The following is a 70,997-nucleotide window of genomic DNA, read 5'->3' as shown; positions in this document are numbered from 1 at the left end:
ATAGCGTGTCGCGCATCTCGTTGCTTGCTTCTTGGTAATGATGTGCAACGGAATGAAGGCCTAGGTTGCATGACTACACCAACAAGAATTAGTTAGAAGGGGCTCGAGGGGACCTCTGTTAAAACTCATTTGACGCTCAAGTCAGATCCCTCTAAGGAAGACTAAGGAAGAGTGCAACATATGTACTTGTGTTCTCTATTCTCTATTCTCTATTCTCTGAGTATACAAAAAAGGAGGGAAGGGAAAGTCTATTATGTGATTATCAAGGCATGAACTCCTCATACTCGAGTTGTCATGTTGGATTTGTTGGTTAGAACTAGAAATTTAAGAGGGGTGTATTCAATTAAAATATTGAATGATTTTTATTGACTTTTTTTAATAATAGACTTTTGTGGAGTTCATCGATTTTCATTGACTTTTATAAAATCTCATATAGTTATGAAAAGAATTTCATGTAGTTCTATAAACTTTTTTGTAAAACTTTTACAAACATTTGTAAATTTTATAGAAACTTATAGATTTAAGGGGATATATTTAATCTTGGAAAAGCGTAGGTGGTCATGGTCTTACAGGATATTTATTTTTGAATAAAACCTAAAATATCTCATTAAATTTATTTTTTTAGTAAAATAATAAATAGTATATTTGTCCATAAATTTTTTTTTCAACTTTTTAGACTTTTATCTTGTTTGGGCTAAAAACAAAGAGAGGATAAGTCTTATTTTTTAAAAAAAAACTTTAATAATATAATTTTAAATCCAACAATATTATAATAATTTTAAATATTTTTATTTACAAATTTGATTCAAATTATCATGAAATATTGGTCAACCCTTTAATTTGGTCAAATTTTTAATAAAGCTGTTAAATTAATAAATTTGATTAGTAATAAAATTAATAATAATATTATTATTTTGATAAGTAATAATATTATTAAAATAAATAAATATAAATATATAAAATTTATTTAGGAATTTTTAAGATTTAAATAAATTTTATAGAATATTTTTAGGGTATAATTTCATTAGACTTTATTAAATTATCTATTAATTAAGTTGATAAATTAATTTGATTTATTAATATATATTTTATATTAAAACTTAATGTCTCAAGTTTCTCTTCCCTGTATGCACAACGCCATCGTCTAAATCAACTTCGACTTCGACCTGCTCACAAGTAGCCGACGGAAGAATCATCGACCGTCTCAAACAATTTTTCTGTTTATTTTCCTCCTTTTCGACGCACCGCAAGCTTCACCTGATGACACTCATTGTTTCTCATCATGAGCAACCGGAGAAAATTCTCCGCTGGTAGCCTACCGGCGTGAGCCGTTGTCGAAGAAAAGGCTACAAGCAGCTGTCGTTCCGTTCCGGCCGTTTCAATCCATTATTTTACCGTTATAATGTCTAAAAACGGTATTTCAGAGGACTCTTATCTTCGCATGAAATGCATGCTGAGAGGTTGATGCAGACCGTTGAGAGGTTGAACAAGGACAAAGCCTTTTAGATCAAAGAAATAATCAAAATAAAGGAGTGGAAAGAGAAAGTACTTATTCGGAAAAAAATTAAGACGATTTAAAGTTGATAGAAATCTCAATGGTGAGGAGAAACTTTTTATTTTATTTTTAAAGTTGTACCAAGTGTTTTGGAGAGTTCTTATTGACTAAGATTTATATCCAAGAAATTCTAAAAGAATCCATTAAAACTTTGGATACCAAAAGATATTTTTATAGAGTTTTAAAAAGTTAAATTTGAATACAACATGATTTTTTAAAATTCTATAAAAATCTAATTTGAATATCACTAGATATCTATAAAAATTATAAAAATCTAAATTGAATACATTTAGATTTTTAAAATCTATAAAAATCATTCAAAGTAATTAAAAATCTATCCAACTTCATCAATTTTGACTCTTGGGCAGCAAATAGACAAAATATACTAGAAAAAATGAGACAGCGAAAGGAAATAAACATTAAATTGACTGGTTGATTTTCCATGATTTTTCTCTATCCAATCCAATGAAATACGCGATGACAACAAACTAAACTATCATCTTTAATTTTTGTGCAGTAGGAAAACAAAAAAGAAAAAAAACATTTTAAAATAAATATTTTGTTTGTTGGTATTATATATATATATATATTGTAAGAAATAACCGAGTCAATAGCCACTTTACTCTTCTTCTGCCTTTCTTCTGAGATATTGATCAGATAGCAGCAATTGATGGAGTTGGGAAACAGATGGTCTCTTCGAGGAGAAACAGCCTTGGTCACTGGTGGATCCAAAGGGATAGGGTAAATATTTTGCGTTTATCTTCCTTTTATAGTTTGGTGTTGTTGTTGTTATTATTGTTGTAGGTGTGCTATTGTGGAAGAACTAGCAAGATTTGGAGCAGCAGTTCATACGTGCGCCAGGAATGAAGCAGAGCTGAAACAGAGTTTGCAGAAATGGAGAGACCTGAAGCTTCAGGTGACTGGTTCGGTCTGTGACGTCTCCTCCTCGGAAGAGAGGGAGAAGCTTATAAAGGAAGTCAGCGCCATCTTCAACGGCAAACTCAACATCCTGGTGTTGATTTGGCATTTGTTCTTGTTGCAGTAGCTTTGATAAAATTGTTAAATATTTTTTATTTCTCTAATCGTTAACTGAATTCGATTGACTGTTTGTGAAGGTTAATAATGCAGCATCTGCTTACGTTAAACCAGTTTTAGAAGTGACTCAAGAGGAATACAAGCATACCATGAACATCAACTTGGAAGCTGGTTTCCATTTGAGTCAACTCGCTCATCCTCTTCTCAAGGCATCTGGACGAGGCAATATCATCTTCATTTCCTCAACTGCTGGTCTCCAAGGAAAATTTTCTATGTCCGTCTATGGAGCGTCTAAGGGTATCCTAATTATTTTCCAAAAAAATAATAAAAAACCATGTTGATATCTAAATGCAACATGAAATTTGTTTTATTTGTCTTTAGGAGCCCTGAACCAACTCACTAAATGTCTTGCTTGCGAGTGGGCTAAGGATAATATTCGTACCAATTGTGTTGCGCCCGGTATGATCGACACACCTATGGCTAAACCGGTATATAATTGCTTATCTTTATCTTAACTTAATTGTGTTCCTTTTCATGTAAATATCATGAAATTTAAATTGTATAAGAGTTTTATGTTTAATAGTTCACGGAGAACGAAGAACTGGTAGCGAAGTGGTGTCATCGTACTCCGCTTGGGCGTGTGGGAGAACCTGAGGAAGTGGCAGCTTCGGTGGCTTTTCTTTGTCTTCCTTCTTCCTCTTTCATCACTGGTCAAGTGATTACGGTCGATGGAGGTAAAACAATAAGCGGTGACTATTAAAATGTAATATAATTGTTATATCTATATGCTTATTATATGAATTGTATACACTTTGATAAAAACATGGGCATGTATGCCTTATTCAAATATCATACTGTATGAATATGATAGAATAGCTTCCTAATGACCTTTCTAGGCTTCTTAGAAGCCTTGGTCACTTCCTCTAGGTCAATTCTAGGGATATCTTCCCTTGTGATCTTCTTGGTGACTTTCTTAGACTTCTTAGAAGTTTTAGTCACATTAGTTGTCGCAAAGATACTCCTAGGGATCGGATAACTTCCCTTGTATCCTTGACTTGACACATAGACCTAGAGTTGGTTCCATAACTATATGAAACTCTATGATAAGATATTACATCCTTCTTAGCCTTGAGTTTGTATCCCAAACCTCTCTATGGTCATTGGATGACCTTTTATGTCCTAAATCTAGGTTATGTTCATTTTACCCTTTTAGGATATTTTCCATCTTTTTAAGGGTCTTTTCTATTTTATCAAGCCTTGACCTCAAGACTTGATTTTCTTTCCATAAATCCCTAGATTTTGATTTTTCATTAAATCTTTGAGCATTTCTATTTTTGGGCTTGTATCTATTATCCTTAGTGTTCTTGCCCAAGTAGTTATATACCTTCCTAACCTTAAGTGAGGTAGTTTTAGCACGAAGAGCTACATATTTTCCTTAATGTTATCATGTTTTCTATTTTTATGGTAAATGTCATTAAAATGATATAAATTAGAATTAGCATGCTCTTTACCATTTTTAAGAGGAATTGCATCAATAAATGTTACCTTGGGTGCTTTTAAGATATCCCCCTTGACTTGTACTTCCTCTTTTGGGCTTGACCAACTTCTTCCCCTTTGGACATTGTCTCCGATAATGTCCTTTTTGATTACACAAGAAGCAAACTATGTGCTCCTTGCTCTTCGTTGTTGTGGGGGCGATCTTCTTGGGCTTCTCCTTGTCCTTTGGTGTCACTTAGCCCTTCTTCTTGGCCAATTTAGGACATTTACTCTTGTAGTGCCTATGTTCCCTACACTCAAAACATATAATATGTTTTTTATTATTAATTAAAATTGTTATACTAGGGGTGACATATTCTCCTTTTGATCCGGATGTAAAGGCTTCCTCTTGATCCGACAATGATGATCCTCAAATTGATTTGACTTGACTATTGGAGGTGGAAGCTTCTTCATCTTCATCCCTTCTTGATCTGGAGATGGAGGCTTCTTCTTCTTCTTCATCCTCTTGTACATGAAATAAGGAATATGCTCCCTCCTTGCCATTCTCATTGCACTCCGTTAAGAATGAAGCTTCTTCTTCTTCCGATGTTGAGTATCTCTCAACCTCGGTATCCTTCTCCTTTTGGTCTTGCTCCAGCGAGTTGCCCTCTTTAGATTTCTCTTGGTTTGGTGTAGTGGAGGGTTCTTCATGAAGCTTGGCCAATTTGCTCCACAATTCTTTTGCATCTTCAAATTCTCCAATTTTGCATAGAATTATGCTTGGCAATAAACTAACCAATAATTTGATTACCTTGTCATTTGCCTCGCACCTTTGGACTTGCTCTTGGCTCCACTTTCTCTTCTTGAGAATTTTGTCTTTGCTATTTGTTGGAGCTTGGAAATCTTCCATTAGAGCAAACCATTACTCTATCTCCATCATAAGGAAGTTTTTTATTCTTGATTTTCAAGAATCGAAACTTGTTGATATGAATGGTGGAGGCACCCTTGTATCGAATCCAAGTTCATCTTGGAATTCCAGCTTGAAGTTGATCTTTTTGAATTCTTTGACTTGATGAATTTTGCTCCAACTTCTTCACCCTCTAGCCTTTTTGCCCCTTCCGGTGATGATTCAAGTAAAGAGCGACTTCGCTCTGATACCACTTGTTAGGGTCATTTTGGTGCTAGAGAGGGATGAATAGTGTGCCGCGCATCTCGTTGCTTGCTTCTTGGTGATGATGTGCAGCGGAATGAAGGCCTAGGTTGCATGACTACACCAACAAGAATTAGTTAGAAGGGGCTCGAGGGGACCTCTGTTAAAACTCATTTGACGCTCAAGTCAGATCCCTCTAAGGAAGACTAAGGAAGAGTGCAACATATGTACTTGTATTCTCTATTCTCTATTCTCTATTATCTATTATCTGAGTATACGAAAAAGGAGGGAAGGGAAAGTCTATTATGTGATTATCAAGGAATGAACTCCTCATACTCGAGTTGCCATGTTGGATTTGTTGATTAGAACTAGAAATTTAAGAGGGGTGTATTCAATTAAAATATTGAATGATTTTTATTGACTTTTTTTAATGATAGACTTTTGTGGAGTTCATAGATTTTCATTGACTTTTATAAAATCTCATATAGTTATGAAAAGAATTTCATGTAGTTCTATAAATTTTTTTTGTAAAACTTTTACATACATTTGTAAATTTTATAGAAACTTATAGATTTAAGGGGATATATTCAATCTTAGAAAAGTGTAGGTGGTCATGGTCTCACAAGATATTTATTTCTGAATAAAACCTAAAATATCTAATTAAATTTATTTTTTTAGTAAAATAATAAATAGTATATTTGTCCATAATTTTTTTTTCCAACTTTTTAGACTTTTATCTTGTTTGGGTTAAAAACAAAGAGATGATAATGTCTATTTTTTTTAAACAAACTTTAATAATATAATTTTAAATCCAACAATATTATAATAATTTTAAATATTTTTATTTACAAATTTGATTCAAATTATCATGAAATATTGGTCAACCCTTTAATTTGGTCAAATTTTTAATAAAACGTTGAATTAATAAATTTGATTAGTAATAAAATTAATAATAATATTATTATTTTGATAAGTGCTAATATTATTAAAATAAATAAATATAAATATATAAAATTTATTTAGGAATTTTTAAGATTTAAATAAATTTTATAGAATATTTTTAGAGTCTAATTTCATTAGACTTTATTAAATTATCTATTAATTAAGTTGATAAATTAATTTGATTTATTAATATATATTTTATATTAAAACCTAATGTCTCAAGTTTCTCTTCTCTGTACGCACAATGCCACCGTCTAAATCGACTTCGACTTCGACCTATTCACAAGTAGCCGACGGAAGAATCACCGACCACCTCAAACAATTTTTCTGTTTATTTTCCTCCTTTCCGATGCACCGCAAGCTTCACCTGATGACACTCATTGTTTCCCATCATGAGTAACTGGAGAAAATTCTCCGCTAGTAGCCTACCGGCATGAGTCGTTGTCGAAGAAAAGGCTACAAGCAGTTGTCGTTCCGTTTCGGCCGTTTCAATCCATTATTTTACCGTTATAACATCTAAAAACGGTATTTCAGAGAACTCTCATCTTCGCATGAAATGCATGCTAAGAGGTTGATGCAGACCGTTGAGAGGTTGAACAAGGACAAAGCCTTTTAGATCAAAGAAGTAATCAAAATCAAGGAGTGGTAAGAGAAATGACTTATTCGTAAAAAAATTAAGGCAATTTAAAGTTGATAGAAATCTAAATGGTGAGGAGAAACTTTTTATTTTATTTTTAAAGTTGTACCAAGTGTTTTGGAGAGCTCTTATTAACTAAAATTTATATCCAAGAAATTCTAAAAGAATCCATTCAAACTTTGGATACCAAAAGATTTTTATAGAGTTTTAAAAAGTTAAATTTGAATACAACATGATTTTTTAAAACTCTATAAAAATCTAATTTGAATATCACTATATTTCTATAAAATTTATAAAAATCTAAATTGAATACATTTAGATTTTTAAAATCTATAAAAATCATTGAAAGTAATTAAAAATCTATCCAACTTCATCAATTTTGACTCTTGGGCAGCAAATAGATAAAATATACTAGAAAAAATGAGACAGCGAAAGGAAATAAACATTAAATTGACTGGTTGATTTTCCATGATTTTTCTCTATCCAATCCAATGAAATACGCGATGACAACAAACTAAACTATCATCTTTAATTTTTGTGCAGTAGGAAAACAAAAAAGAAAAAAAACATTTTAAAATAAATATTTTGTTTGTTGGTATTATATATATATTGTAAGAAATAACCGAATCAATAGCCACTTTACTCTTCTTCTGCCTTTCTTCTGAGATATTTGATCAGATAGCAGCAATTGATGGAATTGGGAAATAGATGGTCTCTTCGAGGAGAAACAGCCTTGGTCACTGGTGGATCCAAAGGGATAGGGTAAATATTTTGCGTTTATCTTCTTTTTATAGTTTGTTGTTGTTGTTGTTGTTGCTGCTGTTGTAGGTGTGCTATTGTGGAAGAACTAGCAAGATTTGGTGCAGCAGTTCATACGTGCGCCAGGAATGAAGCAGAGCTGAAACAGAGTTTGCAGAAATGGAGAGACCTGAAGCTTCAGGTGACTGGTTCGGTCTGTGACGTCTCCTCCTCGGAGGAGAGGGAGAAGCTGATAGAGGAAGTCAGCGCCATCTTCAACGGCAAACTCAATATCCTGGTGATGATTGGCATTTGTTCTTGTTGTAGTTTTGATAGAATTGTTAAATATTTTTTCTCTAATGGTTAACTGAATTAGATTTACTGTTTCTGAAGGTTAATAACGTAGCAATTGACTACCATAAACCAGTTCTAGAGGTGACCCAAGAAGAGTACAAGCACACCATGAACACCAACTTGGAAGCTGGTTTCCATTTGAGTCAACTCGCTCATCCTCTTCTCAAGACATCTGGACGGGGCAATATCGTCTTTATTTCCTCAACTGCTGGTCTCCGAGGAAAATCTTCTATGTCCGTCTATGGAGCGTCTAAGGGTATCCTAATTATTTTCCAAAAAAAAATAATAAAAAACATGTTAATATCTAAATGCAACATGAAATTTGCTTTATTTGTCTTTAGGAGCCATGAACCAACTCACTAAATGTCTCGCTTGCGAGTGGGCTAAGGATAATATTCGTACCAATTGTGTTGCGCCCGGTATGATCGACACACCTATGGCTAAACCGGTATATAATTGCTTATCTTTATCTAACTTAATTGTGTTCCTTTTCATGTAAATATCATGAAATTTAAATTGTATAAGAGTTTTATGTTTAATAGTTCATGGAGAACAAAGAACGGGTAGCGAAGTGGTGTCATCGTACTCCGCTTGGGCGTGTGGGAGAGCCTGAGGAAGTGGCAGCTTTAGTGGCTTTTCTTTGCCTTCCTTCTTCCTCTTTCATCACCGGTCAAGTGATTACGGCCGATGGAGGTAGAACAATAAGCGGTGACTATTAAAATGTAATATAATTGTTATATCTATATGCTTATTATATGAATTGCATACACTTTGATAAAAACATGGGCATGTATGCCTTATTCAAATATCATGCTTTATGATGGAATAACTACACATATCACAAATAATTAGTTACATCTCCTTGGTCACTAGGTATTATCTTAATGTTAATTTTCAATCTCATTTTTATAAAGAATGAATTTTTTATAATTTCATTTTTACTTTTAAGAAGATACACATAATAAAATTTTGTGTTATCATCAATAAAGTAAAAGTCATGAAATACTTATTTTTTCAAGTATTTTTTCCTTTTAAATTGTATACGTTTGTATAAATTAGGCTGAGTGATCTATTACTTCTTTTAACATATTTGAAAGGAAGATATCATCAACATAAGTCTCATACTTGTGTTTTGAATCAATTTGAAATATAGATATACTTTTCAAGTTAATTTATGTACTCAAAATATCATATTTAACATATCTGAATCTACCATGTCATAAGTTGGAAGACTTAAGGTAGTAAGCAAATGATTCATTTATATAAATATTTTATTTTTTTTAACATAATTATTCTATTTGACTTAAATACAATGATAAAATCCACCTTGTTTAAATGCAATCGGGACATTAAATTATTTCAAATTTTCGGAACATACAAGAGATTGTTGAGAGAACTTTTATTCAGAAGTCATCTTCATAACAACTTTATCCTAACTCTTGATGTTTGAGGTTGTCAAATTTCCCAAGAAGAGATTTTACCCATCTAAAATATAATTTCACCGAACATCATGCTCTCTTAGTAAATCTCGTGCAAGATCATCGAAACTCTTGAATTTGGTTAATCATTATTCTAGAGTCAATCATGTTGTAATTCAAGAATCCACAAACAAATAATTTTTAAAGCCCCACATCCTCTATCTTCCAATGCAAAGACTCCTATAGTTCCTTCATCATTCTTTTCATGTTGTATACAATGTACAATTAATCAATAAGATAGTTGAGGATGTAGTTTCAATATAGGAACTCTGAGTGGTTCGACTTTCACAACTCTCACGATTTGGACATCAATGTCATTCTTAATAATCTTAAGAGTTTCCTCTGTCAAAAATCAAATCAAATTAAGTGTGGTCAAATAAAAAAATATCTTCTATTGCCACAACTTGAAGTTCAATATTCTAATGAACTTCTCTAGTTTCTTCCCATGATTGATTGGAATAGTCATAGCTAGATCAGAGGAGGTCTGTGAGTGTTAAGTTGCTTGTTTGTCAACACTTTCATTTATCATCTCAACAGAATGAGTCTATTTTAAGATTGTGGGTTGTCACATTAAATGAAAAATTATTATATTTTAAAATTCAAATTTATTTGGTTTGCCAAGATGAGCTAGAACAATTGAACTCAGGGATATTAAGTAGGGAAGGTCAGGTTGCCAGTAGGGAAAATCATGTTGATAAGCAGTGAAGGTTGAGTACGAAAGCTGAGTTGTTGAACAAGGAAACTAAGCTATCAACAAGAAGAGCTAGTAGGGAGGCCGAGCTATCAGGTAGGGAGGTCGAACAGGGTGGCTGAGTTGCTGAGTAGAGAGATTGAGCTGCCAGGCAAGGGGGGGCAAGTAAGGAGATTGAGCTGCTGGGCATGGAGGCCAAGCTACTGAGTAGGGATGTATACCAAGTGTAGTTGAGTCTTTGTTTGACATAATTTTTTAAAAACAGATTTGCTTCTTATTTGAAAGCGATTAGAGGCTCAGATGGACATTTATTTTCTAGGATACAATGGTTCAACCATGTTAGTAACCAAACACTGGTTGTTTGAGTCGAACTGAATAATAGTTGAATGTTATCAACAAGAAAACTAAAGAAATGATAGAGAAGGTCATGATGCTATAGAGTAAATGAAAAATTATTAAATTTTAAAATTTAAATTTATTTGGTTTGCTAAGTTGAGTTTGAACTACTAAACTCAGGAATATCGAGGAGGGAAGGTCATGTTGCTAGTAGGAAAAGTCGAGTTGATACATAAGGAAGGTCGAGTAGGAAAGTTGAGTTGTCAAACAAGGAAGCCTACCTATAAGGAAGGAAGCCCTAGTAGAGAGGTTGAGCTGTCGAGTAGGGAGACCGAACATGGTTGATAAGTTGTCGAATAGAGAGACCGAGTTGCAAGCAAGGAGATTGAGTTGCTGGGCATGGAGGTCAAGCACGAAGGCCAAGCTACTGAGCAGAGATGTATATATAATGCAGTCAAGACCTTTGTTTGACACAATTTTTAAAATTTTTTTTTTCTTCTCCGACAGTGATTAGAGGCTTAGATGGATGATGAATGTATTTCATAGAGGATTTTCATTAGTATTTTGCACTCATCTTGTGATATTCTAGGATCATATTTTGCATGATTTGTTACCTTTCGATTTTGTTTCACTATTTTTCTAGTTTGGACATCCACTCTTGTGCTTTTTCATTGATAGGATGAAGAACCGAAGCTAAAACATAGTTAAAGAACCCTGGAATGATGACATGAAGCAAAGAATATGCTCTATCTATGTCCCAAGACATAGGTGTATTCCTCAGGGGAGGCTTTAAAAGGATCCCAAAGGCTCGTGGAGAGGGAGAGAGGAGTTTCCTGGTGACAAAGAACCCTAGGAGAGTTGTTCCAAGGAGCAAGAGTTCTCCTCCACGTTTGGAGTTAGAGAAGTAGCCCGGAGACATCATTCACTTCATTGAATAAGCTTATTTCTCTTTCTCTTAGATTTGGGTTGTAAAAGCTTGCTTAAAACATGTCTTCTTGCTATAACTCCATATCCATGGAGTAGTACTCTTGATTCTAGTACTATGGAGTAGCCTTTTGTCATGTAGACACTTGTTTTTCCATGTTTGATATATTCATGTTTCTTAATTTCTATGATTTGATTGTTTATGGTTTGGTTCTCCTGTGCATACACTAACTCGATGCCAAAAGCACATTTTTGTATCCCAAGGAATGTGAGGAAGGATCAAAAGGTAAATTCAATCCTCCTTCGACCCATAGAATACCGAGACATGGGGGGTCGATCATGAAAATAGGTCGGGTTACCACGAGGATTCCCTAGGCTTTCACGGAGCTTAATGGGTCTGTCTCAATTGTTGGTGCAACATCCCTCAGGTCAAGGTTGACCTGGTTGACCAAGCTGAGTCTTGGTTTGAGTTTAGATGTTTGACAATAAGATATTGATTGAAGAAGAGTCAAGTAGGTCAAGGGAGTGACCGGATACTTGACTGGGAAGTCCTAGTGAGTGAAGCTAGGCAGATGGAAAGTCCTAGTGAGTGAAGCTAGGCAGATGGAAAGTCCTAGTGAGTGAAGCTAGGCAGATGGAAAACCCTAGTGAGTGAAACTAGGTGAAAGTCCTGGTGAGTGAAGCCAGGCAAGGGAAAATTCAGATGGATCAAGGATGATCGGACATCTGGTGTTAGGAAGTCCAAGTAGGTCAAAGGATTGACTGGATACTTGGCATGAGGAAATCCAGATGGGTCAAGGTTGACCAGACATCTGGTGGAAGTCCAAGTAGGTCAAGGGAGTGACCGGATACTTGGCACGACTAGAAAAGTCCAAGTGGGTCAAAGGGAATGACCAGACACTTGGTGGGAAGTCCTAGCAGGTCAAAGGAGTGACCAGATGCTAGGCATGATGTACCAACGGGTCAAGGTTGACCGGATGTTGGTTTGGGAGTCTTGGAACTTGGTTTTGGGCAAAAACCAAGTGCTGGATCGATCAGGAGATCGATCCAGGAGCTGGATCGATCAGTGGATCGATCCAGGCTTTTCCCAGCGAACAGAAAGCCTCTGGATCGATCCGTGGATCGATCCAGATGTCCCAATCGATCAGTGGATCGATTATGACGCGGCTGCTTCGCGCGATAAGCGCTGGATCGATCCGTGGATCGATCCAGGCGTTTTTCCTAGAGCACAGAGGCGCTCTGGATCGATCTGTGGATCGATCCAAAGCCTCCCCGATCGATTGGGAACATTTGAATCGATCGGGATCCGACCGTTGGCGTCGATTTAAGCTGCAGGCGTACGATGGCTGCGACATCTCTTCACCGATTCACTCCAGATCTCTCGCCAACTTCTCCACAGCGCTCTCAAAGATCAGATCGCCAGTTCTTGAAGGATCTTGGAAGCTTTCCAAGTCAAGAGGCGGATCAAAGGCAAGAAGAGAAGCTAGGGTTAGGGTTTTCTGTACTCATTGTAAGCTTTGCGCTTGTGTTTTGTTTCCCTTTCCTTTCTTCTTGTACTGAGAGTCTTGTAGGGCTTCTCCGCCCTCGGTAGTTACCGAAAAGGAGTGTTTTCATAGTGGAGGGTGCGTGCGTGGTGTGGATCCTTGGATTAGTCACCTCTTGTGAGGTGGATACCAAGTAAACCAACCTTGTTAGCGTTGTGTGATTGTTTCTGTTATTTTCCGCTGCATATCCTTGAAGAAACAAGCAACGCCGAGCAACGAGCGAGCAACGAGCTATTCACCCCCCCTCTAGCTACTTTTGGTCCTAGCAAGTGGTATCAGAGCGAGGCCGCTCTTCACCGGAATCATCGCCGGAAGGGTCAAGCATAACAAGAAAAGCTAGAGGGTGAAGAAGTTGGAGCAAATTCTTCAAGTTCAAGACTTTATCAAGCTCAACTTCAAGATGCAATTCCAAGATGGACTTGGATTTGACACAAGGGTGGCTCCACCATACACTTCTACGAGTTTCGATTCTTGGAAATCAAGAATCGAAAATTTTCTTATGATGGAGATAGAGCAATGGTTTGCTCTAATGGAAGGCTTCAAGACTCCAAGAAATTCAAAGGGTAAAGTTCTCAAGAGGAGCAAGTGGAGCCAAGAGCAAGTCCAAAGGTGCGAGGCTAATGACAAAGTGACCAAGCTTTTGGTCAATTTATTGCCAAGCACCATCCTTTGCAAAATTGGAAAATTTAAAGATGCAAAGGAATTATGGAGCAAATTGGACAAGCTTCATGAAGAGATCCCCTCCACTGTACAAGATCATGAAGAATCCAGAGAGGGTGACTCTTTGGAGCAAGACCAAGAGGAGGACTCCGAGGTTGAGAGATGCTCAACCTCCGAAGAAGAGGAAATCCAAGAAGCTTCATCCTCAAGGGAATGCAACGAAGGGAACAAGGAGGGAGCATACTCCTTGTTTCATGTTCAAGATGATGAAGCCTCCACCTCTAGGATTGAGAGGGAGCAATCCTTGGTGACGCCGGATCAAGAAGAAGGAGAAGCTTCGACATCCGGGTCAAGTGAAGAAGAAGAAGGTGGTGCCACCTCCGAAATTCAAGAAATAGCAAATGGAGGAGGAAGTGCCATCCCTACACAAGAAGGTATAAATGTTTCAATTAAAAATAAAAATCATATAATATGTTTTGAGTGTAGGGAAAGTGGGCACTACAAGAGCAAGTGTCCCAACTTGGCCAAGAAGAAGGACCAAGTGGCAAAAAAGGGCAAGGAGAAGCCCAAGGAGACCATCCCCGGAACAAAAAGGAGCAAGGAGCACATTGTGTGCTTTTCTTGCAACCAAAAAGGGCATTACCGAAGTCAATGCCCCAAGGGGAAGAAGATGGTCAAGGCTCAAGGAGGCATTAGTCAAGGGGGAGCCTCCAAGGTAAAGAAGAAGGTAACATTTATTGAGCCTACCCCTTTACATTATGGTAAAAAGCATGATAGTTCTAACTTTTATCATTTTAATGCAATTTACCATAAGAATAGGAAGCATGAGGGCTTTAAGGAAAAGCATGTGGCCCTACATGCCAAAACTACTACACCTAAGGCTAGGAATGTAGGTAAAAGTCTAGGCAAGAACTCTAAGGATTGTAGCTACAAGCCTAGAAACAAAAATGCTCATGAACTTAATGGAAAAACAAAAACTAAGGACTTAGTGATGGAAAATCAAGTCTTGAGGTCAAGACTTGATAAAATGGAAAAGACCCTAAAAAGGATGGAAAATATCCTATTAGGGCAAAAAGAGCATAACCTAGGTTTAGGGGTACAAAAGCCATCCAATGGCCATAGAGGTTTGGGATACAAACCGAAGGCTAAGAAGGATGTGCCCTCTTACCATAGAGTTCCATATACTTATGGAACAAACCCTAGGTCTAGTGGTCAAGCCAAAAATACTAGGGAAGTCATCCCTAAGAGTATTTTTGCAATAAATGTGACTAAGGCCTCTAAGAAGTCTAAGAAAGTCACAAACAAGGTCACAAGGGAGGCTATCCCTAGAGTTGACCTAGAAAGTGTGACCAAGGCCTCCAAGAAGCCAAACAAGGTCACTAGGAAGGTATCTAGGGAAGTTATCCCTAGTGAATACCTAGAGCATCCAAGGAGCACCAATAGGTGTTGGGTTCCTAGGAGCATCTTCTCTACCCCATAGATGGGTTAGAGAGTGTCAACTCCGATTAGAAGGGTAGTTAACCCAACTTTGAGGAAATTGACACTCAAGGAGCATTTTCAAGGTTTTTGTTAACCTTTGAAAATGAAATGAAATTATTATTTACTCCTTGAAAGAGTAAAATGTGCCTAATGGTGGAAGAATTGATTTTAATCTTAAATGGCACATATTGAGAAATTCATAAGAACTACCAAGTTGGGATTTTGGTATGCTCTTAGGAAATTTAAGGCAATCCGACCCTTAATTTAACTGTGCTACTCTTGTGGAAAAATAAAATATGCCAACATTTGAGGAATATGCTTAATTTCAATTGGCATAAATTAATCAAGGGAAGTAGAAATGCCAATTTAGGCTTTGGCATTTTCATGAAGCACTTTAGGGCAATCTAGGTTTAAGTTGTAAGTTTAGCTAAGATTTCAAGGATACTTAGATAGTTAATCTAGGTATATTTTATTTAGGCTAAATCTTGCCATGATTGTTTGCCTATCATATGCCATGACATCATGTCTATTTTTGCATTCATGTTTTATTATGCAAAATCCAAAAATACCATGTCATGACATTCATACATCATGTAGTTATAGGAATCTTTCTTTTGAAAGTTATTTTATTTTGATGTATGCCATAACATTATCATGCATTAGTTTAATTCCTTGTAATTAAGGACAAATGGCATTTAACAACACTTATTAACGAGTGACATCCTAGGTGGATGTCTAATATCTCTAAAATGCCTAGATAGATATGCATGATCCCTAGTTCAGGGCAAAACCAAAATCTACATCTCACAAAGACTATAAGGTGACTTGTATGTGGTTTAGTGCACATTAGATACAAGTGAGATGTTAGGATGATGAACAAAGCTTAAGATGTTGATTTAGTGCATTCTTTTGAGTTTTTAGGTTCATCAAAACACATAGTTATGTGTTTTTCCCATCATTGGGAAAGCTAATGTACAAGTCATGTGCAATATGCCCAAGGAACATGATGGAATATTGGTTTTGAAAATGTTTTTAAAATGTTTTTGGAAAACCTTGGTGAAGACTATCTTTTGATAGTAATCACCATTGAATAGTTAGACACAAACTTGAAGAAAACGCTAAAGTTTTTGCAAGTTTTCAAGTTTATGTCAATCTTTGAAAATATGAAGTATTTTCATAGAAAACTATTTTTCCATGATTAAGTATGCCCTAAATAATGTCTACACGAAATTTCATGATTTTTGGATTTTTATAGAATTTTCTAGGGGTTTCTGAAGTTGGCTGAATTTAAAATTCAGCAACTATCAGAAGCTCCGATCGATCCATGAATCGATTGGAGTGCCTGAATCGATCCGTGGATCGATTCAGAAGGCAACTCTTGCGAGCAGAAGCTCGCTGGATCGATCAGCCGATCGATCCACACATCCTGAATCGATCAGTGGATCGATTCAAATAGGTTGAATCGATTGGAACCCAACTCCAATCGATCCAGGACGCTGATTTTGGCTGGGAATGTCTGATTTCAGCACTCTAAACCTATTTTAGTCTAGGTAACCATTCCAAACCCTTAAAATATATTTGTATACATAAAAAGGGTGTTTTCGTGTTGAAAACAAGGATGGAATGGTTAAGGAAGACTTCATTGAAGTTTAGGTTGAGGTTTGTTTCAAATTTTGAACATTTGAACCTCAAAACTTCAAAATCTGGGTTTCCTAAAGGTTTAGGGATTCCAAGTCATTGTTGGTGCAATGACAGAAATTACCGCCATGTCTTTAGGGGGAGGGACTCTTTAAAGGCATGAAAATTATTTTTCATGAACCTTGGAAGGTGGTTAACCTTCTTTAAAGAAAATGCTCATGGACGAGCTTTTGAACTTGAAATGGGGAGTGGATATCCTCATTATTTCAAGTGGAAACTCAAGTGGTTAGAAAATGCTCAAGGTTGGGTATTTGTCTACATTGAGGGAGAAGTTAAGGATAAATGAAGGGTATGGGACCTTCATTGTCGTGTTGATCACAACGAGTGATGTTGTGAACAACGATGAGCAACTCTTCAGGGGGAGAGTTGTCAACAAATGGATTTGTTGATGTATACCCAAAATTGGGGCATGGGTTGATGTGTGCCCAAAGATGGGTTGATGTGTTTTATCAGTAGGGGGTTTGATGTGTGCCAATAGGGGGAGAATGAAAGGACTTGTGAATGGGAGTAAGTTAGGCTTTCATTACCTAGAGGGAGTTTGCCCTCTTAGGGGGAGAATGAAGAGTCTAACTTATGTGTTCATTACCTAGTGGCATGAAGAATGAGGCTATGGGATTAGCTTAACTTACATGTGGTATTGTAAGTGTTATTGTGGTATTGTCAAACATCAAAAAGGGGGAGATTGTTGGTGCACATCGTTCGATTGAGGAGATCGTTGATGCAAGTCTTTGGTTTAGGTTTGACAAGATATTGATTGAAGAAGAGTCAAGTAGGTCAAGGGTGACCGGATACTTGACTAGGAAGTCCTAGTGAGTGAAGCTAGGCGGATGGAAAGTCCTAGTGAGTGAAGCTAGGATGGAAAGTCCTAGTGAGTGAAGCTAGGCGGATGGAAAACCCTAGTGAGTGAAACTAGGTGAAAGTCTGGTGAGTGAAGCCAGGCAAGGGAAATTCAGATGGATCAAGGATGATCGGACATCTGGTGTTAGGAAGTCCAAGTAGGTCAAAGAATTGATGGATACTTGGCATGAGGAAATCCAGATGGGTCAAGGTTGACCGGACATCTGGTGGAAGTCCAAGTGGGTCAAGGAGGACCGGACACTTGATGAAGAAGTCCCAGCAGATTAAGGTTGACCAGATGCTAGGCAGAAGGAATCCCAATAGGTCACGGTTAACCGAATGTTGGGTTTGGGAGTCTTGGACTTGAGTTTGGGCAAATCAAGATTGGGGCAATCGATCGGCTGATCGATCGGGAAAGTGCTGCATCGAGCAGCGATCCAATTAATCGACCGATCAATTCGGATCAAGTGTCGAGATCACAGAGAGCTGTCCAATCGATCGGTGGATCGATCGGACACTGCCAATCGATCAGCCGATCGATCGGTAGCTGATTTTATCGTGCGATCGTGAGAGCGCTGGATCGATCCGTGGATCGATCCAAAGCCTCCCGATCGATTGGGAACATTTGAATCGATCGGGTTCCAACCGTTGGCGTCGATTTAAGCTGCAGGCGTGCGATGTTCACCGATTCACTCCAGATCTCTCGCCAACTTCTCCACAGCGCTCTCAAAGATCAGATCGCCAGTTCTTGAAGGATCTTGGAAGCTTTCCAAGTCAAGAGGCGGATCAAAGGCAAGAAGAGAAGCTAGGGTTAGGGTTTTCTGTACTCATTGTAAGCTTTGCGCTTGTGTTTTGTTTCTCTTTCCTTTCTTCTTGTACTGAGAGTCTTGTAGGGCTTTTCCGCCCTCGGTAGTTACCGAAAAGGAGTGTTTTCATAGTGGAGGGTGCGTGCGTGGTGTGGATCCTTGGATTAGTCACCTCTTGTGAGGTGGATACCAAGTAAACCAACCTTGTTAGCGTTGTGTGATTGTTTCTGTTATTTTCCGCTGCATATCCTTGAAGAAACAAGCAACGCCGAGCAACGAGCGAGCAACGAGATATTCACCCCCCCCTCTAGCTACTTTTGGTCCTAGCATCAATTTGGCATCGCACAGCAAGGAAAGGCAACTTGAGAACTGTGGTGCATCTTGTGACAAGAGCCTCCATAAGAAAGCGGTTCTTCAGCAATGTCTCCTTGAAAGTAGGCATCGCGTTTGGGTGGAAACACCGTCATAATTCCAAAAGATCACGTCGATTAAATCAGGATTGTCTACCTACATGAACAACCAATGAGAATTTGGAAATCAAATATAAGATAGGATGTCTATAGTCATTGCAATGAAATTGAAGTCCTAGGATATCTTCCTAAATTGGATTTTTCTCCTAGAACTTTTCTCACAAGTTTTCTCAGTTTTCTGAAGACTTTCATGACCCTCGGATTCTCTGGATAACCATTTTCATATAGTACATAAGTACTCGATTTATAGTTATCGTGGGATCGATACTTTTATTATCTGATGAAGTTTGTGCACTTGCAATTTGCGACACATTAATGGACGTTTATTTTCTAGAACATAATGGTTCAACCATGTTAGCAACCAAACACTGGTTGTTTGACTCGAACTGAATAATGCCTCAATGCTATCAACAAGAAAACTAATTAAAAATGATAGAGAAGGTCATCATGCTAGAGTAAATGAAAAAATATTAAATTTTAAAACTCAAATTTAGTTGGTTTGCCAAGATGAACTTGATCTTTGAACTCAGGGGTATCGAGTAGGAAATGTCATGTTGCCAGTAGAAAAAGTCGAGTTGATAAGGAGGGTAGGTCGAGTAGCAAAGTCGAGTTGTCAAGCAAGGAAGCTGAACTATTGGTGTGGTTAGCACTAACGGTCTAATTTAGGTTTTGATGAATAATAAAGTAAGTTAAGTTAAGTTTGTTGTCATCTATCGATCTAACTGAGTGTGCAGAAGAAGTTTAGATAGGTTGACGGGCCGACAGAATATCTCGTAAAAAATCAAACTAGGTCGACGGGCTGACCGGATAGATTGATGGACTGACCGGATATTTAGCACGAAGTCCAGCTAGGTCAACGGGTTGATCGGATAGCTGGCACCAAGTCCAGACAGGTCGACGGGCTGACCGGATGTCTGGCAAGATGGTAAGTTAAGGTAAGTCACTGGAGGAGAGTGACTTCGTCAGGACGTGTTCCCCGTTTGAGGGAATTGTAGGCGTCAATCCAACTTAAATCCATTTTGGAAATCTAAATTGAGATCATGACTAGATTCTAGTCTTGAGGAGACAGAATTTAATTACTACTATATTTTTATTATATTTGTGCTAACTTTTATTTTGCAGGGTAGTATAATGTTTATTGCCTCGGACTAATCTTTTTCTTGCAGGAAAGAGCTTTTGCTAGCAAAAGGGGTCCGAGTGCCCAGAAGGGATTCGGGTGCCCAGAATGCAAAAGTTTATCTCGTCGCAACGTGGAGAGCGCTGATTGGCTGGGCCAACGTCACGGTCCAAGCACCCGGAAGGGATCCGGGCGCCCGGAGCTACCTATATAAGGAGCCCTCCACCTTGAGCAAATACACACAACTTCCTTCTATGATTGCTCTGTTGCACACTGTTTCTGTGACGCTGCAACGCTGTGAAGCTCCTCCGACAACCTGCAACTCAATTTCTTTTTCCTTGTTGTCGGTATTTCTTTCATAATTCTTGTATTAAATCATGTAATACTTTTGTGAATTATTAGTGATTACCCAACGAAAGTATTCTCACGTGCGGGCCTTAGAGTAGGAGTCGACGAAGACTCTGAACCAAGTAAAATTAGTTTTGTTAGCATTGTGTTTATTTTTCTATTTCCGTTGCTTACTCAATAATGAATTTTCAACGATCGCTATTCAAAATCCAACATGAACTATTAGTAAGGAAGGCCTAGTAGGGAGATCGAGCTGTATAGGGAGGGCGAACAAGATGGTTGAATTGTCGAGTAGAGAAATTGAGCTGCTAGGAAGGAGGACAAGCAGGGAGACTGAGCTATTGAGCATGGAGGCCATGCTTCTGAGTAGGGATGTATACAGAGTGTAATCAAGGCCTTTGTTTGACATAATTTTTTAAAACAGGTTTGTTTCTTCTCTAATAGTGATTAGAGGCTTTGATAGAATTTTATTTTCTGAGATACTACACTTCAACCATGTTAACAACCAAACACTAGTTGTTTGTATTAGGATTGGTGGACCGACTAAAAGGGTTGAATAGCCTACCAATTAAAAAGTACAACTTCTCTTGCTATTGAACTAGCAAGGACACACTAATTAAATAATAAAAATAAATGACATAAGAGTAAAGGAAACACAAAAATTTATTTGGTTTGCAACTTGGATAGCTACTAATCCAAGACAATCGGAAGCACTATCAACCTCCTTCGATAGGGTCAGTAGCGGAGTACCCCCTTATAATAGTTAGAAGCTCAAAAATGAAATTACAAAAGTTAATACATGCGCATTATTGAACTTCAAGCTTAAGGGCTCTTTTTATAGCATCATGGTCGAAGTGACCGTTTTGCTGACGTGACCATCCAGGGCTCTTCTAGTGATCTAGGGCGCCTCCAATGGGCTGAGTTGTTATCCTCGCCGCAATAGCTGTTTTATACATGGAATCCACTGCTTATCTCCACAACAATGACTCCATGTCTTCGGAGGCGCCTCGAACAATCAGAGGCGCCTCAAGTACCATATGCGGCAACAACTCCTCTAGGCATTTGAGTCACCTCAAGCTATCTGAGACGCCTTGAGTCTTTTGGTCATTGATAAGCCATTATTGATACTTTTTTTGGGTGGTGATTGGATGTTTTCTAATCATTTGCATACTTAAAGTACACCTTAAACCATGTTTACGAGTTGAGGACTGTCTTATTGGAAAAGCAACTAGGAAACCATTTGGTAAGACTATTTAAGTTGAATCATCATTGCAGTTAATTCATTCAGATATTTGTGGTCCAAATCTAGCATATCAAACCTTATCATTTATATCCGCATCACTAGTTAGAGCAATGTTTGTAAAACAACCATCAATAGCAAATTGACATATGATTCTACATCAAGAACCATAAAATCATTTATTAAAAAATCATATTCGATTGACACTGAGTCAATCTTAAGTTCAACACATCGGATGTGAAAATTAATACAATACCCTAAATCAAGAAGACACGTAATGTAAACAAGATTCCGTCGAATTTCAGAAACATACAGGACATCATGGACAAACAAAACACTACCACCACGGAGGTTGAATTTGCAAGTGCCGACTCCTTTGACTTCAACTCTTGCATTGTTTCCTACATAGATCCACTTGTTGTCAGCTAGCACCCGATGGTACTCTCCAAATGTAACTCGTTCCCGAGCTACATGGTTGGTTGTTCCAGAATCTATAATCCACAAAGGAAAAGAATAAGCTAACAACATTGAGTTAGCAACAAAATACTCATGAAAAGAAGACACATTTGAATTTGTCTTTTTCGACTCAGTGCACTCCCGAGCGAAATGACCTTTCTTGTCGCAGTTAAAGTCAACTTATTTTTAGGTTTCTTTCCAGTCTTTTTTCTTATCTTCTTAATTGGACTTTGTCCCTCAATAGTAGCTTATTTCTTCTTTCACTTTCCTTTCTTGAATATCATTTCTTTTTCATGGATACAGATAATCCAACAGAACTGACAACCACATAGGCTAGTCCAGAAATCCTTGCGATGCACCGAACCGATCAGCTCTCTTTCCGTGTCATCCTTTTTCACTAGCTACGACTTCCACTCTATTTCTTATATTCTCAAGTGATGATACTAGGTGGCCAGTAAGAGAGGAGGGGGAGGGGGTGGATTGCCCTGTTAGAGAATTTAAGTCTTTCTTTTGCTTTCATATTTTAGCAAAGACAACACAAGTTAGTTAAATAAAAGTTAATCAAAATAAATATAAAAAAAATAGTAAAAGACAAGATCAATTTACTTACTTTGTAATTAGAAAATGACTAATCTAAGACTTTAAAAGTTTTATTGAAAATCTCCTCTGACGAAATAGTCTTTTACAAACTCTAAAAACATTAAACAGAATTCTGATGTCTACTCTCTCGTATATGTAATCAGAATTCTGTCTCTGCGTATTCCATTTTCCATTTGCAATGCGCTGAGTCAATTAATTAATTCTATTTAAAAGTTCCAACTTCATCAATTTTGACTCTTGGAAGAAAAAAATGAGACAACGACAGGAAATAAACATTAAATTGATTGATTTTCCATGATTTTTCTCTATCCAATCGAATGCAAGTATCCATCACTCACCTACCCTTCCAATCAATCGAATGAAATACACAATGACAACAAAATAGGTAAAAATTTGAGTTGATATAAAGTCGTGTCCTCTCTCTCATATTTGTTACTTGGAAGAACTAGAAATCTAACTTATCAAAAAAAAAATAAAAAAAAAAACAAAAAAGTATATATATGAATGAACACTTGTAATGAAAAAATTAATTCTATTTAAAATTTCCAACTCCATCAATTTTGACTCTTGTGCAGCAAATAGTCAAAATAAACAAGAAAATGAGACAGCTAAAAGGAAGTGAACCTTAATGGATTCTTTTACAATTTACTTCAAAAGTTTTTTTTTTAAAAATTACTATCAAAACGTATCGCCTACGTTACCTTTTTTAAATGTTTTTTTTTTCTACGCAGAAGGAAGAAAAAGATGAATTTAAGGAAAAAGGAGAAGATTATAAAATAAATTAGATTTGTTTTTAATATAATTTTCTTGAAAACTTAATATTTTATCTTTATTTATATATTTTTTGATGACATAAAAATCAATAAGATATTAAAAAAATTAAATTCATTAATTAATAAGATTCATAAGTAGAGATAAAATTAAACTTTGCTTCTTGTAAAACTAGAAAAGACTTTGAAAACTAATTTATAATTTTATTTTAAAATTTAATTTAATCCAATATATCCAATCCAATTGATAGACCCACTAGTCACCCACCCATCCGGCTAATGAAATTACAACCGTCAATTTAGGTTAGACGTGTCATATTGATCCATCTCGTCAAACAATTTAAACAGATTAGGTTGGAATGTTATCAACCCCAGTCTGTCGCGGGCCGACCCACCTACGCCCACGATCCACATGAGTTAGCTCACGACAGACTTGGGTTGATCCGCGAGTTGAGAAATACATATAAACTAAATTTTATGTCAATTTGTTATCTTTCTTTGTTATAATTTTAAAATAAAAATAATACTTTTCAACCAACATCTTATTTGTGTCCATTTATATTTAACATACATATTTATAGATATATTTGATATATAAAATCTTTTCGAAGTAAAATGTTGAAGATATGAAATATTTTTTAATTATTTTTAAAAAATTTTGATGGACCCGCAGGTTGACCCGCCAAATCTACAATCCAATTTGGATTGGATTTGGTTGAAAATTTCTTAACCCGTTAAGTTGACAGACAGAGCCCATCATGAATCGCCCCGCCCCGCCCCGTCACAAGTTGATCCGCCTAACCGCTCTAAATGAAATACACAATGACAGCAAAGTAAACTATTATGTTTTTTTATGCGTGTGATAGGAAAAAGAAGAAAAAACATTTTAAAATAAATATTTTTTTATTTGTATACTCTCTTTTTTTCTATATATATATATATATATATATATATATATATATAAAAGAAATAACAGAGTCTATATATATAGTCACTTTTCTCTGAGAATTGATGAGATAGAAGCAATCGATGGAGTTGGGAAATAGATGGTCTCTTCGAGGAGAAACAGCCTTGGTCACTGGTGGATCCAAAGGGATAGGGTAAATTATATAATTATCTTCTTTTTATAGTTTTTTTTTTGTAAATTTTTTGTTGCTGTTGCTATTGCAGGTGTGCTATTGTGGAAGAACTGGCAAGATTTGGTGCAGCAGTTCATACGTGCGCCAGGAATGAAGCAGAGCTAAAACAGAGTTTGCAGAAATGGAGAGACCTGAAGCTTCAGGTGACTGGTTCGGTCTGTGACGTCTCCTCCTCGGAGGAGAGGGAGAAGCTGATAGAGGAAGTCAGCGCCATCTTCAACGGCAAACTCAATATCCTGGTGATGATTCGACATTTGTTCTTGTAGTAGCTTTGATAAAATTGTTAAATATTATTTTTATTTCTCTAATTATTAACTGAATTCGATTGAGTGCTTGTGAAGGTTAATAATGCAGCGTCTGCTTACGTTAAACCAGTTTTAGAGGTGACTCAAGAGGAATACAAGCACATCATGAACACCAACTTGGAAGCCGGTTTTCATTTGAGTCAACTCGCTCATCCTCTTCTCAAGGCATCTGGACGGGGCAATATCATCTTCATTTCTTCAATTGCTAGTCTCGAAGGAACTTCTTTTATGTCTGTCTATGGAGCATCTAAGGGTATCCTAATTATTCTCCAAAAATATATAAAAAAAACCATGTTAATATCTAAATGCAACATGAAAATTGGTTTGTCTTTAGGAGCCATGAACCAACTCACTAGATGCCTCGCTTGCGAATGGGCTAAGGACAATATTCGTACCAATTGTGTTGTGCCCGGTGCCATCAACACACCTATGGCTAAACCGGTATATAATTGCTTATCTTTGTCTTAACTTAATTGCTATTTATTTTTTGTGTAAATTAAATATCATAAAAATTTAAATTGTATAAGAGTTTTATGCTTAAATAGTTCTTCGAGAACAAAGAACTGGTAGCGAAGTGGTGTCATCGTACTCCGCTTGGGCGTGTGGGAGAGCCCGAGGAAGTGGCAGCTTCGGTGGCTTTTCTTTGCCTTCCTTCCTCCTCTTTCATTATCGGTCAAGTGATTACTGTCGATGGAGGTAAAACAATATGCGGTGATTATTAAATCTCTATCGATCTAATACAATTGTTATATCTATATATGCTTATTACATGAATTGTGTACACTTTAATAAAAACACGGGCATGTATGTTACTATGTCTATGAAGAACACATCACAAATCATGAATTGTGTACTCTAATCATTATACTTATATCTATATGCTTATTATATGAATTGTGTATATTTTGATAGGAAAATCACAAATCATTATTAGTTCCATCTCCTTGGTCACTAGGTACTACATTAATCTTTTTATTAAGATGATTTTTCTCTATAAAGAATAAATTTTTCTATGACTTTATTTTTACATAATTTTAAAAAGATATACATAATAAAATTATGTGTTATCATCAGTAAAATGAAAGCGATGAAATATTCTTCTTTTTTAACGTATACCTGTGTATAAATTAGGTTGAGTGGTTCATTACTTCTTTTATCATGTAACGTTAATTTTGTCTCAATATAAGTCATCATGTGTTTCAAATCTATTTGAAATATAGATATGTTTTTCAAGTTAATTAATGTATGCAAGATATCATAATTATCATATCTTACTCTACCATGTCATAAGTTGGAAGACATAAGGAAGTAAGCAAATGAGATATTTATACAAATATTTTATTTTTTTTAAACAAAAATACTCTATTTGACTTAAATACAATCAGAAAATCTTGTCGGCTAGTGATCTAGATATTAAATTCTTTAAAAATTTTGAAATATATAACACATTGTTGAGAGATAACGTTTTTTTTTTCCAGAAGTCACTTCATAACAACTTTATCCTAGCCCTTGATGTTTGATGTTGTCGAGTTTCCCATGAAGATTTTTTACCCATCTTTGATTTTCTTCAAAGTTGTGAAGTAGATCTTTATTGAAATACACATGTATGGTGACACCAGTATCAATCCATCGCTTCTCAAGTCTCAATCCACCAAGTCAACTTTGGAGACTACAATACAAAGGTCTATGTTTGGCTGCTCATCCTTGTCTACAAGATTGACCTCAATTCTGTTGGACAATCTATCAGAGATTTTAGAATATTAGCTGAATTTAAATTACATTGAATTAAATTCAACTTATTTGTTGAGATGACTTGAGCTAATAATCTTAAGCTATTAGCGGGGACTGGTTTCTGTCAAGTGTTGAGTGCAGATTGCACAGTGGTCGAGTGGGCAGATCGATCGAGCGGTCAAAACAGTCGAGCAGGCAGATCGACCGAGTGGGTCAGAGCGTCCGGGCGGGCAGATCGACCAAGCGGGTAAATCGACAGAGTGGGCAGAGTGGCAGATCAGGCTGAGTAGGAAAAGAAGAAAAGCGGTTGATCGGGCTGAGTAGGAAAAGCAGAAAAGCGGTTGATCGGGCTGAGTAGGAAAATCAGAAAAGCGGTTGATCGGGCTAAGTGATAGTGCGGCTGAGTAGCAACGTGATTGATCGGGCAGAGTGACGGAGTGGCAGAGTAGTCAGTGGGCAGGGCGATCGAGCCGCAGAGCAAACTGAGTGTCCGACAGCGCAGAGCAGTCGATAGGGTAGTGTGGCCGAGCGATCAGATCGACCGACCAAGCAGTGTGATCGAGCGAACAGAGTAGCAGATTAGGCCGAGTGGCTGACCAGGTAGTGTGGTTGACCGGGCAGATTGGTTGTTCAGGCAATGCGGTCTAGCGAGCAGAGCAGCAGATCAGGTCGAGTGTAGCATTTTACCTTTAATTTGGGGCATTGATTTTTGATGTGACCTTCTTGATCGAAGTTGTAGCATTTTACCTTTCTTTTCCCATTTCTTTGAAGAAACTTTGAAACTTGTCTCTTATCAAAATTATTAGTTCTAACAACTTTATTAAATTTTCTTACCATATATGGTTCTTCGTCTTTGTCGAGAGATGACTCTGAATCCAGTTCGTTCTTCTTAGCTTTTAGCGTTAGGCTGTGATTCAACTCCTTTTCTTTTCTTAGCATTGTACATCAAGATTCGTGAAATTTCAAAGTAAAAAACAATTCTGCTAACATATTTGCCTCTAAATCTTTTGAAATCTAGTAGGAATCAATTATCGAAATTCATTCTTGAGTTCATGGAAAAGCATTTAGAGCATGTCTAAGTGAGTCTCGATTTGCTACCAATTCACCAATATGGTTAAGTCTTGTGTTAACTCCTTTAGCTTGGCATGTAGTTGGACAACCATTTCTCTCTTTTTAAGTCGGAGGTTGCTGAGTTAGTTTTTGAGTAGATCTTTTCTGGCTAGTTTTACTTCAGAGGTGTCTTCATGTCATTTCAGGAACTTCTGCTAGAGATCCTTGGCGGAGTTGTAAGTGCTGATTCTATTGAGTTTCTGAGCCGTCAATACGCTCAGAATGTGGAACTCAGCCTTACCATTTACCATGAACTAGGTCTATTTCTTCTTATTCCATTAATACTCTTTCTTCTTCGTTCTCATCCTTGGGTACTTCAAAATCATATTAATAGTTAATAATATATTGAAATTAATTTTGAAAAATACCTCCATTCGAGGCTTCTAAAGCGTGAACTCACCCTCAAACTTGAGTGGGTGAATGTTTGATCTGGTCATCTTCCTTGTCGGTTTAGTCGATGGTTAGTCCTTCTAAGGTGGTTGGGCTCTGATACCGCTTATTAGGATCGGTGGCCCAACTTGAGGGGGTGAATAACCTGCAAATTAAAATATAGAACTTCTCTTGCTATCAAACTATCAAGGATACACTAATTAAATAATAAAAATAAATGACATAAGAGTAAAAGGAATACAATAATTTACTTGGTTTGCAACATAGGTGACTGCTAATCTAAGACAATCGGAAGCACTATCTGTTAGGATCCTTTGTACGGCTAGAGGGGGGGTGTGAATAGCCGACCCCAATTCGTTTTCGATTCTTTCTACAATGTCGAGTTAGCGCAGCGGAAATAAAACAATAGAAGCGACAAAGAAAGAAATCAAACCTCAAACTCGATGGATGTAACGAGGTTCGGAGATTAGGGCTCCTACTCCTCGGCGTGTCCGTAAGGTGGACGAGTCCGGTCAATCCGTCGGTGGATGAGTCCCCGGAGAACCGGCTAATATAAACTCCTTATGGGTGGAGAAACCTCGCCACACTCTTTTGCAACAGCAAACAAAGGAGTACAACAATGGAGAAAACAAACAAGAACAATAGAAATTGTAATACACTTGCTTGCCTCTTGTTGTCGACTGGAACCTTGATGAAGCAACAGCTTCTCCAATCCAGCTAGAACACCAGTAGGAAACTCACGCAGAGCTTCAAAGACCCAACGAGCTCAACAAGGCTCAAGAGAAGAAGAAGCAAAAGCTTCAGCGTAAGAGTACTTCCGTAAAGAAGAAGAAGAAGCCCCAGAGAAGCCCTCACCTTTATACCGCGAAGAAGAACAATGAAGAAACTAGCCGCTGCATCGCAACGGTTAGAACACGACGGCCCGCAGACCGATCGCCCAGCGCGTGAAGCTTCGCTTGTCACCGATCGTCCCGCATCGATCAGGTGTCGCGATCAAGCCCTCGATCGGTGCGGACCGATCAGAACCTCCGATCGGTCCATAGACCGACCGCCTCGCCCTCTCGCCATCGATCTCTTCCCGATCGGCCGCCGACCGATCAGCGGTGGATCGCCAGCACCGATCCACGGTTTTCTTCGCAAGGTTGCGTTGCCTCCCGATCGGTCTCCGCATCGATCAGATTGCAACCGATGAGCCATCGATCTAATCGACGGTCACCGCACCGATCGTGGCAAACGCAGATCACCGATCGGCCACCGCATCGATCCAACTCCCTGCTTAGAGTGCCCTCTAACCTAGTTCGAGAACGAGCCACCGAGCCCTCTCCGACTCCATATGCCAAGCTTCACTCACTTGGACTTCTCAACACGGATGTCCGATCACCCTCGATCCATCTGGATTTTCCTCGCCCGGCTTCACTCACCGGACTTTCCAGCCTCACTCACTAGATTTCACACCGCCTAACATCCCGCTAGGACTTTCTCATTCACCTAGCTTCACTCACTAGATTTTCACCGGCTTCACTCACCAGGATTTCAACTGCCTGCTTCACTCACCGGACTTTTTCCGTCTGCCCGGCTTCACTCACTGTGACTTTCCTTGCCCGGCTTCACTCACCAGACTTCCCAACCGCCTAACATCCCAGTTAGGACTCTTCCTTGCCCGGCTTCACTCACTGTGACTTTCCAACCGCCTAACATCCCAGTTAGGACTTTCCACCGCTCGGCTTCACTCACCAGGACTTCTCCGTGCCAAGTCTTCATACTTGGACTTTTCCCGTGCCAAGTCTCCATACTTGAACTTTTCCGTGCCAAGCTCCCTGCTTGACTTTTCCATGCCAAGTCTCCATACTTGGATTTTCCCTGCTTGGACTTTTCCGTGACTTTGCCAAGTCTCCATACTTGACTTTTCGCGTGCCAAGCTCCTGCTTGGACTTTTCCAGCCAAGTCTCCATACTTGACTTTTCCAGTGCCAATTCCCTTGCCTGGTCTCCGTACAAGTCTCCATACTTGGACTTTTCCGAATCAGTCAACCAGGTCAACCTTGACCTACTTGCACCAATAATCTCCCAAACATCTATTCTTGTCCCATATCAAGAATAGAACTCTCTCACGAGTGTCAAACATCAACATGCAACACAACTAGGTCAACCTCGACCTAAGGTTGCAACCGACAATCTTCCCAAGTCAAACATCAAAATACAACTCGAGTCAAGTCAACTCGAGTCGGGTCAACCAGTCAACCTTGACCTAAGTTGCACCAACAATCTCCCTTTTGATGTTTGACAAAACCATAATCAAGTTAGGTTAACCCGATAACCTAACTTAGGTTTTCCAACCATCTTCCAATGTCCAATGTTCTTTCCTTGAACATTCTCTAGACATTCTCCCTTAGGTTAACCCGATAACCTAACTTGGGTTCTCTAATAATTCTCCCCTTGACACACATCAAAAGTATTCCAATGTTCTTCCTCGAACATTCCTCGACAATCTTCCCTAGCTTAGGTTAACCCGATAACCTAACTTGGGTTCTCCAATAATTCTCCAATGAACACTCTCCCTTTTGACACACATCAAAAGAATAAGGAGGGTATCAAGGTCAAGAGTTTCTTCCTAATGAAAGTCCCATACCTTTCATTGAAACTCTTATTTTCCCTTGATACTAAGCTCAACAGTCCACTTAGTGATAATCCCATATCACTAATCCTCAAGGAGTAAAACTCCCTAAAAGTCAACTCCCTCGACTAATAGTTAAACTCCCCTAAAGGCCAACTCCCCTCGACCATTGCACCAACAATGTCTTGAGAGTTTCAAACCTTTAGAAATCTAAAACCAACTTTCACCAAATTTCGTACATGCAATAATTTCAGCACATTGGCACGCTATCGACCTCACCGATCGGTCACCGCACCGATCAGATCCCATTGATCGGTCCCCGCACCGATCCACATTCACCGGATCGGATCGCCTCATCGCTTTCATCGGATCGGTCCCACCGATCCACCTCTCGGATCGGTCCGTGACCGATCCACTTTTTCTCGGATCGGTCCAAAGGACCGATCCAAGCTCCCTTATCAGAATTCCTGAATTTCCTTTACCCGAAATTCAGAAACCCATAAACAATTCCAGAAAATTTCAAAAATTATGAAACTTTGAGGATACACTCCTCATAACATATACAATCATGGAAAAATAGTTTTCTATGAAAATAACTTCCATTTTCAAATCTTGATACAAAGTTCAAAAACTTTGAAATAGTTCAAGTTTTAACTCAACTTTGTATCACAAAGTTCAATGATGAATGCTATCACTAGGAAAGCTTCATCAAGGTTTTTCAAATCAATTTTAAAATGCTTTTAAAACCATTTGAATTTAGGACCATAATCTTAGGGCTAAATGTACATGACTTGTACATAAGCTTTCCCTATGATCCTCCATTTCTTGAATTAGGGTCATCTAGGTACAAGAATTATGCACCTTGATCCTAACTCATGATCCTAATATCTCACACACATCTAAAGTGTATCAAACCACATTCAAGTCAATTTGATGTGAGATATGGGTTAAGGTCAACTTAGGCTAAGTTCTCATACATTTTCTAAACATCAATTTGATCTCAATATCAAAATGTGTTTTTCCTTAAATCAATTACATTGATTATAATGCAAGAGATGATGACATGGCATATAATGATATCATAAGTAAAAACATGTGCCAATGTCATGATGTCATGGCATAAAGTTTGAAAACTTAAATAAAGCATGACATATAAACTAGCCTAGCACTATCATGACATTTCAAATGATGATAAAACTAAACATGATGTCATGACATGTCATATGGCAAACAACCATGGTAAGTTAACACAAATAAAATACCTAGATTACCTATCTAAGTATCCTTAATCTCTTAGTTAACTTAAATTCTAATCCTAGATTGCCCATATATCCCTAAGAGAAAACCAAAATCCCAATTATGGTTTTTCTCTAGGTTTCCTTAAATTGTGCCAAATAAGATTAAAAATGATATTTCCACCATTAGGCACATTTAGCTCTTCAAGGGAGTAAATGATAATTCCATTTCATTTTCAAAAGTTCTCAAAACCTTGAAAATGCTCCTTGAGTGTCAATTTCCTCAAAGTTGGGTTAACTACCCTTCTTATTGGAGTTGACACTCTCTAACCCATCTATGGGGTAGAGAAAACGCTCCTAGGAACCCAATACCTACTTGAGCTCATTGGGTTCACTAAAAATTCACTAGGGATGACTTCCCTAGCAACCCTCCTAATGACCCTCTTAGGCTTTAAAGCCTTGGTCATTTGGGTCTCATCAAGATCAACTCTAGGGGTGACTCCCCTTGTGACCTTGGTGGTGGTCTTCCTAGCCCTAGGTTTTGTTCCATAATCGAATGGAACATTATGATAGGTGGGCTTGACCATTTGGGACTTAGGTTTGTGACCCAAACCTTTCTTGTCCTTGGGCTTTGGTTTTTGACCCTTAAACCCTAGAGATGACTTCTCCATGTTTTTAAGAGCCTTTTCTAAATTATCAAGTCTTGACCTCAAGACTTGATTTTCCCTCTCTAATACCTCAAGTTTTAATTTGTCATTTTCTCTTGAGATATTCCTAGGCATGTGTCTAGTCTTTTTGGGATTTCTACCTAGGTTTTCCTTAACTTTAGAAGCGTTAATCCTAGGGTTGGTATTTCTAGTGTTATCCTTACCTAGGCTAACATGTTTAGCTCCTAAGCACATGTATTGGTTCCTAAAGTTAACATGCTTATCATTATTAACAATTGCAACAAAACTACTAGCATGAGTTTTATTAGAATTGCAATAATGAACCTTAGAAGTTACCTTAGGGTTTGCCTTAGCTCCCCCTATCGTTGTGCCCGGTCTCTTGCCCTTGTGAGGTTGCCTCCCCCTCGGACAATGGCTCCTATAGTGTCCCCTTTGCTTGCATTGGAAGCACACGATGTGCTCCTTGCCCTTGCGTGTTCGGACTCCGGCTTCCTTGACCTTTGGCGCCGGTGGAGCCCTCTTTGGACACTTACTCTTGTAGTGCCCAAATTCCCTACACTCAAAACACATTATATGCAATTTACTTGAACTTAAAGTGTTTGAGTTACCTAGGATTGAGGATGAATGGATGTTCTCTTCTTCATCCCTCCCGGAGGTAGAAGCTTCTTCTTCGTGCTCCGATCTTGAAGAAGAACTCACTTCCTCTTCTTCCTTGGATGTTGAGTAGCCCTCAACTCCCAACTCGCTCCCTCCATGATGTGAGCTACTTGGCTCACTAGGCTCCTCTTCATGGCTTGAAGTGGAACTCTCCTCATGGTACTTGGCCAAGTTATCCCACAACTCCTTGGCATTGTTGTATTTACCTATCTTACACAAAATATTAGTAGGTAATGAAAATTCAATTGTTTTAGTTACCTCATTGTTGATCGTGGATTGGTGGACTTGTTCCTTCGTCCACTTGTTCTTCTCTAGAGGCTCTCCTTCTTTATCCATTGGAGGAGAAAACCCTTCTTGTACACAAAACCAGTTCAACATATTAGTCCTAAGAAAATACATCATCCTTACCTTCCAATATGCGAAGTTGTCGTTGTAGAAGGGTGGAATGGTGATGTCTTCTCCGAATTGATCCATCTCTAGCGCTTGTGCTCCCACGGGTGTGAATCCGATGAAGAGCGACCTCGCTCTGATACCACTTGTTAGGATCCTTTGTACGGCTAGAGGGGGGGTGTGAATAGCCGACCCCAATTCGTTTTCGATTCTTTCTACAATGTCGAGTTAGCGCAGCGGAAATAAAACAATAGAAGCGACAAAGAAAGAAATCAAACCTCAAACTCGATGGATGTAACGAGGTTCGGAGATTAGGGCTCCTACTCCTCGGCGTGTCCGTAAGGTGGACGAGTCCGGTCAATCCGTCGGTGGATGAGTCCCCGGAGAACCGGCTAATATAAACTCCTTATGGGTGGAGAAACCTCGCCACACTCTTTTGCAACAGCAAACAAAGGAGTACAACAATGGAGAAAACAAACAAGAACAATAGAAATTGTAATACACTTGCTTGCCTCTTGTTGTCGACTGGAACCTTGATGAAGCAGCAGCGCCTAGCTAGAACACCGGCAACAGGAAGAAACTCACGCGAAGCTTCAACACCCAACGAGCTCAACAAGGCTCAGCAGAAGAAGAAGCAAAAGCTTCGTGCAGAAGTACTTCAAAGAAGAAGAAGAAGCCCGTAGAAGCCCTCACCTTTATACCGCGAAGAAGAACAATGAAGAAACTAGCCGCTGCATCGCAACGGTTAACACCGATCGGTCCCGCACCGATCGCCCAGGCGCTGAAGCTTCGCTTTGTCACCGATCGTCCCCGCATCGATCAGGTGTCGCGATCGGCCCCGATCGGTCCGTGGACCGATCAGGAACCTCCGATCGGTCCATAGACCGATCGCCTCCCTCGCCATCGATCTTTCCTCATCGGTCCGCCGACCGATCAAGTGAGGGTCAGCAGACCGATCCACGGTTTTCTTCTCGCAAGGTTGCGTTGCCTCCCGATCGGTCTCCGCATCGATCAGATTGCAACCGCGAGCCATCGATCCGATCGGTCACCGGACCGATCGTGGCAAACGCAGATCACCGGATCGGCCACCGCACCGATCCAACTCCTGCTTAGAGTGCCCTCTCTAACCTAGTTCGGAGAACGAGCCACCGAGCCCTCTCCGACTCCATATGCCAAGCTTCACCACTTGGACTTCTCAACACCGGATGTCCGATCACCCTTGATCCATCTGGATTTTCCTCGCCTGCTTCACTCACCAGGACTTTCCACCGGCTTCACTCACCAGGATTTCACACCGCCTAACATCCCAGCTAGGACTTTCTCATTCACCTAGCTTCACTCACTAGGATTTTCACCGCTTCACTCACCAGATTTCCAATCTGGCTTCACTCACTGTGACTTTTACCTGCTTGCTTCACTCACAGGACTTTCCCTTGCCCGGCTTCACTCACTGTGACTTCCCAACCGCCTAACATCCCAGTTGGACTTTCCACCGCCTGGCTTCACTCACTGGGACTTTCCAACCGCCTAACATCCGATTAGGACTTTCCACCGCCTGGCTTCACTCACTGGACTTCTCCGTGCCAAGTCTTCATACTTGGACTTTTCCTGCCAAGTCTCCATACTTGACTTTTCCGTGCCAAGCTCCTGCTTGGACTTTTCCAGCCAAGTCTCCATACTTGACTTTTCCCTGCCAAGCTCCTCGCTTGGACTTTTCCAGGCCAAGTCTCCATACTTGGACTTTTCGTGCCAAGCTCCCTGCTTGGACTTCTCCGTGCCAAGTCTTCATACTTGGACTTTTCCCGTGCCAAGCTCCCTGCTTGGACTTTTCCGTTGCCAAGTCTCCATACTTGGACTTTTTCCCGAATCAGGTCAACCAGGTCAACCTTGACCTACGGTTGCACCAATAATCTCCCAAACATCTATTCTTGTCCCATATCAAGAATAGAACTCTCTCACGAGTGTCAAACATCAACATGCAACACAACTAGGTCAACCTTGACCTAAGGTTGCACCGACAATCTTCCCAAGTCAAACATCAAAATACAACTCGAGTCAAGTCAACTCGAGTCGGGTCAACCAGGTCAACCTTGACCTAAGGTTGCACCAACACTATCAATCTCCTTCTTTGATAGGGTCGGAGGTGGAGTAGCCCTTACAACAATTAGAAGCTTAAAACAAAACTACATAAGTTAATACGTGTGTGTTGTCTTATACCTCTACTGAGTCCCGATTTGACGTCGACAACGCTGATAGTTTGACAGCCGCATTTGAGTTTCCTCATGGCTACAAAGTTGTCCTCCCTTCTCCTTCCAATCAGTCAAATTCTCCGCCGCCCGACTACATTTATTTCTTTATGGATCAGTTTACCGCCGGTCTGTGATTTCCTTTCACCCATTCTTTCCCGCTGTATGTAAGTACTTCCATATCCCCCTTCATCAACTAGTGTCGAACTCCTTTCGGTTGTTGTGCGGGGTAGTGATCCTGTTCCACTTGCACGACATTCTTCTCACTCTCTGGATTTTTTATTACTTTTATTATCCGAATTGTCTGAGCCGGGGACTTTTCTTTTCCAAGCCCGAGTGGGCTTAGTTTTCTTTGACAATATGTCGACCTCCAACAAGCATTAAAGGAAATATTTCTTTTTTGTGTGCCTTCCCGAGCGGTTGGACTTCCCGGCCCATTTGGCAGCTCGAAGTGGCAGTCCAACCTCCCTTGAAACAGTATAAGAGCCGATCGGACTACCTCAATGCAACTTCGATGTTGGCCGGTCAAAAATATGACATCCATAAGTTGCTGCTGGAGGATGTCCTCTACATCTTCGGCTTGAGTCCGATCCGCACTCGACTTCCATTCAGCCTACGTATGCAACTTCTTCACTCTTTCCTTCGATTCTAACTGATTTTTCTTCCTCTTTTGAAGCTGAAGTCATGTTACGTGCACGTCTGGTCGGCAAAGCTAAACTGGCGGATCCTGCGATCAATGTGGGCGCTGTGGAGGAGTTGGAGAGCCGTGGCTTGCAACCAGTCGTCTCTCAAGAAGACCCCCCCCCCCCCCATGAGAACGAGGCGGCTCTGGTCTTAGTGAGTGGCGGAGCTGCTGGTGGATCCTCTGAACGGCGTCCAGTCGTTCAAGTTGAGGCGGCGTCTGGTTCGGCTTCTTCAAGAGAGCCGCTGATCAGGCATAAGCGGTGTCAAGCGAAGCCTTCATCACGCTTCGCATCTTTGGTGGTGTGGTCTGCTGAGCAAGTGGAAACTTCGAACCCCTCTTCCGTCGAAGAGAGCGCGCTCCCCACATCATCTGATCGGACACCATCATTGTCTGGTCTACCTCAAGGGACCATCTATGCACCGCCAGTGGCCTTCATGCCACCTCCCTTGAAGGCCAAGAAATCTAGCATTCGTCCGGTGTCCTCGTCTCGCCGTTCGATCAAGCAACATCTGCACAATCAGGCCCAAGCGGCCAACGCCATATAACGACGGTACTACATCTGCCGACTGAGGAGTGGCACGAATCTAGCATTGAATCCCGAGCTCCCGAGCACCAAATAATCATCCAAGGGCCGTTCACCCAAATATGGGCTGATGTCCGGGCCAGTGCAGCGATGATGCCTTTGGGGGCACTCGTGGACAGCCACACCTAGATGTCTACTGGGGTAAGTGTTGTATTTTCATAGTTTATTTCTGATCGGCGTTTATATTTGTTGGTGCAATCGACCTAGGTTTTGATCGGTACGATCATAGTTTTGATGTGTGTGTGAAAGCGTTTAAGTTAGGTTCACCCTTGTATTTGATATGTGTATTTGAGTTATGCAGATTTGCAGGATACACATGTGACTCAGGTTGATGGCTTCGGGTTCGGTGAAGGATGAAGCATCCGAGGGACCGTGGATAAGGCAGCGAGGACAAGGGCCGAGGGAAGCAACTTCGAGGTATACGCAAAGGATGACATTGGGGACGAGCCACGGGCTTGAATGCATCCGAGGAACGAGAGCCAAAGGAAGTAGGCTTGAAGGCAAGAGGTTAAAGCTGCAAAGGAAGTGTCAAATGAGTCGTAAGGGTGAGGGTACGAGTGCATGAGAAATTGTATTTGGAGTAAAATCCTAATTTTAGGGTTTTACTGTAGTAGCACTGTAGCAGTCGACTGCATGTTTTAGCAGTCGACTGGTGCAGTCGACCGCGCAGTCGACTGGGCACGAACAGAATGACTCTGTTCGTTCGGTCAGTGTGGATCAGTCGACTGTATGTTTTAGCAGTCGACTGCACCAGTCGACTGCATGTTTTAGCTGTCGACTGGTAAATGACTGTTGGCCAACCGTTGGTGTTGCAAAGTAGTTGTTGGCTACCTCTAATGGTAACACTAGTCGACTGATGGGTTTGTCAGTCAACTGGTGCCGAGATGAGTTGGTATGATGATCAACTTTCTCCTCTTATTTATAGGAGGCTTTGGGGCTTGAAGGAGGTTACTCATGATTGTTGAATAACTCCTTAGCAATTGTCCAAAGCTTCCATGTCATTCTCTTCCTCCTAATCTAAGTCTTCATCTTGTAAGAGGAAGAGAGAGAGCTTTGTGAGAGGTTGTACTCCACCGAGAAGGAGTAAGAGCTAGCCGGAGATTGCCGGGGACTGATCCATCGAAGGATCAAGGGTTCGTCCACCTCAAGGACACGCCGTGGAGTAGGAGCAAGCAATCTCCGAACCACGTAAAGGATTTGTGTTAGCGTTTGCTCTTACTTGTTTATTTTCATTACTTTAGTTTTCACATTCCGCTTGCGTAACTAACTTTGTAGAGAAGAATTTAAATTGGGGGTGACCTAGCTATCCAACCCCCCTTCTAGCCGGCGACCGATCTCCTACAATATTCTCTTTGTTGTTTGCAGTACTGGGTGGAGAGCCTGGCCATGTGCTAAAGGCTCGCATTTTTGGAGGAGGAAGTGAAGAAACTGAAAGCATCGAGCGGCTAGTCATCCTCCTCTCAACAGCAAACAAATGCTGCAGTGGCTAAGCTAAGGGTCGACCTGGAGAAGAGCAACTAGCTGCTAGAAGCCGAGCGAGGAAAAAGCGCAGAGTAAGCCACTCTGCTGGCTCGGCTCAACAAGCAGGGAAGCACCTTCGACACCAAGATCGAGTCGGCCAATGCGACGAAGCTTCAGGCCATCGAAGACCTCGACTTAAAGAATAAGGAGGCCCGGGCTCTCGCTAAGAAACTCAAGGAAGCTGAGAATTTTCTGGTTGCCAAGCGGAATAGTCGGTCGGCCGAAGAAGCTGCCCTTCACGGCCAACTCTCCGTCAAGGATAATGCGGTGGCCACCGCGAAGGACGAGCTGGAGGCCTCCCAAGCGGCCTTGAAGACTTACCAAGATGCCGAGGCTAGCCGGTTCGAGATTATGAAGAAGAACTACATCCGCTCGAACGCTTTCAACGACAAAGTTACCGACCGAGCACTTCGCCTGTTCGACCTGGCGATCGACGGGATGATCGACCAGCTCAGAGAAGGAGGCTACCTGTTGGCAGCTCTGACTAGCAACATCATTAGCCGGGACAAACTTACCGCATCGCTGCCTGATGACACCTTAGATTACCTTGAGTGAGGTTGAGAGTTCCTCCCTGTAAAATTTTTGAAGTTTTAATGAATGCTTGTCCGTCCGACCAAGCTTGATCTCTTTGTATTTGTTTTTTTAACTCGTGACCTCGTGACTCCTCCGATTGTTCATGATTAGTCTATCCAGCTGATCGATCCTTTTTTTCTTTAGAGTTCATTATGATTCTGCGGCCTTCCGATCGACCCTGGGAGTATTTTGAAGAATAGTCCCGAATAGTCACTGTATTTTGAAGACTTCGAGCTTTTGCGTAGCCCGGGTTCACGGTCGACTATTCATCGGTGCTTACCCGCTCACTGAGCCAAGGGTTTAAGGTTGTCGCTCGACTGTTGAGGAAGATTAGGCGAACACTGGGGTTTAAGGTCGTCGCTCAACCGTTAATGTAACCCCGGGTTTAAGGTCGCTGCTCGACCGTTGACGTGGACTAGGCGAAGACTAGGGTTTAAGGTCGCCGCTTGACATTTGATGTAGATCCGGGTTTAAGGTCGCCACTCGACCATTGACGTGGACTAGGCGAAGACTGGGGTTTAAGGTCACCGCTCAACCGTTGATGTAGACCCGGGTTTAAGGTCGTCGCTCGACCGTTGACGTGGACTAGGCGAAGACTGGGGTTTAAGGTCGCCGCTCAACCGTTGATGTCGACTAGAGTTTAAGGTCGTCGCTCGACCATTGGTGCGGACTTGGCAAAGATTGGGATTTAAGGTCGTCGCTCGACTGTTGATGTAGACCCGAGTTTAAGGTCGCTACTCGACCGTTGACGTGGACTAGGCGGAGACTGGGGTTCAAGGTCACCGCTTGACCGTTGATGTTGACTAGAATTTAAGGTCACTGATACTATACTGTGAACCGATAATTTGTGGTCGTGTCGTTGCAGAGTTCACACTACAATACCAACTTAATTTCCGTCCTTACTGTAAATTAAATAATATAGCAATAGCTGAAGACACAGATCATTTCCCTTAGAAATTGTGGTGAAAGTTAACTCTAGAATGAATAATTCTGATTGGTAGAAATTGCTTAACCTCACAGATTGGAATGCCCCTACTTGGAAGCACGTAAATCAACCACTAGGCAGCAACTAGAAGATTAAACTAAGAAATGAAACAAAAGAAATGAGAACCAACTACTGATTTAAGGCAACTACTGATTCAAAGAACAATTCCAAACACACAAACAATCAAAAGTTCAAGAACTAACTAAAATAAGCTAAATCCAAGAGACCATAAAGCAGATATGAGTACGACTGATGAAACACTACTAAATGCAAACAAGAAATAAATGACCAATCCACCAGAATTTGCCCGAAGATGAGCAACACACTACAGTACGCGCCCTACGGAATCTTGATCAAAACTTCGGAAGAAGATGGCAAAAACGAGGTGTCCAGAGTTCCCGAATCTAAACCTCGGTGGTAGTCCGAATCCAGCCAAATATGGTTGGATTCGAAAGTATCTCGAAATCCCTCCTCGAATCCGTGGAGAGAGGAAGGAAAAGAGTGGATGGTGGAGTGAAGGACGCTTGTTGGAATGTGTTGATGAGGTGACTTCCACTTGAATCCAAGGAGGAAGAAGAAGGAATTCCCCAACCAAATAAATGGAATTCCCCAAGTACAACATCTATATAACTTTAACTAAATGGAAAAAAATGACTACGAAACTATTTTCAGTTTGCTCATATATAAAGTTGAATCCAAATAGAATTATCATGACCAACATTTCATACTTACTTATAAATATGATCTTATATATATTTTGCCAACTCAGAACGTACCTCATCAATTTCTTTCCAAGAGTACTCCGCTTTTGTGAACTATGAACACACATATATTATGTTAACAAAAAATACATTCAACGCTGACTTTACAAATTTTAAATAATTTATTTCAAATAATTCGAGATAAGCAAGATAATATTAATATTGACCGTAATGAATCTCTCTGAATAGTTTCAACTCTTCAATAATTTATCTCATAAATGTTATCACATAATGAGCACATTGTACCGCATCTTATTACCGAGGAGCCTATGGTAATTAGAGATAAATTATTAATGACAAATATACACATTAAAATATATGTTAAACATAATTACACATACCCATACTACTTTCCACATAGCATTTTCTACCTTTTCTTCCCTTCTTTGAATTAAACAATTTTACGGTCCTTCATACGTTAATAATATTTGATACATGAATTTTTATTGAGTACAATAAATGCTTAATAAAAAAGAAATATGAACTCACATTTCCACTATATATTTTGAATCCTCATCATGAATGTGGTGACTTAGGAAATCTAACAAATAAATAACATCTTTGTAAGATGAACTATGCACAGATATATAATTAGTACATATAATTTAATAAATTATTGAAAAGAAGCCATTGAAATTAATGTTTTAATTCTTACTTACCCTGATATTACATGGCAACCTATGCAAAAACAAAGAAATAAAGAAAGAAAGAAATATGCATGCCATTACTGAAAAATAAATATTGGGGTTCCAGTTAAACTATCCATGCAACAAGAAATAATGGATGAATTTACAAGAAACAAAGTATCATACAATCATTATGCTTTCTTTCATCTTCAAGTAAATTTAGAATTGTAAAGGAACAGAGGAATCATGAAACCAGGTTGTCAGGTGGATTGTTTGTTATGATATTGTTTGAACTTCTCCCAGGCTTAAAGGCTAAGACACGACTAGCTATCCATAAAAAGTCTAAATCATAATTTCACATCAGTTGAAATCCAAGCAACCAATCAAAATCATGAGGTGTGACTATGATTATCCACAATTTGTACATAAACGAAAGATCATAAAGAATTAGAAGTCAGTTACGAATAAAGAAGCATAGTTCTGGAGCAAAGAGAACCGAAACTGGACAATGAAATCTTACAAGCACACAACAACTACCTATGATCATCGGCTCATAATTAGAGCCGTCAATTTAAGTTAGATCTATTAAATTGGCTCATCCTGTCAAACAATTTAAGTAGGTTGAGTTAAAATTTTATCAATCTATTTAAAGGCAAGTTGAGGCAGGTCAACCCGCCTAGCCCCATCACCTGCACGGGTCAGCCTATGACGGACTTGGGTTGGCTCACGCGTGGAGGAAATACTGAAACAATCGCACATGCATCTTGAACAGTCGTTGAGATCCCTTGACACTTCTCTTGCATTCATCAGAGCTAAGAGCACATTTGTTGCTCTTTTACAATGCATCGATACAATTGCGGTTACTAAATTAGTTTATAATCATCTTTATAGTAAACTTTCTTAACTTACATTTTCCTGAGTAATAGGTGTTAAATTCATTTTGCTTCATGAACATTTTCTCTTAACTGGATCAGCAACCTGCGGGTTAACCCAAGCCATCGCGGACTTATTTTATTTTATTTTATTTTTGGTGGACTCGCGGATTGGCCCGCTTAACCCTCAAATCACTTGAGTTGCGTTGGGTTGAGGATTTTCCAACCCGCCAAGATGATGTGTCGACCCTCTCCGCTCCGCCAAATGACCGGCTCATCATGGGTCGCCCTGTCCCACCACGAATTGGCATGTCTGACTGCTCTTACTCATAATTGAGCAACCAATTCCATCATATAATTAATTTTTCTAGCAACCACCCCCGAAATGCGAGACGAGCACAAAATGGGGAAAAAAATATAGAAGGGTTTGAGATTATCCACTCAAGTCACTCAACAGATAAGTTAAAGTTGAATTTCAATTTCAATTTCAATTTAGCAATTTCCTCAATATCTTCTTTATCGGGTCTCGGTAGCCATCTTGACAGACATCTCGACCGTGGGTCTCGATAGACATCTCGACATCGTATCTCAGCAGACATCTTGATCTTGTGTCTCGATAAATATCTCGGCCTCGTGTCTTGGCAGACACCTCGACATCATATCTCAGCAAACATCTCAGCTTTGGGTCTCGACTGCCATCTCGGCCTCAAGTCTTAGTTGTCATCTCTATAAGTACCTCGGATTGATTTTGATGTGATCAAACCGAGTTAAGTTAGGCTTTGCGGTTTGATCTCTTGTGTCTAAGTGTGCAGAGATTTAGGAATGCAAGAAGTTGAGCAGAAAATACAGCTAGTGAGAAGGATGACATGGGAAGCAAGTTGATGGGCTCGGTGCATTTGAGGAACGAGGAGCTGCATAAGAGTATACCGACGAACAACAAAAATGTGCGTGACGCTTCCAAGGGACGAGAAGCCAGAAGGAAGATTGCTCGAGGAGAAAGTTAGAGGGAGTATCACCCAAGCGACCAGACGCAAAATCGGTCAACCTAGAAGTTGACCAAGTTCAGGCCTGTGGACCTAGTCTAGTCACTTGGAGCAACCTTGGCTAGATCAGTAAGTCGTTGTAACAAGGACCAGCACTGGCCGAAGTCCAACTTAGCAAACTCCAGGCGCTGGAAGTAGGTCCAGGTGCCCGAGAATTTGATAATCGTTGGAAAGAAATCGTTGCAAAATGGATCGAGTTAACCAAGTTCAAGTGCTTGGATCAGGTTCAATTGCCCGAGAGTTGCCACATCAGCCAATGGCTAATTCGATTAGTGGACTATAAAAAGAGCTCTGGTCCTTGAAATTTTATATAACACACTTGTACTTTCAATTCTTTATTTTATTTTAAAGTCTGTACTCTCAATGTTGTAAGAGACTTCTCTGTTTTCAACAAAAGAGATCTTTCTATTAGAGCTTTCACTGCCTAGATTAGCAACTTGTCCGATTGCAAATCAAGTAAATTAGAGTCTTCTCTTATTTTGCTTTTATCCATTTATTTTTATTTAACTAATATGTGTTTATCCTTGCTAACTTTAGAAGTAAGAGAAAGTATTAAAATTTTTATTTCAGGGATATTCATCCCCTCTAGCCGATTTATCAGGACCTACAATCTAGGCAAACATCTTGGTATCGTGTCTTTGCGGATATCTTGGCCTTGTGTCTCGGTGGACATCTCGACCTTCTGTCTCTGTAGTCATCTCGTACTTGTGTCTTGGAAGACATCTGGATCTCGGGTCTCGACTAAGTCTTCCAAGCAGTCAAGCCTATTAGTACCACGAGGTAGTTTTGATATGGTCAACTGAATTAGAGTTAGGTCCTGTAGTATTTTGATGCCCTATGTTTGAGTGTCCAAGAACTTAGGAGCATAGGAAGTCGAGCAAAAGACACAGCTAGGGAGAAGGATGGCAAGGGAGAGAGTCGACGGGCTCGATGCGTCCGACGGACGAGGCGTTGCGGAAGAGTATGCTGGCTGACGAGAAGGAAGCGCACGACATTTCTGAGGGATGAGAAGCCGAAGCGGAAAGTTGCTTGAGAAGGCCGAAAAATGGATTCAGGTGAGCCTTATTCCAGATGGCTGAAATCACCCAACCAAGCGAAACCGGAGCAAGAGCCCGGACCAAAAAGTCAACCTAGAAGTTGACTTTGGTCCAGACACCCAAACCTGGTCTGGGTGCTCGGATCATCTAGGTGCCCCCCGGGCGCCTCGCCCAGTAGGGGCCATATCGCAACGGTCCGGTCGCTTGGAACTAAAAGTTTATCAAAACTCAACTTGTCGCGATCCGTTGTGACCTAGATAAAATTTTATCCATGTCCAGACACCTAGAGCCCTTCCAAGCTCCCCGATCAGGCTATAAATACAACCCCGATCCCAGTAGCTCAAAATCACTTGTACACGAGTTTCTTTAAGTGTTTTACTACTTTGTGTGCATCCAACACTTGTAAGAGGCTTCTTCGTCTACGATGAAAGGAGAATTTGATTAGTGCTTCAAAGTCTTAGATTAACAACCTTCTTGGTTATAACCAAGTAAAATCGGTAGCCTCATTCTTTTTATTAGTTTGTCAATTCTTTTTATACAAGTGTCTTATTATTTCAAAAGATCGAGAAAGGTTCTATTTCTTTTTGAAGGGCAATTCACCCCATCTTGCCGGTTGCATAGGTCCTATCAAGTGGTATCAAAGCCAGGCTCACTTCAAAAGGATTAACCGCCATCCGAAGCAAAAGAAATGATCGAATCCAGCATCTATCCGACAAAATTTGAGGGAGACTTCACAACGTGAAAGAAGCGCATGGAGGTATTCTTTAGAACCGACTTTAAAATTCTCTTAATTATAAAATACAGTTTTGTAGCACATACGGATTAGCACAGAGCCGAGAAAGAAGAGTACACATGGACGAAGAAGGAGCAAAGTTCCATCTACTATTAATGCCCTAGGAGGTCAGCAGGATCGAAAGGTACGACTCCCTCAAAGATCTCTGGGAGAAATTCCTGGAGCTCTACGAAGATACTTAGGAAGCCAAACTGGCAAAGTGGGACATCCTTCGAAGCCAACTGACAAACCTCTGGATGAACAAGGGAGAGAAGGTAGCCCAACTCCATACAAGGATCAAAGACTTGATCACCCAACTCAACAACTTCGAAGAAAAGGTAACAAATTGTGACTCCTTAAGGTACGCACTTAACTCTTTTTCGACAACTCAAGAGTGGTCAGCCTTAGTAGATGTTTTCTACATCTCTAAGGACCTTGAGGTATGCACTCTTGAAAACTTATTTTCAACTTTTGAACTTCAGGAGTCTCGTTGTATAGATTCTCAGGAAATAGAGAAATCAAATAATATTGCTCCAAAAGCCAAGAAAGATGAATCGGACGCCGACACCTCCTTCGACAATGATGAAACAACATATATGGTAAGGAAATTCAAGAAAATTTTTAAAACTAATAAGATTAATCAAGTGCAGGCAAAGAAAAGAATAGTAAGGAAGGTAAGATGCTATAACTGCAATGAAGAGGAGCACATCAAGGATGACTATCCAAAGTTGAAGAAGGACAACAAGAAGGGACCAACTACAACAAAGCATAAAACCCTGAAGGTGAAGTGAGATGAGTCGTCATCAGAATCATATCTTGAGTACGCTGGACTTGCACTGATGACAAGCCACTAGGAGGAGAGCATAGATGAAGGGGGAGACTCCTTAGAAGAAAGTTGCACAAGGAGGAAAAAATAAACTTCAAAACATATATGGTAAGTGAAGTATGCTTACTACCCCTAACTAGGTTATATTCAGGTATTAAATCCATGACCAGATCACTATGTATGTTAAAAATGGAAAATAATAATTTGAAAAAGGAAGTTTTTAAATTAAAAATAATCTTAGCAAATATATGTCCCTAGAAATGTATGATAAATTAAAACATGAAAATAAAAAATTGAAGGACCAAATTTAAAAATCAAGAAATTTTGCATATGATAATAAAAATACCTGAAAAAAATTATAGAAGTCTAAATTGGTATCTTAAATTTCATTAGGGCTAAATTAAAAAAGTGTCACAAAGATATGTACCCAAAAAATTTCTTGTTAACTAATAGCTAAAAATTTATTTTAGGTCCCTAAAAATAATTATGCATAGAAATATGAATTTCAATTTCAAAATTAAGGTCATATGCTTACTGTTAATATTTTTAAATTTTTTTCTTTTTCTATTTCTAGAATGAAAAATCTCATAGTATTATATTTTTAAAAATTTCCTTCGATTAAAAAATTATTTTATGAAATTTTTGATTGAAAAGTCATAATTTAAAATATAAAATATTTTAGATATGTATTTCAACAAGCTTAATTTTTTTTTTTTGAAGAATTATTGTTATATTTTGAATAACGAAAAAAATCAACATAATTTTTAGATTAATAAAATTATTTTTAAATATTTATTTTCGAAAAGAATCATATCTATTTTAAATACCTTCCTTCTTTTCAAAATTCTTTTCCTATTTTTTTATATGTGGTAGATGAATCCCTTGAAATTTTATCTGAAAATATTTTTTGTAAATTCTTTGATAAACAATAAATTTTTCATAAATTAATTACCAAAAACCTTATTTTTTTTAAAAAAAAATCTTAAGAACTTATCCTTGAAAATTTTAATTTTCAATTGTTGTACATTTTGTACTTAGAAAATTTTTAGAAATTTATAAAATCTAATTTTAAAATTTAACTTATAAAAACTATGATTCTACCCAAAATAACGTTAGAAAATTATTTTTAAATTTGTACTCTCTTTCCTCTTAGAAAAAGCTGCAAATTTTTTGTTGTTTTTCTCCGACTTTATTTTTGTTGTGACCAAATGGGGAGAATTGGAGATAAAAACTTAATTATGTAAATTAAAAAAACTTTATTTTTAACTGTTTAACTGTTAATTTATTACCTCTATGTTATTTTTACCCTAACTCTAACTTGATTTGTTGCACATTAAAAATAGTGAGATTTTTAGTTCCCTGACGTAGTTTTAATGTGGTTAACCGAATTAGAGCTAGGTCCTCTTGTATTTTGATGTCATATGTTTGAGTGTGCAGGAATTTAGGAGTAGAGGAAATTGAGCGAAAGCCGCAACTAGTAAGAAGGACAACATACAAGAGAGTCGACGGGCTCGGTGCGTCCAAGGGACAAGACGCTGCGGAAGAGTACGCTAGCGAACGAGAAGGAAGCACGCGGTGTTTTCGAGGGACGAGAAGCTGGAGCGGAAGGTTGCTCAAGAAGGCCGGAAAATGGATTCGGGCGAGCCTTATTTCAGATGGCCGAAATCACCCAAGCGAACGGAACCAGAGTAAGAGTCCGGACCAAAAAGTCAATCAGGAAGTTGACTTCAGTCCGAGTGCCCGAACCTGGTCCAGGCGCTCTGATCACCTGGGCCCCCCGGGTTGCCTCGCCTAGCGAGTGCCGTATCGCAACGGTCCAGTACTCGGAACCCTTTCAGGCGCGCAGAATTGAAAGTTTATCAAAACTGAACGTGTCGCCATCCATTGAGACTTGGATAAAATTTTATCTATGTTCAAGTGTCTAGAACGCTTTCAGGTGTCCCAATCAGGACTATAAATACAACATTGATCCTAGTAGTTCAAAATCACTTGTACACGATTTTCTTTAAGTATTCTACTACTTTGTGTGCTTCCAACGCTTATAAGAGGCTTATCCGCCTACGACGAAAGGAGAATTTGATTAGTGCTTCAAAGTCTTGAATTAACAACCTTTTCGATTATAACCAAGTAAAATCGGTAGCCTCTTTCTTTTTATTAGTTTATCAATTCTTTTTATACAATTGTCTTATTATTTCAAATTAAAAGATCGAAAAAGATTCTATTTTCTTTTTGAAGTATAATTCACCTCCTTTTATCGATCGCACGGTCCTATCATAGTCACCCAAGCAGTTCATCCATCTTTGTATAGCGACATGAGATTATCTGCTTACACCATTCAATAGATAAATTGAAATTTAATTTCAATTTTAATTCAGTAATTTCTCTCCATCTTTATTGTCTAACATATATTACTGTGTTTACTGACGGAGCCTATCAAACATATATGAGGCTTGGGTCTCTGAATTTTAGGTGTGTTACCGTTGACATAATCTAATAATCTAATTCTAATTCTGAGTTCGAATAAAAAATTATGACCTTTTTAAATTTTAACAGTCATATTAGTCTGGTCCTGTATCATCTTTTCACACATCCTCCTTTGTTGGATGCCCACTTTCTCATATTATATATTTTAATAGTTAGTAATCATTTATGATTTATATTCTCCGTATTATATATTGTAGTTATCTATATTAATAATTAGAAGTTATTCATGATTTATCTTCTCTTTCGTATTATATTGAAATGGATCGACGAAGATTTCTAAATGAATGAATCAACTTTTATCATGTGGTTGTTAGTTGCCCTCATCCAAAACACACATATCACCGTGTTTGCGTATTCCATTTTTGGAATGTGCCGAGTCAATTAATTCTATTTAAAAAATCCAACTCCATCAATTTTGATTCTGGGGCATTTTGACTCTTGGGCAGCGTTGACAAAATAAACAAGAAAACAAATGAGACAACGAAAGGAAATAAAAAATTAAATTGATTGATTTTTCATGACTTTTCTCTATCCAATTGAATGCAAGCATCCCTCACTCGCCTACCCTTCCATCCAATGAAATACACAATCACAACAAACTAAACTATCATCTTTAATTATGCATCTCTCTCACGGGTTGACAACATGACATAGTTAAAAAAAAAATTAATTAACTACGTTGATTAAAATTGAGTTTGGGATGATTGACTCAGTTTTATAGAAGTTTCCTATCAGTTTTCAGGATAACTCGAGAAGTATTCATAGCGGACAGTTTAGGAGTCCAACATCCTTTAATTACATGTTTCATTTGATGAATACTTAGGTGACAATTTGAATGTCCTGTTTAATAAATTAAAATATTATTTAAAATTAAATAGTATCAATTTGAAATTAATACTATTTAAAATTTTCAACTTCTTCAATTTTAACTCTGGTTCAGCAAATAGACAAAATAAACAAGAAAATTAAATGAGACAGCGAAAGGAAGTAAACGTTAATGGACTTTTGTACAATTTACTTTAATTTTAAAAAAAAATTACAATAACAACGTATCGCCTACGTTACCTTTTTTTAATGATTTTTCTCTCCAATCCCGAATGAAGAAAAAGATGAATCTAAGGAAAAGAAGAAGATTACGAAGTAAATTGGATTTTCTTATATTAGATTTCTTTTTACTATAATTTTCTTAAAAACTTAAGATTTTATCTTTATTTATATATTTTTGGATGACACAAAAATTAAAAAAATATTAAAAAAATAAATTTATTAATTAATAAAATTCATAAGTAGAGATAAAATCGAACTTTGCTTGAAAAGACATTTGTAATTTGATTTTTAAATTTAATTTAATCCAATATACAATCCAACTCTTGCACCCACCAATCACCCACTTGTCCATCCAATGAAATACACAATGACAGCAAACTAAAGCATTGTGTTTTGTTTTTGTGTGTTGTGTGATAGGAAAAAGAAGAAAAAAAAACATTTTAATCCCCGCTGTACCCGACCCAAGGTCATCACGAGGGAGGTAAATCACAGCATCCTGAGCAGGTGGGGTGAGTTGCACAGGGACCGGAGATTTACGCCCCGACTACCCTGAGTTTCGACCCTGCGACCTCATATGACAAGCATCCCACCACATACCAACTCGGATGACCTGTGAGACTTATATATAAGCAATAACAGAGTCTATATATAGTCACTTTTCTCTGAGAATTGATGAGATAGAAGCAATCGATGGAGTTGGGAAATAGATGGTCTCTTCGAGGAGAAACAGCCTTGGTCACTGGTGGATCCAAAGGGATAGGGTAGATATTTTGCGTTTATCTTCTTTTTATAGTTTGCTGTTGTTATTGTTGCTGTTGTTGTTATTACAGGTATGCTATTGTGGAAGAACTAGCAAGATTTGGAGCAGCAGTTCATACGTGCGCCAGGAATGAATCAGAGCTAAAACAGAGTTTACAGAAATGGAAAGATCTGAAGCTTCAGGTGACTGGTTCGGTCTGTGACGTCTCGTCCTCGGAGGAGAGGGAGAAGCTGATAGAGGAAGTCAGCACCGTCTTCAACGGCAAACTCAATATCCTGGTGATGATTTGACAGTTGCTCTTGTAGTAGTTTTGATAAATTTGTTAAATATATTTTTCTCTAGTTGTTAACTGAATTCGATTGACTGTTTGTGAAGGTTAATAATGTAGCGTCTGGTTACGTTAAACCAGTTTTAGAAGTGACTCAAGAGGAATACAGGCACACCATAAACACCAACTTGGAAGCCGGGTTCTATTTGAGTCAACTCGCTCATCCTCTCCTCAAGGCATCCGGACGGGGCAATATCGTCTTCATTTCCTCAATTGCGGGTATTGAAGGATACTCTTCTATATCCATCTATGGATCATCTAAGGGTATCCCAATTATTCTCCAAAAATAATAATAATAATTATAATAAATCCAGATTAATATCTAACCGCAACATGAATTTGGGTTGTCTTTAGGTGCCCTGCATCAACTTACTAGATGCCTCGCTTGCGAATGGGCTAAGGACAATATTCGTACCAATTGTGTTGCGCCCGGTCTCATCAATGCGCAGATGGCTAAGGGGGTATGTAATTGCTTGTCTTTGTCTAACTTAATTGTAAATTTAAATTGTATAAGAGTTTTATATATGTTTAAGTAGTTCTTGGAGAATGAACTGGTAGCAAAGTGGTGTCATCGTACTCCGCTTGAGCGTGTGGGAGAGCCTGAGGAAGTGGCAGCTTCGGTTGCTTTTCTTTGCCTTCCTTCTTCCTCTTTCATCACCGGTCAAGTGATTGCTGTTGATGGAGGTAAAACAATATGTGGTGACTATTAAATCTCTATGGATCTAATACAATTGTCATATCTAGATATGCTTATTACATGAATTGTGTACACTTTAATAAAAACAAGGGCATGTATGTTCCTATGTCTATTAAGTCTGTATGGATGTAACACAATCGGTATATCTTTATACTTGTTATATGAACCGAATACATATGTATGAACTAGTATTCAAGTATCATGCTTTAAGATGGAATCACTGCACAGACAATTAGTTCCTTGAGTTGCAACTCGATCAAGCAAACCCTCCAATCAGATCAAACCGAAAAAAACCTAGATCTTGATACTCATCTTTCATCACCGGTCAAGTGATTACGATCCATGGAGGTAAAACAATAAGAAGCGACTATGAAATCTCTATCTATGTAATATAATCGTTATACTTACATCTATATGCTTATTATATGAATGGTGTACATTTTGATAAAAAAAAAAAACATGGGCATGTGCTCAAAGGATGATGTTGTTAATTTTGTCTCAACATAAGTCATCACGTGTTTCAAATCAATTTAAAATATAGGTATGTTTTTCAAGTTAATTAATGTATGCAAGGTATCATAATTATCATATCTTACTCCACCATGTCATAAGTTGGAAGAAATTGAGCTATTTATACAAATATTTTATTTTATTTTATTAGCAAAATTACTCTATTTGACTTAAATACAGTGAGAAAATCATGTCGGCTTAAAACGATCCCGACATTAAATTCTTTAAATTTTTTGAAACATCTCATATTGTCATCGCTTAAAGTTCAATCTTCAATCTACTGAACATTTCCAGCTAGTAGGGAGGGTGAGCTGTCAAGTAGGGAGGCCAAACAGGTTGACCGTGTTGGCGAGTAAGAGACCGAGCTGTTGGGTAAGGAGGACAAGTAGGGAGACTGAGCAGTTAGGCATGGATTGTTGAGGATCGGGTGATCAGTTAGAATGAGGTTTGATAGATGGCGCGTCCCCAACTTATTTTCCTACTTATTCGTTAACATAGTGAAATATTAAAAATATAGATATAAATACGAAAATTAAAGACAAGAAAAGAAATTAAATCGCTAATATGTCAATTTACATGATTCGGAGATAACTTGCTCATACTCTACGACTATCCATAAGGTGAACGATCTCTGTGATCCTTCGATGGATCAAGCCTCGGAACTCCGGCTAGCACGAACTCTTTCTCGGTGAAGTAAACCTCGCACAACCTTGATCAATACACCGTACTACAATCACAATTCAAGGTAGACTACTAATAGGGGTTAACCACCTCTATTTCGTTAATCTTAACCAAGCTCTTAAGCCTTGATTATATAAGTTACACATTGGAACCTACTAGGTGACTGGTGAAAGTGTCAGTCGACTGCCCTATGCGGAATGTCGACCATTATATATCAATGGCTCGATACCAATCGACTAGTGAAAGTACCAGTCGACTGCTCCACACTAGCCGAGCGAACAGAAGCATTTTGTTCACTCCCAGTTGATTGGCCAGTCGACTGGTACCTCAATTACATTCTCTCAGCACTCAAGCCCTCATCCTTACGACTCACTTGACTCTTCTTTGCAGCCTTGACCTCTTGCCTTCAAGCCTACTTCCTTTGGCTCTTAGCCCGAACCAAATTAATAGCTTATTAACTTGTTTGGTCTGAGTTTTTGCTCCAACTCGGCTAGCTTAGGTCTGGGTCTTCCGCTCTGGCTCCGGTTCCACTTGGGTGATCTCGGCCTTCCGAAATATGACTCACTCGAACCCAACTTCCGGCCTTTGAGCAATCTTCTGCTCCGACTTCTAGTCTCTCAGAAACGCCTCGCGCCTCTTTCTCGTGCGCTGCGTACTCTTCCGCAACACCTCGTCCCTCGAACACATTAAGTTCGTCGGCTCTCTCCCGTATCGCCCTTCTCACTAGCTGCATCTTTCGCTCCTAAGTTCCTGCACACTTAAACACAAGGGTTAAAAATCAACAGGACCTAACCTGATTTGGTTGATCACATCAAAACTACCTTAGAGTACTAACACATTGCGGTGAATTCCATGATCCACCTGAGTTCGAGCACTAGTTTGATCAATTGTCCTCATAAGAATTAATCTAATTAGACCTTAGGTCCAAATCCAGTTCTTCAAGCCCAAGCCCAATTAGTTTTAACATGCATTACATTAATTAAAAACATGAAGCCCAAAAAAGCCCGCTATTTTTCAAGCCCAAGACATGTTCCAAACTAAGCCCAATTTTATTTAATTGAAATAGAAGCATGTAAAAACAACTTTGTTTAAGTTAGCACCAGTCGCTCCGATACCAATGTAGTTTCTAATGCATGAAATACAAATCGATTACTATATATCTGTAAACACTTACAACAATCAACGATGACAGATTTTGTCCTTCGTGCTTGTCATCGTAAGAGTGGTTACAAAATAGTGAACAATCCTTCTTTTGTTTCACAAACCAAATCCCTCTAGGATCTTAGAAGTTATTCTCTTGTAGAGACTCCAATGTCTCTGATCCTTCTTCTTTCAGCAGCATGGATGGAGAGAAAAAAACAAAGGAATCCACACCTGGCATATCCTCTATCTTCCAATGCAGACTTATATAGTTCCTTCGTCGTTCTCTTCATGTTGTACAACACTCATGGTTCCATTTAGATGAGCAAATTTGAATGGTTCCATAGTTTCACAGCACTCCTGGTTTGGACATCAATTTCATTCTCAATCAGCTTAAGAGTTTCCTCTATCAAAAATCAAATCAAGTGTAATCAAATATAAAAACATCTTCTATTGTCACTGAACTTCTCTAGTTTCTCCGTATGATTGATTGGAATAGTCATAACAAAATCAGAGGAGGCTTGTGAGTGTTGAACAATGAAAAATTATTAAATTTTCAAATTTAAGTGGTTTGCCGAGATGAGGTTGAGCTGCTGAACTCATGGATATCTAGCATGGAAGGTCATGTTGCCGGTCGGGAAAGTCGAGTTGATAAGTACAGAAGGTTGGTTAGGAGGCCAAGCGGCTGAGCAGGGATGTATACAGAGTGCAATCAAAGCCTTTTTTTACATAGTTTTTTATAAAACATATTTGTTTTTCTCCGACGGTGCTTAGAGGCTTAGATGGACGTTTATTTTCTAGGATACATACTTTAGCAACCAAACACTAGTTGTTTGAGATGAATTGAATAGTACCTGAATGCTATAAACAGGAGAACTGAAGAAAGGATAGAAAAACAATGAGAAAGAGTGGCTTACTCATGGATAATTGGATTATTCGATTTCTACTACCCAAGAAAGGACTCTCTTGTTTTTAGGCTTGGAACTTTGGAAGTCATTAACCAATGAATGGACATTATTTAGCCCATTATTTGCTTTGCAAGCTGACCTAAAACACGTCCATTTTGATTCGGTTATTAATATGTTTGTTTCAATTATGAGATAGGCCAATAAAATAATTTGAGTGACAAAATATTTGACAAAGAGTTTCTCATTCATATAAATTCATAATATCTATACTTACGTTTTTTAGTTGGCATTAGGCCTCCAAGCCTTTGGCCTGACTAATCCTAGTGGTTACTAGTATAGTCCAACGAAAATTTTCCATTGACGCACATGGAGGCTCATCCAACTAATTAATCTTGGTATCTGCCAGTCTAGCCTAATGAAAATTTTCCACCTACCACTGGGAAAGACTTGTGGAGGTCCATCTAAATAGTCAACATTTTTAGATTCGTTACCCATTGAGAGGAAAATCTCTACAACATGCTATATTTTGAGTCTCAAACTCCATATTCATTAGAAAGTCTAATCACCCTGTTCTAAGGATCATAATATCTATACTTATGATTCAATATATAGTCCTGTTATGGAAAAACTTCCAATGTCGAACTAAACTCATTTAAATTGAAGAGAATTATCATTCATTTTTTCATTTTCTTTTTCAACCCATATAGTTTACAATGCTTTTCACTTAATAGTATGTTTCAAGTAAGATATGTGGTTTGGTTGACAGAGACACTAGGTTGACTTTGTTTGCTTGTGTGGTCTGTCACTTTTCGGGTCGGTCGGCTCTTGAATCAATTGCTAGTTGGATTAGCTACGGATCCTATCAATCGTAGTCGCCGGAGGAGGAAGTCATGGTGAATATATGTGAATGCAGAAGAGGTGGAAGAGGATAGAAACTCTATTATGAATGAGATTTTAGTCTCACATTAGGAGCTTCAAGACATGTTGGTTAGTTTATATTGATTAACATACATTGAATATGTGAACAAATGCATGGGGAGAGCCTCTTTCTCACGCGTGGGTGCGCAGTGGGGGAGGGTGCAAATCCAGGACCCGGATTGCACTGAACCATGTTGACTCGTGTGCGGGCACGACCTGCCCGCGTCGAATGTTGGACCGGTCGGGGTAAAATTTGTCCAAGTGGAACAACCAATATTTTGCAACAGTTGAGTGATAATGAGTGAAACGGTTGGCGTTTCATTGCTTGGCCAGTAATGGTATTTAATCGACCATTAACGCTGTCGTTGATCTGAGCTCCTATATAAGGAGGTTGCGATTACAGGTAGAAGACACACAGAAAGCAATAAAAGCTCTCTACCTGTGTTTCCTCCTCTGTTATGCAACTCCTTCTCGGCAAAGTGTCCGTGATAGCAATGGGGTACCTCTCAGTTCACCGTGTCCACCAGTGCTTAGTGAGATTCACGGTTAGCCATTGTACCCTGGGAAATAGACGACCCTAGTAAGCCTTGAAGCACAGTCGGAGTTGGGGCGAATCTGTCTCAAGGAAACTGCGACTCTCGCAGGCGTCGGTCAGCTCACCCGGTCGACCTTACTGCTCGGTCGGTCTCTCTGGTTGGACGACTGCTCTGTCCGATCGAACTCTGTGCCCTCGATTGCTCGGCTCGGCAACACAGACCTGCTGTTCAGCAGATCTGCCCGCTCGACGGCTGAGTCCGATCTACCGCTCTTTGGCATGTAATAGAAATCAGCCCCTGCTGACAACCTGAGATTATCCGTTCAGGTCATCTCTATTGTAAGTTGAATTTAAATTCTGTATAATTTTAAATTCAGCTAAATCTCCAAAAATATCCGATAACATATTATTTTTCCCTATGGCTAGGTCGTGGGAATGCACCAAAGAGAATGAGTTAGAAAGGTCTTAGGGGGACCTCTACTAAACTCTAAAACAACGTTTAAGTCAGATATCTCTAAGGAAAAATAATAAAGCAAAGGCTTAGTGAAAAGGTTCAACCTTATATACAAAAGAGGAGGGGAGGAAAAATCTATCTTGTGATTATCAAGGCACGTTCTCCTCATTCTCGAGTTGTGTCCTCCCCACTTTTTAGTTGTGCGCTACCCGACATTTCTCCTCTGTCTCTTTAAGCTCCACTACTCTACATTGGTCGAGATGGTGTGATTGAGGATGCAACCGGGTTAGGCCTCAATTTCCATCGCCAAACTCAACTTTACAAATCGACCAACCGAGTATTGCCCAAGCAAGATATCTCGGCTTGGGTTGTCCTGGTCCCACAACCCAGTAGGATAGATTTATGGCTTGGCTCCTTCTCTATTGACCTATCAAAAACGGCTCATGCCCCCTGAGGCTTGGTATGATGGTAAGAGGAGTTTTCCAAATAATAATGGTTTGATTCCCATGCAGTGCAAATAAACACATACAATGCTCGAACTATTTGTGGTGTTGGGTTGTCCTCATGACACATCTGTACTTTCCGAATTTATCTAATGACCGATGGAAAATTTCTGTAGAGATAGACCGACCATCTCCAGGTAAATAAAAGGTAGAAATACTTGGACACCTGGGCAAAATATATCAAAGAAAGACTCATTATCGAATCATTAAAGATTCACCACGTGTCCCCGTGCCTTTTTTTGTTAGGACGGGTATAAGCTAAAAAGAGGGAGTGGAGTGAATAGCCCTAATCATTTCTCATCTTGATCTCATGATCGTTGTTTGAATGCGTAGCTAAAACTTGAATCAATATCAATGCTATATGCACAACTCAGGGATTTACTTTGTATCCGTCTCTTAAGTAAATAATCCAAGGTCTACTCCTAGTGATCTCCCTCGACTATGAACTTCTCCATTTCGGATACCTTTCAAAGGTGGTAAAACCTCTTACAACCTTGTTCTTACAAGAACACAACAACAAAGACAAATACAAAAGCAAATGAAAGTAAAACAAACTTTACATATAAAATCTTTGCTTTGGAAACTTGCTTATTGCTTTGGATAGCGTCTTGATAGTAGAAAATGTAGCAACACTTCACCTCTAACCACTCAAGATCTAGCCCTTTTAAATCTTCATGAAACCCTCTTTTATAGGGTTGCATTCAGGTTGATTTCTACCTACCAATCGATTGTTAGACTTCATCAATCCATTGTCATGTTAAATTGACCATTCAAACCTACAGAACGACTATTTTTACTTGTGCAATCGATTGCACCAATTGACTACTTGTCTCTAATCGATTGACCTAGCCAATTCGGGAGCATTCTGTCCACCCGAAATAGACTACCAATCAATTCCTTCAATCAATTGCACCAATCAATTTCATTAATCGATTGGTCAAACAGTAAACCTGCAATTCCAAGTTTAGGGTTTGTCAATTGATTGCCACTTGCTAACTTTGATTGCAGTCTTTTCAAAGCTGAATTCATGTATTTTTTGGTATTCGGTTGATCTCAACCTATCAAAACTTCCTTTACTCAACAACTGATCACCCTTGACCTATCGAGATTGTTGGTGCAGGAAGCACCAAATGATCGAACCTAAGTTTTGATTATGACAAAGGATTCAAAGTTAAGGGTTCTTGTTGTTTTAATAAGTTAAACTTGTTGGAACCCCAAGGTTGTTTTGGTGTGATCAACAAGTTAAGTTAGGTCTTGTGTGTTTCTAACCTTGTGTCTAAGTGTGCAGGATCTTAGGAGCACAGGTACTCGAGTGGAAGACGCAGCTAGCGAGAAGGACGGCACGCGGTACGTCCGAGGGACGAGGTGCTGCGGAAGAGTACACCGGCGAACGAGAAGGAAGCGTGCGGTGGTTCCGAGGGACGAAAGACGGAGCGGAAGATTGCTCGGGGAGCAAGAGACGCAGCTAGCGAGAAGGTCGGCACTGGTTGCGACCGAGGGACGAAGACTGCGGATGAGTACGCTGGTGGACGAGAAGGAAACACACGACGATTCCGAGGGACGAGAAGACGGAAGGAAGCCTGCTCGAAAAGACCAGAAGTTGGGTTTGGGTGAGCCCTTTTCCGGATGGCAGAGATCACCCAAGCGAGCGGATCCGGAGTTGAAGACTCGGACCGAGGCGGACTGAACCGGAGCAAAGGTCCCGACGGAGAAAAGTCAACCGCTATTGACTTTGGTTCTCCGGGCGCCCGGAACCATTCCGGGCGCCCGGAACATCCCGGGGCGCCTGGAATGGCTCCGGGCGCTCGGACCAGACTTTTGACCAAGATCGATCTTTGACTCGATCTGAACGTTGGGGGATAAAGTTTATCCCTCCCCAAGGCACCCGGAACTAATATAGCCTTGGTCCAGAAGTTTTTTAACGAACTCATTACTTATAATTCCAACCTTTGTGTTCTTTAGAGTTGTAGTTAAAGCTTTTGTTTTCTGCACTTTAACGTTGTAAGAGGCTTCTCTGCCTGAAGGAGTATTTAGTGTTTCAACTTCCTTGGATTAACAACCACATCGGTTGTAACCAAGTAAATACTTGTGCCTCATTCTTTATGTTCTTAATTTACTGCTTTTCTTTATTTATGCAAGTGTTAGCTTAAAGAGTTCGAGGAAGGGTTGTTCGTTTTTTGGTTTTGCAGGACTATCCACCAACCCCCTCCTAGCCGGCCGCAACGGTCCTACAAAACTAAGTGTGCAGGAAAGTCCTAAGTGATCTTAAGAAAGGTGAAAGTCCTAGTTGAGATTAGGCAAAGAAATCCTAGTGGATACTAGGTTGATGGAAAGTCCTAGCTGTGGTTAGGCGAAGAAGTCCTGGTCTGAGTGACTAGGCAAAGTGTTGGATGGTCGAGGACGTTAGGTGAAAATCCTAGGAGCCCCACAACTAGGTGAAAGACCGGACGGGTCCAGGATCGGACATCCAGCATGAAGTCATGATGTCTCGAACGCTGAGCAAAAGTCCAGACGATCTGGAGGACTAGTCTGGCAAAAGATAATCTCTCCTGAGAGGAGTAGGTGAGGACGCGTTTCCTGAAGAGGGAATAGTAGTCATCGATCCGACCTAGAGTTTCAACGAAACTTAAAGTCAGGATTGGATAGTCCGAAGGCTCCCAAAACTTATTATGCTTCATATATTATTGCTTAGACTAACCTTATTTTGCAGAAAGAAAGAGTTGGCCAAAAGGTGGTCCAAGAGCCCGGGCAAGCTTCGGCGAAGCAGCAACCCAGGTGGGTGTCTGGCTAGGTACCCGGGCAGTCCGAGTACCCGGAGTTGTTCCAGGAGCCTGGACGGCCAAAAACTCATCGACATGCTAAGCTGGAGCACGACGACTGGCCGACCCACGCTAGCGGTCTAGGCATCCGGAGGGGTTCAGGCATCCGGACGTGGATAAACTTCAAGGATGAAGTTTCGATAAGAACTCGCCATGTCAGCACAGTCTAGGTGCTCGGACGGAGCTATAAAAGGAGGCTTTGACTAGCAGCTGCAAGACAACAATTGAAAGAAGTTTCTCTCCTACACGCTGCTCAGAACATGCTTTTACGATGCTCAAACGTTGCTCGGACGATTGAAAACTCGATTCTTCAAATATGTAGATTGTCAGTACATTTAAATTATTGTAGTTCGTCTATAGTTTGTACTCTTTCAAACTGGTAGTGATTGCCTATCAAAAGAACTCAACAAGTGCGAGCCTTGAAGTAAGAGTCGACACAGACTTTGAACTAAGTAAAACTTTGTCGTCTTTGCATTGTCTTTTCTTCTCTTTCTTTATCCCGCTGCACTTACTCTTTACGTGAGTGTTTTTCGAAAATGTGAAAAAGCCACGAGCGCTATTCATCCTCCCTTAGCACTTTCGATTCTATAATTGATATTTGAGTGGGGGTCACTCTGAATTGGTGAAACTACCATTCAAGATGCACCAACCCATAAGAAGATTGAAAATGATTCAAAGGCAACCTAGACCCTCCAAAGTGGCTTAATTAAAGAAGAGTTAAACCAGATCGGCCCCTTCAACAACGCCAAGGAGTTATAGAAAAAGCTAATTGAGCTACACAAGGCCACCTCTGACACTAAGGTAAGTAAAAGAAATCAAATTCCAAACAAACTATACAACATTAAAATACAGGATGGTAAATCGACGAGTCAACTCCACGCTCAAATTTAAGACCTGCTCAACAATCTCCTCACAATTGATCAAAAGGTGGAAAATCAAGACATTATAAGGTTTGCCCTTAACGCTTTTCCAAGGAATATTTTGTGAGCATCCATGGTGGATATTTACAAAGTTTCTAAAAAACTCTCTTTAATTAGGTTAGATAAATTATTTTTTAAATTTGAATTTTACGAACAAACTAATGCACTCTTGAACGAAGGTATTGTATTAGTTGCAAATACAAACAAGACAAAGGAGTCTAGGAAAAAGTACCAAATCAAACATGAGTCTAAAGACAAATCCGACTTGGAAAAAGACGATGAAATTACCGCAGAACTTGTGAACCTAGTACGGAAACCTCCATGAAACACTGAACCCAGGCCCAGACCAAGCTGGTTGGCACCGACAGACCAACCAACCAAGAGTGTTAAGAACTATGTTCAAACATCTTAAGAAATACAATGTTAGCTAAATCTGGCTCAATTTCTACAATCTTGATATCACATAATTTAACACCAAATGCAGCAACACTAACAAGCCAGTCACAGTCAAGCCAAAAACAGAAAAATACGCACTTAGAAGTTACGATATGTCGGTCGGATGCTAGCAACTGAAGTGGAGGCCTGAGAATGCATCCTATCCAGCCTCACCGTGTTCTCAAACTGACGCTCAAGGACACCAATTGTAGCAAAATTGGAATGCTGGCTCCTGGTATTGTAATTTGTCACCGGTTGCTGGTCTCTAAGCCTAGAAGCCAGGATAGGACGAGTTAAAAGAAAAATCAAGGAGTCACGATCAGAAAGCACCAAACTAGAAGAGAGCTTGTCATGTGCATCGCGGAAGGCATTCGATATTTTATGTAGTTCTAGCACGCGGACAGTTCTGGCAGCATTTTCAGATCGCTCGAAAGGATCCTCTATCTGTACAAAAATAAATTAAGCAGACATCAACTCACTATAGACGGCAATTTACCATTTGAAGAGATTTCAGTAGAAACCTCAACAAGGCAATCTTACAATGAGGGGCGATCTCAATCCACCGGTGATGCTTTCCAATCGTCCTTCAAACGTGGAGATGCTATACTCTGAAGCTGAATTTCCAATACCTGACAACTGCACATACATTTTAAATCTTTGATTGAAATCCCTGAAAGACTTTCGATCATGGCTTGCTTATACAAATTCTCAAATATAAGCAACTTAATGTAATAAGAAATAGTAGCAAGTGACCATAAGAAGCAATAATCCAGCAAACACTCAATGCAGCAGCCAATTATTCTGTTTAATGAAACTTGTGGAGTCTAATGACTATATTCTGTGCAATATGGTAACTAGCAATGAATCGAAAAATCAGCACCTTGTCGAAAAAGGACACCAAAAGTTGGGCAAGGGAGCTTTTGTTAACACGTCTCCTGGATCTGAACCTCTGTATATTTGCAGAACACACATCCTCAACATGCCTCTCAGAAAAGCTGCTCCATTCTGCAACAATAAACAGCAATGAATACACAAAAACTATCATGTCATCATGGGTAATCAAATACCTCCAGAGAGAGCAACCAGGTAATAAACTAAGGCCAGATCATAACTATAGATATGCAGGTAAGCAAAAAAGAAAAAGAAAAGACCTTGATTGGAAATGCTTCCTTCACAGATCACTCGCAGGGGTGGTAAAATTGGTGGATCACACGTCTGGTAGCGTAAAAGAAAAACAATATATATGCAGTCTTGTGACCAAACTAAAAGAATGATTCTGGGGGAGGGAATTGATAGCTGATGTTGCATGAAGGAGGTAGAAAAGGATCACAAATTCACAGCTTTACCTGAAAATGAAAGATAACCAACAGACAAAGTGAGTAGGAATTTAAAGTCCCAGACTTTGCATCGTTGATATTTTGTGCTTTGGCCCACTCTTTCGTCTGAGAAAAGGAACGAAATTACATTCCAAAAGGAATCTAAACAGAGTACAAGATGTTTCTTGCAACAAAAGCAGACCACTAAAACCATGTCACGGAAACGATCATCTATTTCAGAGAGCCATTTGAGAATGCTGGACTTCATTACACCGAAATGGTTGTTAATGGAGACATCAAAAGAAATATTATGGTGCCTGCTAATGTATTTAAGGAGAGGGACTCTTGCATTTGGAATGTACTGGGTATTCCGAGCAAGACCTGAGACAAAGCAAAATAGAAATCACTCACATTTACATTTTACTGCTGGTGTTGAAAATGTCAAGCAATACTGTTTTAAAAATTTTGTATTTGGCCAATTTTGATATTTCTTTTCAAATTAAAAAAAAAAAATCCCAACAATTTTAGAAAGTGTACCTATATATATATATATATATATATATATATATATATATATATATATTCTCGTTTTTACTTGAAATTATAAGAGTTATTAAGGTATACATTATTTCTTTGTGCGCATCTGGCTTATCATGCTTTTCACTTAGTAGTATGATATAAACATCATATATAATACCTCCAAATTTAAAAAGGATTAGTGTCCTAAATTCATGAAATTTGTCCATGATTGACTTTCTCACAATGACAAACCAACCGTTGTGATGGGAAATTCCCAAAAGAATGTTCATTGAGACGACAAAAAACCAATTGGTTAATCAGAGTGGTTGGTACATACAAAAGCAAATTTTGAAAAGCACTTTGTGTCCATGTGATTTTATTTATAAGAATTCCATTCGTTCCTATTGTGATGTTTTGTATTGCTGTATAAAAAGATAGGAAGAGTTTTTCTAAAAAGGATAAATACAACAAGGAGTTGGATCTTCCTATAAGCATTTAGAAAAAACAAGGTACTTGCACATGGCCATCATTACCAATTTACCATACTATGTTCCATGAAGTGTATTCTTTGATTCACTTTGCACCCTTCCAATCAAATATTTTGAATAAAGTTAAGCTTTGTAATATTTCTTTTGGCAACAACTTATTTTATTAGAATTTTTTTAGTTTTTTGGAACTTTGTTAGAGTTTCTAGTGAACTTAAAAAATAAGAGACTCAGATTTAAATGGATAAATATTGTTGAATAGTTAATCTTAACCCATACTCAAACGGATACATATTCACATATCACAATGATGTGTCATGTAGGTAACTTTGTTCTCACACTGAGACATGACACAAGTTAAGACATCTTCTTCGGAACCCTCGGACCATTGCCCTCTTGTTCTCTCATTTTTGTCCACCCTCGTATCACTTAGTACATTTGAAACATGCAAACTCGAACTATGTGTCAACGCCAACACAAAATTAACTCAAGTCAAGAAGCTCAAGATTAAACCTGATACAAAAACTAAGACTTTGAACATTGTAAGTATTGTTTAGTGATAATCTAAGCATATCATTCTTGTCTTGGCTCCTGGGTTATCTTCTCTATTTAATGCACATGGATCAACTATGCAAGGTACCATCACAATTTCTTTTACAATTACGTTGCTAAGAATGATAGGGCAACAAACAATATTTCTCATTAACATTGCCAGCATAGGGCTAGGGCCATAACTGGATATTTTAGGGTGTAAGGATGGATCAAACCTGCTCAAGGCATTTCATCTCAGACTATAATTTATTACGGCCATCAATTTTCAGTAAAAGTTTAAATCACTAGAGTGTGTAATATACTAATAGCGACCAAATTTTCAGTAAAAATTCAAATCAGTATCATTTAAATAAGTCCACCTTGGTGTGCTTTTCCCAGCTTTATTATTGTAAAAAAGGCGTATACAAAGAAATTGTGTACCAGTTCTTCGCAAAGCATGCAGTATATTCTTGAGGTAATATCTTTTTGTATTTCTGCTTATACTGTTTGGTGGGGTGTTATCAATCTGAACTGATACATCTAGGTCACCCCATTTGGTGTAAAGGTTGGAGACAAAGGATCCAAATGGCTTCAATGACACCACAACACCTGCACAATAACTAGGTAAGAATTGAGGGCAAATTGTGAGAACAATATTTTGATTCAATTGAAGATAGTTTCCTTTGACAAAACATAATTTGGTTAATTGGACACTGCAAGATTTCATGTGACATTAAACCGAGATATCTAACTCCTTATATCTTTTTACTCATGGTACTAGATGAATTAACTGAGTAAAAATACTTGGTACATATTGTGTTAATTGATGAAAGTGTAATCACATTAAATTTGAAGCTTCAATTTTGGAAGAAAAAAACTTTAAAAAATGGAAATTTTAAGAATTACAAAAAAAAACGAATTATATGAAATGTAATTCAAAGCAAGAATAGAAGTGATGAAATAATTAAGATGAATTAAAATGAAATCTTGAATTTTAGATAACTTGCATCTATAATTCATCGAGATAAGAATATTGATAGAGCTATCATTAGTCTTATGTGATCATCATATTCCTCAGGTATTTAGGAAAACAATAAAATAACACTACATTAAAATCTGCTCTACTTAAATGATCAAAGACTTAGGCTACAAGAAAGCAACACACAAGAAATCAATATGGAAAAGATGAAGATACTGCAGTGAATGTGTAGAGTTACTGAAAAAGGCATTAAAAAATAACTAATATTTTAAGTAATTAGGCAGGGTGCTAACAGATGATAAAATGAGAGAGAGGAGGCTAAGTAGATATGGACATTACAAGTAGATTTTATGACTAGAAAGAATAAGAATCTATTAGAGTGGAAGAAGTAATGGGCAGAATGAGATTAAAAAAAATATTAGTCTATATAATCGCAATGATTTGGTTAATTCAAAAATAGGACCTTGCATAAAATTCAATGGAAGAATAAGATTCATGGAGAGAATATTAAAGAATTGAGAGAAACACAGCTTGATAATGATGATAACGAAGTTCAAAACAAATTGTCAATGTAACACATTTATTTGGTTTGACAACGGCCACATTGTATAAGAGTATCAAACAAATCAACAATCTCAATATATCATAGAATTGTTCGTTGTTTTATGCAATGACCAGATAGTTTTGCACTGAAACAAGTCTTACTTTAATTAAAACTACACAAAGAAATTGGGAGCCATCTGTGTTGTTTGTGGTGGCTAATAGCCAAACCAACACCATTCAGTTAAATCAGCAAGTTCAAAATTGAAATTAAGTGAATGGTTTTGAAGGGATGAATCATCTTCTAACAAGAGAGTTATTTTAAGGTTAGATGATTAATTACAAATTTCCAAGATCATAAAATTTGAACATCTTTAAATAGAATGTGAACATGTTTGTACTGATCAAATAAATTATTACTTATAGTGAAAATATAATAGTATTGTCATTCATAGGTTTACTCTAAGTAAATTAAACCATGTTTTATTGTTACTTAAATGAGAAAATGATATGTATGTAAAGCTTTTATGACAGAAACATCTCTTACTCCTAGGAACAAAACTGTTATTCTATTAGCTTACAAGTACCTAAGAAAATCATTGAGATCAGTAGAACATTCATACATACTGCCCCATTAAGTTTAGAATATGAAAGTAATAGTTTTCAGCAGTCTTACAACTAGTAGACAAACACTTAAATAAAAAAAATAAAAAATTACCTCGAAAGACTAGCAAACCTCTAAGACATTCTTCCAATTGACGAATTGCATTAATCCGTTCAACTCTATGACTCTCCACTGGCTTAATCTCGATAAGTATGTCTTTGAGACAAATCTCAAGCACGCCAACTCTATCATTGTTAGTTGATGAAGAATGATAAACAGCCATTGAGTCAGCCAAATTACACAAGTGCCTACAATATCCAGACAAAATAGTTATAAGAAAAATACATGAGGGCAAGTAACGAAATAAACAAAGAGAGTTTGATTAATTCTACAATTCAATTTACAGAATACCAGGAAATGACAAACAACATTTTCTCTATGAAGAAATAGCAAAACAATAACAACAAGAAAACTCCATTTACTGGAAATCTCACTGGTATATAACATTGTGATCTTTGGTACAAAAATGTCAATCCTGAGTACGCTTGTTCATTCCCTCGGATAAGCTGTTAAGTGATCATCCTACTACAATCAGTAACTTTTGGAGTATTGACCTATAGCTCCAGCCTTGAAAGAGTCGACCATACTAATAATCCAAGAGGGGGGAAAGCATACGAAGTAATCCTTTCTAACATTTAATGAACAAAACATTTGATAAATCTGAAAAAGGGTAATCTAATATTGTGCATATTTTGTTAGGTCACAATAGAAGACGTAAAAAAGTCTTCAACCACTAGTGTGAACATATATGATGGAAATCATACTTGTTCACAATAACAGGATGAAATTCTACTTATTGAGACAGTTAGTCACCCGAATAGATTTGAAGAAACCTGATTTATTGGGGGAAAAGGACATAAAACTCACCGGTTAAAGACAAGGCACTGTCAACCTCAACCCAAAACCCTAAAGCACAATCAAGAAACACATGAAACTTCACTGAATACTTATCACGCAGGTCGATGGAAACAAGCACGGATAGAGAGATCTGCGTCGAGGGCGGAAAGATGAAGAGTGCTTGTCGGTGAATCCACTCAATCCATCTACGAACGATCAGCTGGTGAATCTGTTACAGATCACCTTCACTACCGAATTTGACCACCGATCGATGAACACAGATTTCGCTCTCTCTTCGCCGGCTCACCTCCCACTCCTTTACTCTCGAGTCGCGACGGCGAAGTGGTTGGTTTGCCGACTCCTTTCCATGGTCAAGTGCGCCTCGGCCCAAAACGATCGACACAGAAAAATACTATTTATGTTACTCGACATATCATAGGTGGATCTGGGTCTACCTGGAAGTGGGGTCCTCCTGCCTGACTATCGAGACGTGGGTATCGTCGAATGGGGAATCTATTTAGGTGTAAAAAAAGCGATCGGAATGAGATTCGAAATCGAGTTACGAATACCCGCATGCAACGCGACGTGCGGCCCGTCCGTAGGCGCCAATAGCGATTTTTTTTTTTCATTTTACAATTTGTATTTTAAAATGGATCAGTTGCTTGGAATGTACTTTAAGTCTTACAAAAACAGTATTTATCTTCTATTTATTTATGGGTATTATGTTATATATTCAGGAGTACTAAATTATATAGGTTGTGATTGAGCTACATTTGTAGAGTACTATTATTGGATATTATCTAACAATAAATGAATATATATAAAAAATAATGTAAAAATTAAAATTAAAGAGGTTGGTACATCCAAACTCAACCTACATGGTGGACATACCTTATTTTTGCATGATATCTTTTATGCTCTTGAGATTCGATAAAATTTAGTTTCTGTTACAAGTCTTTTTTATTTGGGTTATTGTAGAAATTTTTATAGTCGATGTGTGCAACTACGTATTAATTCAGTGTTAATATGATATGATTATGTAACGAATATTTTCATGATTCTTGATATAGAACCGGATATTAATTATGATATTAATTATTATTTTTTAAATATTGCTCTAACTAGTAATGTTGATATTAATGATAAAGCTTGGCAAGTTAGATTAGAACAAATCGGACAAGAACAAATGAATAGATTAGCTAAAGAGGACATGCTAGGCACTATGCTAAGATTATCTTGTATGTATGTAAGTATTGTCTTATTGGAAAAGTAACTAGGAAATCATTTGGTAAGACTATTAAAATTACATCACCATTGTAATTAATTAATTCAGATATTTGTGGCCCCATGAATATGAAGGCTAGACATGGAGGTTCTTATTTCATTACATTTATTGATGATTTCACATATTTCTATCATGTGTATTTGATTTCTTATAAATGTGAAACATTAGATTGCTTCAAACGTTATTTGAATGAAGTTGAAAATCAATTGGATCATGAGATTAAAACCTCACGCACTGACCATAGGGATGAATATTTATATGATCAATTCAAAATAATATGTAATGATAAATGAATTATTAAACAACTAATAATCCCAGAAACTCTACAGTAAAATAGGTTTGCAGAAAGAAGAAATCAAACTCTTCTAGATATGGTTAGATCTATAATGGCTTAAGTTAATTTACCAATTTTCTATTAGAATATTCATTATTAGCAGCAACCTATATCCTTAACTGAGTATCTTCTAAGTCTTTTCCATATACTCCATATGAACGTTGGACAAACAGAAAATCATATTGGAGTAATATGAGACATTGAAGGTTAGTTGTCTATGTTCATAATAAAATTCACAAATATAAAAAATTATAACCTAAGGGTAAAAAATATATTTTTATAAGGTATTATGATACCTCCAAAGGTTATGCTTTTCTTAGTGAGCAACAAGATGGAACCAGCTTCAAAATATAATCGAGAAATCAATGCTATTTTTCTCGAAACTGAGTTCCCGACGAGAGATGAATTTAAAAAACTATTCCTCTATTTGCAATAGAGGAAGAGGATGATACTTTATCAACAAATCAAGTATCACAAGGGATGTATGAATATAGTCAACCTAGTGAAATTGTTTTGCTAACAAATGAGTTGATTACTTAACAGTCTAACCTATGAAGAAATAGTCATCAAATTATTCCTTGGAGAAGATTTGACATCTAGAATGAAGCATTTATGATTCTCCCAGTTGACGATGAGGAAACCTCAAATGATTAAGGAAGCATTGAGATGCTTAGTTAGAGAAAAATGAAAAATTATAATAGATGAATAAATATATTCAATAAAAGAGAATCAATTTTAGGAATTAGTCGATCTTCCTACAGGTCGAAAGGATATTAGGAATGAGTGAATTCTCAAGATTAAGAGGAAAGCGGATGGATCTATTAATTGATGCAAAGCTCGTCTAGTTGCAAAAGAATATACCCAACAAAGGGTATTGATTTTGAAGAGGCATTTTCTCCTGTTATGGAATTTGTATCAATTCGTGTCAAAGGATACTAACAATGAGAAGACATTGATTACTTTGATACGTACTCTCCGGTGTCGAGAATAATTTCCATTAGAATATTGTTGGCTATTGTCACTCTGGAATCTCGAAATACATCAGATGGATGTAAAGACTACCTTTCTAAACGGAGATTTAGAAGAGGAAATCTACATAAAGAAACTTGAGGGGGTTTCTGTGCCAAGACAGAAAAACAAGGTATGTAGATTGGTGAAGTCATTATATGGCTTGAAACAAGTACCAAAATAGTGGCATGAGAAATTTAATAATGCCATGAAAGAATATGGATTTAAAATTAATAAATGTGATAAATATGTATACATGAAAGTCACAGAGAATGATTACATCATCTTGTGCCTATACGTAGATGACATACTTATCGTTAGGAGTAATGATAAGATAATCAAATCTACTAAAGATATTTGAACTCAAGATTTGACGTGAAAGACATGAGCCTAGCTGATGTGATTTTAAGAATCAAAATTCTTAGAACAACAGAAGGATTTGTTCTTAGTCAGTCTCATTACGTGGATAAGATTCTTGAGAAATTCACCAAGGGTGATACTGCGTTGGCATGAACGTCGATAGATACGAGTCAACATTTATTGATAAATCGAGGTGAAAGTATCTCACGGATAGAGTACTCTTGAGTGATTGGAAGTCTGATGTACATGATGAGTTATACACGACCAGACTTGGCCTACGCAGTAAGTAAACTGAGTAGATACACGAGTAATCTCAATGTTGAGCCATCCATAAAGGAAGTTTGATCTAGTGATCCGCAAACAAATTCATCAGTTGTGGAGGGAGGCACTCAGAGCCAATACGCAAATTTGTTGCATCACTTACAAACCAGTAATGGAGATCGTGGAATTTATTTACTAATCCCTCTCCTACTTAGTTATTTACGGATTGTTTGGGAGGAGGTGAGGAAAGGGGAAGGAAAGGAAATGTAATGACCCAAAATTCCTCATTACGAGTCCTAATAGTGATTAAAAATATTTAGAAATGCTTTAGAAAAAATTCTAGATATTTTTATAAATTTTTAGAGTAATTTTATATAATTTTTGGAGTTCGTTTGGTATTTTTACCAAAAGAAACAAGTTGCAAAAAAAATAAAGAAATTAAGCCGAGGTTTGAACCGGAGACCTCCGGTTAAGCAAAGCCTTAAGTTGTCTCGGCTGACCAAGTGCCCAAGCGGGCGTTGCTGATCAAAGAAGGAACAAAATTTATTTAAGCAGTAGTTAGGAAATAGAAAATAATCAGGAATAAAAGGGTTTCGGCCGAGATTCGAACCCGCAACCTCCGACCCGACC

At 38.6% G+C, this 70,997-nt stretch overlaps 5 protein-coding genes across 10 annotated transcripts in view; 4 read left to right on the top strand and 1 right to left on the bottom strand.

The window, feature by feature from the left end:
* Window positions 1–2,413, top strand: part of LOC122045046 (tropinone reductase homolog At5g06060-like) — a 6,684-nt gene extending 4,271 nt beyond the window's left edge. The window contains exons 6-7 of one of the 2 annotated variants that reach the window (XR_006129887.1): window positions 2,213–2,296; window positions 2,360–2,413. Coding sequence is in view for 1 of the 2 variants with exons in the window: in XM_042605097.1 (XP_042461031.1) it covers window positions 2,213–2,226 (14 nt within the window). In the remaining variant the exon portion in view is untranslated. The other variant, XM_042605097.1, reaches the window with a different exon arrangement.
* On the top strand, window positions 2,226–3,439 carry LOC122048076 (tropinone reductase homolog At5g06060-like). Its single transcript, XM_042609684.1, has 5 exons — window positions 2,226–2,296; window positions 2,360–2,567; window positions 2,671–2,887; window positions 2,972–3,078; window positions 3,174–3,439. The coding sequence occupies exons 1-5, from the start codon at window positions 2,226–2,228 to the stop codon at window positions 3,348–3,350; spliced, it is 780 nt and encodes a 259-aa protein (XP_042465618.1). The 3' UTR covers window positions 3,351–3,439.
* LOC122045047 (tropinone reductase homolog At5g06060-like) lies at window positions 3,183–11,462 on the top strand. Of its 3 annotated transcripts, none has more exons than XM_042605098.1 (6): window positions 3,183–3,324; window positions 7,474–7,557; window positions 7,624–7,831; window positions 7,927–8,143; window positions 8,229–8,335; window positions 8,430–8,719. In XM_042605098.1, the coding sequence occupies exons 2-6, from the start codon at window positions 7,487–7,489 to the stop codon at window positions 8,604–8,606; spliced, it is 780 nt and encodes a 259-aa protein (XP_042461032.1). In that variant the 5' UTR covers window positions 3,183–3,324; window positions 7,474–7,486; the 3' UTR covers window positions 8,607–8,719. The 3 variants fall into 3 exon arrangements, with proteins under 3 accessions (XP_042461032.1, XP_042461034.1, XP_042461033.1); XM_042605100.1 differs by lacking the exon at window positions 3,183–3,324 and adding an exon at window positions 11,071–11,434 and having other exon boundaries at window positions 6,281–7,557; window positions 8,430–8,580; XM_042605099.1 differs by lacking the exon at window positions 3,183–3,324 and adding an exon at window positions 11,071–11,462 and having other exon boundaries at window positions 6,282–7,557; window positions 8,430–8,609.
* A 12,853-nt stretch (window positions 11,463–24,315) lies between these two features.
* On the top strand, window positions 24,316–51,635 carry LOC122045049 (tropinone reductase homolog At5g06060-like). Of its 3 annotated transcripts, none has more exons than XM_042605101.1 (5): window positions 24,316–24,441; window positions 24,512–24,719; window positions 24,822–25,038; window positions 25,120–25,226; window positions 25,331–25,566. In XM_042605101.1, exons 1-5 carry the CDS (start codon window positions 24,371–24,373, stop codon window positions 25,505–25,507), a joined length of 780 nt encoding a protein of 259 aa, XP_042461035.1. In that variant the 5' UTR covers window positions 24,316–24,370; the 3' UTR covers window positions 25,508–25,566. The 3 variants fall into 3 exon arrangements, with proteins under 3 accessions (XP_042461035.1, XP_042461037.1, XP_042461036.1); XM_042605103.1 differs by lacking the exons at window positions 24,512–24,719; window positions 24,822–25,038; window positions 25,120–25,226; window positions 25,331–25,566 and adding exons at window positions 50,471–50,678; window positions 50,776–50,992; window positions 51,083–51,189; window positions 51,265–51,635 and having other exon boundaries at window positions 24,342–24,441; XM_042605102.1 differs by lacking the exons at window positions 24,316–24,441; window positions 24,512–24,719; window positions 24,822–25,038; window positions 25,120–25,226; window positions 25,331–25,566 and adding exons at window positions 50,262–50,401; window positions 50,471–50,678; window positions 50,776–50,992; window positions 51,083–51,189; window positions 51,265–51,635.
* A 9,443-nt stretch (window positions 51,636–61,078) lies between these two features.
* Window positions 61,079–67,516, bottom strand: LOC122045044 (protein HESO1-like). The gene is made up of 8 exons (XM_042605093.1): window positions 66,337–67,516; window positions 64,541–64,708; window positions 62,767–62,945; window positions 62,595–62,690; window positions 62,400–62,463; window positions 62,129–62,253; window positions 61,789–61,884; window positions 61,079–61,692 (listed from the first exon to the last, which is right to left on the bottom strand). Exons 1-8 carry the CDS (start codon window positions 66,503–66,505, stop codon window positions 61,348–61,350), a joined length of 1,242 nt encoding a protein of 413 aa, XP_042461027.1. The 5' UTR covers window positions 66,506–67,516; the 3' UTR covers window positions 61,079–61,347.
* Window positions 67,517–70,997: the final 3,481 nt, after the last annotated feature.

Source organism: Zingiber officinale, chromosome 2B (genome assembly GCF_018446385.1).
Source record: "Zingiber officinale cultivar Zhangliang chromosome 2B, Zo_v1.1, whole genome shotgun sequence".
Classification (NCBI taxonomy): domain Eukaryota; kingdom Viridiplantae; phylum Streptophyta; class Magnoliopsida; order Zingiberales; family Zingiberaceae; genus Zingiber; species Zingiber officinale.
This window is presented reverse-complemented; position numbering and strand designations above follow the sequence as displayed.

Bases quoted from the DNA above. Each gene is read 5' to 3' on its own strand.
- LOC122048076 (XM_042609684.1), top strand. From the start codon at position 2,226: ATGGAGTTGGGAAACAGATGGTCTCTTCGAGGAGAAACAGCCTTGGTC. The intron at 2,297-2,359 runs GTAAATATTTTG...TTATTGTTGTAG, and splicing joins GGTGGATCCAAAGGGATAGG to GTGTGCTATTGTGGAAGAAC. The intron at 3,079-3,173 runs GTATATAATTGC...TATGTTTAATAG, and splicing joins ACACACCTATGGCTAAACCG to TTCACGGAGAACGAAGAACT.
- LOC122045047 (XM_042605099.1), top strand. From the start codon at position 7,487: ATGGAATTGGGAAATAGATGGTCTCTTCGAGGAGAAACAGCCTTGGTC. The intron at 7,558-7,623 runs GTAAATATTTTG...CTGCTGTTGTAG, and splicing joins GGTGGATCCAAAGGGATAGG to GTGTGCTATTGTGGAAGAAC. The intron at 8,336-8,429 runs GTATATAATTGC...TATGTTTAATAG, and splicing joins ACACACCTATGGCTAAACCG to TTCATGGAGAACAAAGAACG.
- LOC122045049 (XM_042605101.1), top strand. From the start codon at position 24,371: ATGGAGTTGGGAAATAGATGGTCTCTTCGAGGAGAAACAGCCTTGGTC. The intron at 24,720-24,821 runs GTGATGATTCGA...GTGCTTGTGAAG, and splicing joins ACGGCAAACTCAATATCCTG to GTTAATAATGCAGCGTCTGC. The intron at 25,227-25,330 runs GTATATAATTGC...ATGCTTAAATAG, and splicing joins ACACACCTATGGCTAAACCG to TTCTTCGAGAACAAAGAACT.
- LOC122045044 (XM_042605093.1), bottom strand. From the start codon at position 66,505: ATGGCTGTTTATCATTCTTCATCAACTAACAATGATAGAGTTGGCGTG. The intron at 62,464-62,594 runs GTAAAGCTGTGA...TTACGCTACCAG, and splicing joins TGGTTATCTTTCATTTTCAG to ACGTGTGATCCACCAATTTT. The intron at 61,693-61,788 runs GTAAGATTGCCT...ATTTTTGTACAG, and splicing joins GATTGAGATCGCCCCTCATT to ATAGAGGATCCTTTCGAGCG.